At 42.2% G+C, this 72,089-nt stretch overlaps 3 protein-coding genes across 4 annotated transcripts in view; 2 read left to right on the forward strand and 1 right to left on the reverse strand.

The window, feature by feature from the left end:
• The window catches only part of igsf5b (immunoglobulin superfamily, member 5b), a 12,192-nt gene extending 5,477 nt beyond the window's left edge, over positions 1-6,715 (forward strand). The window contains exons 4-9 of the mRNA XM_068585842.1: positions 1-61; positions 573-704; positions 3,935-3,959; positions 4,650-4,738; positions 5,696-5,760; positions 6,605-6,715. The exon at positions 1-61 is cut by the window's left edge and continues 105 nt beyond it. Of these exons, the coding sequence (XP_068441943.1) occupies positions 1-61; positions 573-704; positions 3,935-3,959; positions 4,650-4,738; positions 5,696-5,760; positions 6,605-6,715 (483 nt within the window). The remainder of the gene's footprint in view (positions 62-572; positions 705-3,934; positions 3,960-4,649; positions 4,739-5,695; positions 5,761-6,604) is intronic.
• A 17,482-nt stretch (positions 6,716-24,197) lies between these two features.
• Positions 24,198-55,605, forward strand: pcp4b (Purkinje cell protein 4b). The gene is made up of 3 exons (XM_068585290.1): positions 24,198-24,540; positions 45,571-45,619; positions 54,866-55,605. The coding sequence occupies exons 1-3, from the start codon at positions 24,532-24,534 to the stop codon at positions 54,994-54,996; spliced, it is 189 nt and encodes a 62-aa protein (XP_068441391.1). The 5' UTR covers positions 24,198-24,531; the 3' UTR covers positions 54,997-55,605.
• An 11,666-nt stretch (positions 55,606-67,271) lies between these two features.
• Positions 67,272-72,089, reverse strand: part of dscamb (Down syndrome cell adhesion molecule b) — a 109,124-nt gene continuing 104,306 nt past the window's right edge. For both annotated transcript variants that reach the window (XM_068584497.1, XM_068584496.1), the window contains exon 33: positions 67,272-68,682. In XM_068584497.1, coding sequence (XP_068440598.1) covers positions 68,147-68,682 — 536 coding nt within the window. In that variant the 3' untranslated portion in view covers positions 67,272-68,146. The remainder of the gene's footprint in view (positions 68,683-72,089) is intronic.

Raw genomic sequence — 72,089 nt, forward strand, 5'->3', positions numbered from 1 at the left:
TGTCTGGCCTCTGTGTCTGCCCTCGCCACACCGCTGAAGAGCAGCGTCCGCATGACAGTGGGTGAGAGGACACCACCATCCAATAACATACAAGCACAGTGCGTCTCTGTTCTGCCCTAGTTTGGTTATCGGTCTTTACATTCCTTCTTTCTCTCTCTCTTTGTTCTTTCTTTTTGCTTTTTTTCTGTTCCTTTCTCTTTCTTTTTTTTGGAAGCCTGTGAATCATCACTGAGCATTAATATTGAAGAGCAGAGGGGGACAGAAAAAGAGCTGCCGGATCAACACTGCATGAGTTTGCATCACAAGAGCAAATCTCTCCAAGGCCCAGAATACAAATACGACATTATCATCTTCGTAATGTTCCATTTGTAGTTGTAACATTTCTTTTTTTGAAATCCACTCAGAGCAGCCTCCCTCTGCAAACACCCCCATGCATGCTGCAGCATATTAAAACAGGAGATTGAACACAGCTTTCTTTACACTGTGTCTGCAAATCTGTAATTGAATTGCAAGGTAACAACACTGCTTCAGCGCTTCTTTACCAAAACACCGATGTGACCTTTTCTCCTCAGTTGCAGAGGTGGTGCAGGAGGGAGACGACTGCACGGTCCCTCTGGCAGTAACGGCCTCCCTCTCTGCTCTTCTGCTGCTCCTCCTGCTCTGCGTCTTCACCGTCCTCTGGCTCAGACAAAGGAGACAAGCAAGTATGCGCTTTTCGCTTCCTTGAATTGCTTCAGGTGAGAGAAAATCGGCACCTCCCCCCGCTGTGCTTTTCCCGTCCAGAAACTGTGATTAAAGTATAATGAAGAAGATGGGCGGTTACACGCTGTGACTCGGCACTGCCCCATGTTGGCCTTCCCCAAGGACACGCAGTGTATTTTATAACAAAGGCAGAACAGTAGTTGTCAGCACAAAGCTTTTCTTCTCGGGAGACCGCGACGACACAAAAGGTTAGTTAAGTATGCGGACTGTACGAGGGCAGAGTTGGAGGTTTGAATCCCACAAAAAAACATGACAAACCGTCAGTAGGAGAGGACTATTGATGGTCACCTAGAATAAATACTGCTGGGGAGAGCCTGAGCAAGATGGTTCACCAGTGAAACAGTGCGAAGATACATCTGTCACCGCCATTACAGTAATGTTACTGGGTTGCTTTTCTAAGTCCAATTAAAATAAGTTGCATGTTTCTTTCTGCGTCAACGTACATACGTATCTGTCCTGTGCTCTTCTATTGAGGAGACAACTAGAATTCCAACCTCCGCCAACCAGTCAGGTTGCACTTTGTATCCCCGTCTGCCCAAAATGTCATCACTTCATCATTTTATCCTATTAGCCATCATGGGACATTTTCATAATTGGCATATGAATTCTTCAATTACGGCCTCAAAAGGTGCTTTATATGGTAACCGTGGCCTTTGACCCCCAAATTCCGATTTCTCTTCCACAACTTCCCTCGAGGCGTTCCGGCGATATTACATTTTCACAAATAGGACGGGCGTACCCACCGATGGACAACCCAAAAACATTTTTTGCGTGTCCGGCCGTGGCTGTCACCGGCACGGAGGAATTATGATCCTCCAGTTTGAACTTTGTGCTTTTGTACTTTCCATAATGTCTTCTATCAAACTCCAGCCAGGAAACAGTACTTCCACGTTACTGGACTGGTGGTCTTTCCTCTACTGGTGCATGATTTAATGAAAGTCTTACAGAATGTCACAGGACAATAGGTAAAACAAAGCAATAGGTAGCTGCATTGAGTCTCCCTTGGATAAACAAAGGGACCATGTTCCAGGAACAATGGATAAAGGCCATTGAGAGATGCAGATGAGTCCACAGTTGTTTAGTGGGAGCGTGGCGACCTTGGACAAGCTATCAGCCTGTGTGTAAAGGATTACAGCTGTTGGTACACTGGCAGAGATTGTACCTTGGGGAATACAAGGTCCTGACTCACACCTGGTTCCTGCCAGATGAGTCTGTTACACAGTTTTCACATTCAGCTTTTGGACACAGCTTGTTCTTTAGATTCAAACAAACTAGGGAGGTCTTCAGTCTTCCCTTTTAATAAACATTTAACAGACTTTTACTGTGCGCTTTTCATAGTTTTACTTCCTGCAAAAAGTTTTTTTGGTACTTCTTCTACCACCGCCGAAACATACCTTCCTACTTTTCTACCTTCAGTGTTTAGTGTTCACCGTCACACACACGTCAGAGAACAGAGTTAGTAAACAGTAGAAAGCAACATGGAGGCCAGTCAAAATATTCCTTTTCTTAGATCTTAGGTCACTTTTTCATGCCTTCTTTCAAACTTTGTGCAGACTAATTTGGAACGATGTTTGAGCGCTGCACGGACAGAAATTGTGACCGACAGGACAAAGAGTCGCAGACAAAGTTACTTCAGCTTTTACGCCGGAAAAGGGGTGAAAATTAGCGTATCATCCCCGGTGTAATGTTTCCATCACTGCCGATAAGAGCTGGAGCTGATGAAGACCTGTGATTACGGCGTGAGTCATTTGTCCCGGGAATGAATACAGATCGCAACCTTTCCCACTAAAGACAAAAGCCAGATGTTCGTCGGTGTCACTAGGTTTTTTCTCCAGTTGTAAATTGGGTTTTAGAAGCTAGCACCTGCAGAGCTTACTATTTCACATATTGCAGCTCATTTGTTCTGTTTAAGCATAGGTTTGTGGACCAATTAAACAATTAATGTTAGTCAATAAACGTTAGGGGTGTATTTTGTTACCTTTACACAGAGCTAGCTAAACTGCTAAGACGAGCTAAATAATTGCAACACAACATAATTTCCAAGATGTTGGAACATACATGTTGAATCTTTTGCTCTTAAAGTCTAAAGCTGACTAAGGCAGTACCGAATTGCATGGCTCAGGATATTCTACAAAGCCCATTACAGTAATAAGGGTTTTAAACCACCACACACAGTGTGACAGTTTTACAGCAACCCTTTTAAAGCTCACAACCCGACCTAGAATATGTCACCTCAGAGAGGTCGATGTCTTGGCAAGTTGTGGAGGTAAAGTGGTGTGATGTTGTAAAAAGTCTGGCCAGGAAAGAGGGACGTTGCAGAGAGGTTTCTGGAGCGCCATCGCCGAGGGGATCGTTGTTCTATAGCACACGGAGCCTGAGGAGGCCTGTTTGTGCGCGATAACAAAAAGAGGCCCTAAGTCACTCATTTAGGAGTCAGCGTAATCCCCCTGACTGATTCTTCACTATTGCAAATCGCGGCTATGGTTTAGAGCTGAGGGATTATCACGAAGCAGGTGTGACCTTTCTCCCGCGGCAGCCGATTCTGTACCTGAAACGCGTGATGCCTTCTTCACCGTCGTCTTTACAGCTTTTATGGAGCAAAAAGTTGATTTAACTTCATGAGGATGATTCACGTGTTAGAGGATGTGGCGTGCCTCCAAGCCACTAAGCTCTTCTTTGAGTAATCCACCTCAATGGGGAGTAATGTATGCTTTGTAATTTGGGGGGAAAATAGAAGGGATCTAAATGTAGTCACCCTCAAAGACTTTGGCCAGCATGACAGCAGGGATTTAAAATATAATGACGAAGGCAATTTCTTTCCCTGTAAAAGGAGCAGTTTATACGTCTCCTGAGGCAAGCGCCATCTGCACTATTGTTATGTCGTTGTGTTTTTTCGCCGCGGCCAGGAGGACCTTTGGCAAAGACAACCATGAAGTGGTGTTACAAAACTCATTAACGCTCAGCTCCAGCTTTCACCGTTGAATAGCAAAGTGACCGCAGGCTCTGATATTAGTGCGGAAACCAGAGCTGATAAACAGCGGGACATTTACAGCTTTCATACAGTTGTTGTGAGCAAGCACAACGCTTCTGTGGTCAATGCAGTGAGAATAATAAAGCCAGTGGCTCACCGCTCGTAATAATTCTGTGAACCTCATGCCTCATTTTCTTTCAGAACCGAGCCCACGGGAGGCAATACGGTAAGATTTAGGAGCTCTTTTTTTTTATAGACACCTTTTGCTTATGAGGCTGTTTTCAAACAATGAAAACCTTGGACTTTTTCCACTTTCCAAACTAACGAAAAAAAAAACCTTTAAGATCACAGAAAAGTGACTAGCTTGAGGAGAAAGTATAGCTGCCAATAATCTCTGACAGAGGCAGAGACATAGAGTCTTTGTACTTTGCATAAGCAAATATAAAGACTCAGCCATCTCTATTAATACGTGCAACTTATTTCTGACAATAAATGGGCTTTTCTTGTTTCTTACTATAAAAGAAAAATGAAGACATGTATTAGATTTCTTTAGATTAGGTTTGCAACATCTTAATGAGGGTTTAAATTGGCTAAATTAGCTCATTTAGGAGGCAGATATTTTACGCATTACTGTTGTCAGCACTTTCCAAGCAGATGAAACACATGTCATAGCTTTCCCATTGAGCACATTGAAGTGAGAGCCGAGCACGTTGGAGGGGGGTGTAATAAAATGCACTGAAAAATGATGATGTTCATTTGTTATCTGTCAAAAGCATTTTATGATGAAAACAATGCAGAGGACCCTGCTAGTATATATCAGCTTTGTGAGAAAATAAAAGTGTCTGTTCACAACAGCACAGCCTCTCCCAGCTAAAGGTTATCTTTTCCATTGGACCGCTCATTGGGGCATTTGCAGGTTCGACCAATCGGTGAGCGGGAGAAGCTCGGTTGCTGAGGCGACAGCAGGGAAGGTCAACCTGGGATATTCTGGTGAGGGCCCCACAGGTGAAACAGTGACACATAGTTCACCTTGATAAGTGTACACCTCGAGTACTGTTTACTCACAAAAACGGTGTTAACAGAAGAACGTCTGACTGAACAGACAAGAAGGTTCACTTTATTCTGACAAGCTGGGGCATGACAATAATGCTCATAACAACAAAAAACTAAATGAAAATTTAAAAAAAACCTCTGATAGAGGTCAGGACATGTTGTAAATTATTCATTCCAGTCACGTTAAAAAACCTTTTCTGTGTGTTTATGTTAGTTTTGTCTTTAAATATTTGCCAACCAACCATTCTTGAATCTCTTTTTCATGTGTTTTTTTATACCGTTTCAATAAGTCTAGTCTTAAGAGTTGCACAAGTTGTGTAATTCATCACATTTAACATAAAGTCCATGTTCATTCTTTTATCAAGGTTACACCATGATTGCCTTGTAATGACGTTTTACTGCAGATTGATTCTCCATAACAATAATTTACTTTGACGAAAGGGAACGCTTGATGTTCACTGTGATGGATTACACAATTTAAGCATGATTCATAAGTCTGTTAATGGATATTCATGTTCTATGGAAATGTAAGGAAACTAAATTATGTCTGGAGTAGTATGAATTAAGTTCCTTAAACCCTGCAGCTTGGTTAGCAAAATGGTTAATTATAATATTAAGTATACATGAAGACAAACCCTTTAAGTCATAGCAGGCTGTTTCACTTGCGGTCAGTTGAGCAGCCAAGAACCAGATAATTAAATCAATTAAATCACATTTATAATGTTCTAATTCAGACAGAAACCAATGATAGATTTAAACTCCAGATACTGTATTTATTTGGTGAACATAACAGACCCATGAGCCACTAAATTGTCCAATTCTTTCTATTTTCGCTGAGGTCAGCTTTAGTGCTGGATCAGACGGACTGCGAGGTTAGATCAGGCTAAATTGCTGTTTTTCACCCTGCAGATGCAGTTTACAATGAGCTAATCATGGAAACTCGTAGGCAGGAGGACTTTGTCGGCTTTTACAAGGTAAGATAGAGAAAGATAAGGTGGGAGGGCAGAGAGAGAGAGAGAGAGAGAGGAAGAGAGAGAGATATCGGCTGTAGCTGAATAATGCAACCATTCATTCAGCAGCTGGAGTTTCCGCCACATCCTCCCATGTTGATAGGAACAAGCTACGCTGCTCTCCTGTTGCACCTCCACTGTTCTCCCATTAGACAGCTTGATGTAAGACAGGGATGTGGAATAACATGCTTTCTGGCACAGCTCCATAAAATGTCATCAGCACTTTTTTTTTTATCTTACCGGGCACTAAAGTGGCCCCATCATTATCATCACCATCGTCGTGTTGTATCACCTGAATGATGGGATAATCTCAAGGTGTACATTCTGGCATGGAGGAAACTGAGGAATAGATTGTTATATTGCTATGAATATATAATGTATTGATATCATGTGTAATGCCGTGGTATCTAATAATGAATGGAGGAGAGACACGTCCTCCTTCTGTACTGCTGTGTGTGGTCTCTTTTACCAATTACGTCTGATGTAGAGCAGCTCTGTCTTAAGGTCACAAGTTCAGTTCTGATTCACTGTCTTTGAAGTAATGAGTTTGAGTTTGGTAATAGGATTGCTTTCTCCGGAGGGACTAAAGGTGGAAGACAGTTTCAAGACTTTAAAGCGATAGCTGTCCTCCAGTTGTCTTCAGATATGCCCCGCGTGTGATTGTACACTGGACTGTTTGAGCTACACAAAAACCTCCAGAGTGTCACTGCTGCTGCAGGAGAAAGGTTTTCAGGACAGGAATCTCTGTGTTTGTTGCCAATCAGTGTGTATTTTCACGACAACATAAATGTGACGGTGTGCGTCTCAGGTTCCTGATGTCGTGTGTTCCACCAGTTCATCTCCACACAGTGAGGGCCAACCCCAGGTGTGTCTATCTGAGGAGAACGACAAGAATGTCAGAAGAATTACCACAGTTTGAAATATGATGCTCAGTGTAAAAATGATGATGTACAGTATTGAACAGCACAATATTTACAGTCTTGGCCCTTCACCAGTGTTCCATTTTTGTAAAGCCGTAAGCTAAGGTTTATAATCTTTAGCTAAATATGTGCAGCACATTATTGTGTCAAAAATATATTTACTTTACCTTTCATGTATCCTTAAAAAATGTAAACATTGTTTTTTAAATGTTCAATAAAGTGTGATCCTTTGTGTTTTTGGCTTACATTTACAGTATAAAGTTTGTGCAGGTCCATGCAATTCGGACCAAAACAAGATATACACTACAGTTTGTACTTTCATTAAGAAATGTGGATCTTATAGTTGCTGCTTTGGCCATCGTTTGGTTGAGATAACACATTACCCACTAAGTAAACAAGATACAAGTTGTAATAAACCAGAATTATCATGTTATGTATTATTTAGATAGTTTGAAAGCTTTAATTTATTTTAATCTGACAGTTATCGACTGCACTCTTGGTTCGTCTCAATAATTATTGTCGGAGAAATATGCATGATTTAAAGGGACTCGCTGAGCTGTTGCATGTTGATTAATATCCATTTTACATCATTAAAATCTAATCCTGTTTTCAGGAAAGCCGTGCTAGATATGCCTCTTGTTTCGTTTCATATGTGAAAGCATCTCAAAACTCAATCAATTTCCCAGACATGGAAAGGAAATGGTTTTAAAATACAGTATCAATGGGAAAGGCTGAGGTGTAAATTAACACGATATGACTGGTGCTGCAATGAGAACGATGTGGTGGTGAGGCTCTGCGGTAATGCATGAAATAACAGATTTATCTCTGTGTGAAGTGGGTGACATAACATTTGCATTTTATAATAGTAAAGGGTGGAGGGGGGTGGAGTAGAAGGGTGGAGATGGAGGTTTATGAATCTGCCAGACACGCTATAGTTTCACCAGCATTGCTGTTAATAAAGGAGTTGGCGTGCATTTAAAAAGATGACATGCCTATTGCTGGTGTCTAGGGGGAAAATGTCCAGTTTTTATTTTTTCTTTTACAAACTGCTGCTGTTTTCGAATAATACCCTTGCATTGTGTTTGACATTTCAGACAGTAAATGAGTTGATGCGAGTTTATTAAATTATTCACGTGGGGTTATTATTATTATTTCATAATGTCACAATATCCGACAAAAAATTGGACGCTTTTTTTGCAGGAGGCTGTGACTTTCTTCGTATTTTTGTATTGTTTGTCACCTCGGCTGTAAAATAAATGGCAAATCATGCCATCAGCAGCTTATGCTTTATTGAAGGGGAAATGCTCTTTCATTTCCCTGAAAGCCAATGCACAGTCTGATTCGCCCTTTCAGCTTTAGATGTGATATATCTCTCTGCTGCCGGCAACCTTGATTAGCTGAATATTATTTCAAGCCCATAAGAGAATGGCATGGTGGTTAAATCTCCGCAAATACAAACACTGCTGAAGACAAATGCAGTCGTCTGCAGTGGACTCAGATGTGAAGTTGTAGATTTTCATATAAGGAAGCAAGTATGGGGTGATCCCTTCAACAGGGTGTGAGGGGCGGGATCAGAGCAGAGCTCAGGAATAAACCAGGGCACAGGCCAGCAAAACACAAGTCCACTGTAGGGGTGTCTAACATAAGGCCCGAGGGCCAGAAACAGCATGCCGAAAGGTCATCATTTGAATAGAAAAGGGCGATCACGGACATTCCCGTTCAAATCAAAGTGGCAAGATGGTCACCAAGAGCTGCCCAATTTTATGTGTACTGTTGCCATGGCGACAATTGTAGCGGCTTTACTTCTGCATAAATGCAACGAACTGATGGCAAGCGGCGGCCTCGATGACGCGAGGGTTTGCAGTGACGAGAAAAACGAGCAGTGGAGGAACGTTCTGAAGCGTAGAGAGACATGGTGGAAGAGCTTCAGCCACGCCTTCTTGTCACAACGTAGGAAAGCACATTGCCAGACGAATGGCAACTTGGTTTGGCGCTCCTTCTGAAACAAGTGTAGCATTAATTCAATTAAATTCAGTTTATTTTGGAGAGCCCAAAATGACAAATTACAAATTTGCCCCAGAGCGCTTTACAATCTGGACACAAAGGACAGCACATTCAACGAATATGACAGAAATTATTCATATAATGAGAAGTAGACATGGACCATGATCGAGATAACCACAATCTGTGTCAGCAGAAGGAAGGAAAGAGGAGGGGCATCAGGGAGGCCGCCATGGCAGGAGGCAGGACCATCTCCAGACAGCCATGATCCATGGAAACTTGAGGCGAGAAAGCACAGATGCTAATTAGCACTAAACACACAGTACAGCTGAGACTGATGGGGATGTCAGTAGTTTCCCAGGTATTTAGTGATAATCAAAAAAATAAATCCTAAGGGATAGTTGTTGACATATTTCATTCTGAAACAAAGTGATGGATTGATGCCACAGAGCCAGGCTGAAGCCTGATGTGCCAAAAGACACATTTGTGCGCCACACTAGTGCCACTGTTCACAGGGATTTAACACTGAATACTTACCACAGCACCCTTCAAATGTGAAGCTCTGTTTTGTTCTGACATTGTGTCGAAGCCAGTTCTATCTTGGCGTTCCAGCAAAATAAATAGATTTATAGGAACTGAAAAGAAAGCAAATAGATGACACAAAAAGTTGACGTTTCAAAGAAATCTTCCCTTGAGTTGTCAGTTATGTGGCGACAGCATGTATGCTTGCATTATTGAAAATAGCTCGCGTACATGGTCTCCTACTATTCTCTCTCACCAGATGGCTGACACAGATCTTCACTTTGGAACTCACATCTCGCCAGCGAATGTGAGGAAAGTGTTTGTCCTCTATCTCTCTCCCGCTACGCTTTCATCGTTGCTGCCTTCTGTTTTCGTGCACCAAACGCCTGGCATTGAAGCAGCGGGCTATTAAATAAATTAGGTTTCCTCCAGTGGGCCTGACAAAGACAGGCGCAAAACGAGATGCCCATTACATGACCTGCTTTAGTGTTTTGTTTTCCAGCTTAACCATCCCCTTCCCTGGGGCTTAGTTAGGGCACTCCACGGGTGACAGTGACGCTCCACAAAATGGTGCGCTTATATCATTGGGAGGCATCTATAGCACTAAGAGCCAGCTAGGGCCGGTCAGTGTCTGCCTTACCCAAAGTGAGGCCGAAACAAGCTCCCTCACTTTTAACTTTTCACCTTTCACAACTGCATCTTCTGGAGTGCCTGTCACTCACTCGCTGTCTTCTCTGCTCCTCTCCTACCTGCCACAAGCCGATCTCCTCCTCGCGTCAGCGTGCGACACTGTACAGTTTCACTGCACATGCCCGGTCTCCATTGCCAGTCTAGATCTCAGGATCCCTTACAAAAATTTACAAACTTTGTAGGTCTGCCAGGGACCAGCTGTCAGTTCAGCGGGTATCTCCTACATTGTTGCATGCATCACAGAAAATTACAGAGTGGAACACAATCATCGGGGACAACGAGAGAGTCTGCTGCTTGGGTGCAGCTCCCCAGCTTCCTCAACAGTTTTTCGGTTGGCAATTAGCAAGAAGCCACTGCACTCTTTTTTTGGTGTATGGATAAATAAATGGAAACTTTGGCTAATGGCCCTCCGGAGTACGGCATGATGTCTCCAGTGGCTTGTTATATTCTGCTTTCCACTTCCCGTTAGTTAGGGTCCATTAGCAGTCCAGTAACTGAACTGCGAGGAAGAGAGGAGCAGAGAAAGGACATTAAAACCACACATTCACAAATATGCTAATATGGCCTCCTCTTTGTGTTTGAATTTTAACGCAAAAGGTTAGCGACATTCAATATGTTTTGCTGTTTTCTAAAACCACCATAAAAGACCAAACTTTTATAAAATCTTTTTACACTTCCTTACTTAAGATACATTTAGGGCTGGGTAAAGACAAACAAGGTTTCCATCGCTAGTTTATAAATGAAAGATGCTCAAGACAGACTTCGTAGCATGTCTTTTGCATCCATGCGGCTCTCAACATGGAGACAGCTGAGCCAACGGGCCGCAGCTAGCTAACAGCGCTAATACTCTAAACAACAGCAACAGTGCTGAATCAGCTAACAGTGTTAGCTCTGTCTAGAATTAAAGGGGGACAACTGGAGGGCAGGCACCAAGCCTCTGAGACGAAGACGGGGGTTTGGGGTGCCGTAATGTAACCGTCTTATAAGTGCAGGGGAGAGCGGTGGCCATTAGCTAGCCAGTGGGGCACAGAGAGACTCTCATGAACGAACACGCACAGAGAAGCTCAGATTACAACACCCACACAGAGAGGGGGTGACTTCATTTTTTGCTCAGGTATACATTACTTGTTACATTTTTAAAGTGTAAACAGTTGTGTGATGCTATACTAATACTCCGAGCACCACACATCGAACCTTAAAGACTCATCACCTCAAGTAAAGCCAACAACAAAGGTGGCGACTCAATCGTCCCACGTCATTGACTTCTGATTACACAGGGTCACAAGGACTTTGCGGTTCCTCCTGCAACATGAATACGATAATTGAACACAAGAGATCACTTGATCATGAGCTTTATAAATATGTATTAATGCACAGCAGACCCTGGCTCCACATACAAGCCCAGCTGCTTCAGAAAGCCTCTGCGTTGATTGAGTTGAATTAAATGGGCCCTCCTGTCCCCGGCACTGGTCGGGGCAAATTAAGAGGCCTCTCATTATTGAAAGCTGATGCTTTCAAGAGGACCTTTCGGGGCTCCCACTAAATTAAAGGCCTTCAAAAGTAACTCTGTGCCACTGTATTATGTGTCGAGGGCCATTACCAGCAATTAAAGCTAAAATCCTTGAAACGACCTTGTTAGCGTATAGGGTACTCTTTATTAGCTGTTTAATGCAACTCAGCAAGGTATTATGCAGACAAATTACCAGAGTCAGGAGCTATTCAGTGGTCAGTGTTAAAAAGAAAGAGAAATGGAAACTAATTGTCTTTTGATTGGGGTCCCTGTGACTGGTTGACTGGCCTTGTTGGACAGTGCATTGGGCTGCTGTTGGACGCATGGCTGAGTGGAGCTATCAGAGGTATTTCCAATCCCATGCAGTCGCTCTGCTCTGCTAATGAGTGACTCACTGTGGAATGTCAGATTTTAGCTGTTCATATTTGCAACAAAAATAATCTTGTGTTTTAGTTTGCTGACCCGGAACAGATTTTGCTCGTTAAAATGTAATTGACAAAATATGAGAATGATGAGCAATTAAGTGTTGATGTTCTCCTGAAATGTTTCAAAGCAGCTTGAATTTAAAAAGGTGGATCTTGACTCCTGCGTCTGTTACATTACCTGAATTAAAATACTAAAAATGCATTCTATTGATTGTTAAGAAGTAACATTTGGTGGAACTTGAGCAGGTTGATCTGGCATGTCTCAACAATTTCCTACCATTGGCAAAGGCATGTGTGTGGCAAGTGTTACTGCGTTGGTGTTTTTCATTCTGTGAACATGTTTGCCCTCAGTTACTAAATATGTCCATTGTAAAATTAAGTGACCTTATGCTGACGAGCTTAACTTTCTGACAATCTGTTATTTTCTATATCAGCACACCTTATTATTGGACTTTAAGTATGGCTACTAACCACAGATAACAGGAGAACCTGGGATAAAATAGTCATCCACTTTTTCAAAGTGTGTTTGTCGTCATTTAAAACCCTTGGTTAACTCAATTCCAGGAGTAACATTTAGCTGATATCTAACCTGCAGTTTGATATACCTGATTTAGAACAATGGTTACACTGTTAACTGAGAGGCGCTAAATAAATAATGTTTCTAGCAAGGTGAACTGATACCAATCCCGATCTGTGTTCTAATGAACACAGAGTCCTTGAGTGTGTCCCAAAGGGACATTGACTGCTGAAACTCTTCTGGCACTTTATTTTTTCTCGTGTGTCCCGACCTGCCCATCTGTCATGGCCGTGCTCGGATGGCAGTGAGGGGCGAGCAGTTCAGCACGTCAGCGCTTCTGCAAGACCACATCCCCTGATAGTGCTGTCCTGATGAATGATATCCTGCTGTCACTGAACGGGCACCCAAAAAGACTTACGCACCAACTCTCTTGTAATAGAAAGCACTTCTCGTAAAATCCAGGACTGACTCGTTGCTCAATCTGACAACCTGTACAGTTGGCTGGTATAGCAATCCCCACCGAAACACAGGGGCTTCTTCTCTGCCATGTTCAGGGCATCCCTCGCACTACTGGCCGACTTATGAAAACCTCTGAATATTATAATACCGGTAATTATACAGGGATAAAAACTGTCTGGGAACAGCTTTTTACTTGCCTGTAACACACTTTAGAGCATTAAGACTAATTGAAGAGTCTCTCTTTTTGTCTCTCTCTCTCTACCTAAATATCTTTGTCGCTCAACTTTTGTTTTATCTTCATGTTAGTAGTTAGTTTCGGTGGTTTCGGTTGCTTGACGAGGTCTTAGGGAGGCCAGAGGAAGATGAAAGGTGTTTTACTACTCTGTATGAGATAAATTTGCCTCAGGCTCAGGGAAGAAAGCCGCCCACACTTCATCTGCCTTACACCCAAAATAGTAAAAGGCAAAAAAAAAAATCAATGGTGTCTAACACACACACACACACACACACACACACACACACACACACACACACACACACACACACACACACACACACACACACACACACACACACGGAGTAAAGGCCAACTTTTTTTTGCAGAAATTCTGCAGAGCAACATGATGGTGTATGTAACTGAATAATGGCCATCACATGAACATGGCTCCTTGCAGGAATAGTGTGTGTGTGTGTATGTGTGTGTGTGTGTGTGTGTGTGTGTGTGTGTGTGTGTGTGTGTGTGTGTGTGTGTTTGTGTGTGTGTGTGAGGGGGGGGGGGGGGCTGAAGTAATTCCTGGAATTGTTTTAACAAATGATGCAATCAGCTGTCTACTGCATGTCTTGAGGAACTTATTTACAGTAGGAGGATGGAGCTGAAGTTTGTCGCACAAATCGGTTGTACGTTTGGCTCCTGAACGGCAGCGTCAGGTGGAAAAGGGAAAATGGAGAATGTAGTTGGTCCCCTAAGAGGCTTTCAGTTCATCACAACATGCTAGTACAGCTTAGTCCACTGCAGCATTTTATCAAATGGCACAGCAGTCATTTCTGGATGATCCCCTTGTATGCCCTCTGCCTGGACACCACGTCCGGAAATTCAATGTTGCCGCAACCCGCAGATAAGTTTAAACCGTTTTTAAACACCCACAGACTTATAGCTCTGGAGTGCTTGTGGTGCTTTGCATGAGTGCTTGTGGTGCTTTGCATGAACGCCTGTTTTTCTACTGTGTGTGGATTGGAACCTATAGTAAGCCATAAAACAGAGATTGTCATTCAAGATGTGTTAGACATACAATGTGATCCCGAAAAGTAATTTAACAGAATTTCATCACATTTGTTAATCGTTTCATCCATTTTATTCCCACTTCTGACATACTCATTTTCTTCTCACAGGCAAATCCCCTTTAGATTTGGACTGTCATGACTGACCAATGGCCTCACACACTGCCTTTTGAACATGTACATTTTAACAGAAATCAAGGAGACATTTTTCTTTTCCGTCTGTCTTCTTTCTCTGCATGAATATGGTATTCTTGTTTTCTCTCAAATGATCAAATCATAATGTGCACATACTATGTGGGCTATGAGGAGGCGAATGAGCGGCTCCTCTATTTAAAACACAGATCGATGGCAGCAACATGACAAATGTATTCACTGAATAACTGATGGCCTTTTGGAATATTGCAGTGGCAGCCCTATTTGTTTAAAGTCAGCTAATTTTTCACTCTAACAGCTTTTGACATGCATCTTGCACTTGTTCGACAAACATGCTGAAAACTGGAAAGCATTTGCTCGAGGTGAGCTCCCTTCATTCATTAATAAACTGTTCTCTTTGAATATTGTATTTTAGGTTTATGTCCCCAATGGCACCAGTTGGATTCATATTCCTCTTTACAAACTTTCCTGAACAATAAAGCTTCGAGGATTTAAGAGTCAATGATTTCGGATTACCCATAGAGACACAGGAAATTGCATTGTAAATGTGTTGACTACATAGGGAATGATAACTTTTGGGATGAAAGGCTGAAAGAAAATAGGTGTGTGTGTGTGTGTGTGTGTGTGTGTGTGTGTGTGTGTGTGTGTGTGTGTGTGTGTGTGTGTGTGTGTGTGTGTGTGTGTGTGTGTGTGTGTGTGTGTGTGTGTGTGTGTGTGTGACGGGTGAGGTGGGTTTGACTTATAGCTTCATAAAGAGACGTGGTGTTTTATTGGGAAAAACTAAATCACACACAAGCAGGCTGAAGGAGGATGTAAGACAGTAACACAATGTGCAGCATCCTAATCAGCTACCACCCACTCAGTGTGTTTTCTTTAGTCTACAGAGTATAACATGAGATATACTTTCAGTCTCCCTGTGGGCCGAGGTCTAGTTAAGCACCCTGAGATTCAAGAATTGGGTGAAATGAATGGACCTCATGAGGTTTCTGGCCAAAACATTTGGCAACCTCAGCAGTGGTAAGTTTAGCTGTAAATTCAGGGCGGTTACACACTTGTGGCATTGTGGTTCAATCATCTAAAACAAGCAAATCTGAGACCTGGGAAATCTATTCTGCTGGAGAGTCCTGCCTCTCTGATATTGTTGCACTTGTATATCATATTCTACTAATGTACTTTAAATCCCATTTCTCTATATTCTTTACAAGACTATTAAGACACCAGCCGTCATTAGCCTTACTTTAGCACACAAGCGTGATGTGTTTTTCGGGTCTCTTTGCACTAATTGCATCTTCGCTGCAGAAGAAACCACTAAAATTCTTGTTGTTCGTATTTAGGTTTCCTACCAGTTAACATCCATTTAACACAACCCTCTGTCAGAGGTATTGGTTACATTTGTTAAAGTATTAAAAAGGTCTCCGCATTCCCACATAGATCCGTCTTGGACTCCCCGTCTGTCTCCGTCTCCCGGTTGGGGGGAATGAGGAATGATGAATAGGTTTCCAAGCTAATGAGTATTGATAGACCATCAGTAATGTACCCTCATGCTCTGCCAGAGCCTTTTGTGCTCCTGTTCATGAGGTCTGCTGCTTCGTTCAGCAATTTCATGTCTCATAAAATACAGCTTGAAGTAATCTTCAGAACCCGTTTCCAATAATGTCATTGGGAAGTTGGAGGAAACCAAGGTCTTCTGGCTGTGTAGTAATTAAGCACTGACACATCGTGGCTGCTGAGTTGACTGGTTCTCTCTCTCTCTCTCTCTCTCTCTCTCTCTCTCTCTCTCTCTCTCTCTCTCTCTCTCTCTGCTCTTTGGCTAAAATGCATCGTTATTCAGTTAATGAGTGAACAGCTTCTCTGTCCTTCCCAGCTGAGCCGAGGACAGTGTGAAACAACGTAATTGCACACCTCCTCCAGAGTGGAGTTTTTTTTGTGTTTGTTTTTTCATGCTTGATTTTACGCCCTCTGTTGAGGAAATACGAGTAAACGGAGAATCACCCTTTATCCAAGGAACAATGAGCTGGCAAACTGTTTTTCTCTGTCCTCTCAAGCGGCATCAAAGCTGCACTAAACCAAACAGAGTGTTTGTCGACCTCCAAGTCAAACCCTCCGATGTTTCACTTTACTTTCAGATTCAAACTGACATGTTCAGACTGCGGATTGAGTTTTTAACATTTAAAATATATATATATATATATATTTCTAGTATACAGATTGTCAGCCTGTTTCTGGTTGTTTTGGATTTTACAGAGTTGCTGTTTTGTGTGCAGCCAGACAAAACCATAAAACCACTTTTGTATAATGGAACAGCTGCTTTTAACAGCTCCATAAATGTGGTGTAAAATGTGTATTAACATTCCTCGCATAAAAGTGCTCCACAAATTATTTTGTATAAATTGACATTCTCACTCTATATTGTGACACACATCTCTCTTTTATATTTGTATGTAATTTATGTACAGGATGAAGGCATAAATAACAATCAAGTTTCTCTTTCGTCTCTTCTAAAAGCCTCTTCTTCCATTTGACTTTGTGCAAACTCAACTACATGGAATATATATATAAATAATTCAACAGCCATGGAGCAGAAAAAAATCAAAAACTGAGAATGCTAACACACAATGTATATAAGATTAATGTTGTGGAAAATATTTGAGATCATTGTGTATTTGTGGCACATTTATATGGTGCAGATCCAGTCGGACGGTCAAATCAATTAATATATGAATGACCATTTAAAAACAGAAACCAGATCTTGCTTTCAAAAAAACTACAATTAAAGTGACAAAGAACTAGATGAAAAACTGTAACAGACATAATAAAGGCATTCACGAAGCCATAATGATAACTGGGCGGGCTCAAACTCAATTATAAATCATGATAACACCAAATGGAAATTGCTTTATAGGTTAAATTAAAAAAGATTCATAAAAATCATTTTCTAACTAAAAGAAAAAAAGTAACCAAAAGGCGGAAAAAAACGGAGTATGAAAAAACGTTTAGGATGATAAAAAATATTATTAAATGTTACGAATAATTGAAGAAATAGTTTCTTCAAGAAGAAACACTTTCTTCTTTAAGCGGCTGGGTTCTGAATTTCAATGCTTAGTTAATTCTATTTTCATAGTCTTTTACGTTCAGCTTCTCCAGACTCTTCAACCCTTTCTGTACAGGCTCCCTGCGATCCTCACATTGGCTTTTCGATCAAATGACAAGGCGAATGTCCTTAATTTGCTGCTGATATTCATGATGAGAAGGATTGGTTTGAGATGAATTAAATTACCATCAATGTGTTTCTCCCTAATATGAATAAAAAGCAGTAATACCTATATTCGCATACCGATCCATCTCCGTGCAGGTGCTGACGGTGCACATTGGTTTGGCCCCGCTGCCCGTGTAATACAGTTGGTATTGATCAGCGGCACAGACAAGGCATGACAAATTGAATCCGGACCTCTCCAAACGCAAAATAACACTAAATTTAAGTCAGCGGGTTCCAGTTCATTCACTGTTTCTCTCAGTCAGGTCGACAGTCAACTGGAGCCTGAAAATGAAGACAGCCGATCATCCTTTGACTGGCAACAGTCCGAGTAATTAGGCACTAATAACTGCAGCTGAGACATGACACGAACTGTCTGTGCTCTGCTGGAGATCCCCATTGGGCATGGCATCTGGAGAGCTGCGCGGTCGGGAAAAATGCATGTGTAAAGGGTAAGGACGGTGCAGGCTCGTGTGTGTGAAGGCAGCACGATGAAGCTGTGTGCACGTGCTGTACGCACATGCCTGAGCGTTCAGTTTTATCACTATTAGTTTCATATTCACGTGACTCGGTCTGAGTGTCCACATTGTCGGATCGGATAATAGACTTTCATAATCAGGGAGCGCTTTTGCCTATTTTTCTTCGAGTGGAAATGGACACGTTTTTGCCCTAACGGATCATTATGAAGTACATGTTGATTGCATATTGCAATAGCTATACGATAAGGACCCCATTTGTGTTTGGATTGGTTCCCTATAAGCCTCGCTGTCACTATGCAATTCTGCCTGCCATCGGGTACAATCTCCTGGAAAATGAAGGCGTCAATTACAGCACAAAGGAGCCATTGCACACGCAAAAGAGGACTGCAGGAAAAAGGAAAGAAATAGTCCAGCGCACACTTCACCCATTAAAAAAAAGAATGTACTGTGAATTAAACAAACATGTTATAATGCATTAAGCGGTGAGCCTTAGATTTGATCACTTTTGGACAGTTCCCTGATTTTCCATTGTTAACGCTACGCTAAGCTAATGGGCTGCTGGTTGTAGCTTCATAGTTAAACGTGAACATATATCAATCGTCTCATGCAGATTTTGTTTTATTTAAGGGTCGGATACAACTCTGCAGTCTGACTCTCTTTCTGGTCTTAAACATATGTAATACAACAATGATGTGATCTCCTGTAACAGGACACTCTTTGGTCCCTTATGTCTTCCAGCGCTGATCTTGTGTATCCGTGTTTTCTCCTCGTCTCACAAACACACAGTATGCATCTCATTAGCTCTACCCCAGTTTGTCTCCAGTGAGCTGTGTGTCGAGAGAGGCTGATTGGCTCCGTGGCTTTCAGTGCCCAGCAGCTAGCACTTATTATAAAAATGGCTCGGCACACTCTGATGAGGAGCGGCGTTTCCGGCAACCCGGCCTCGGCAGACGACGCTGCGCCGAGACGAGGAGCATCACAGGAACGGACAGTGACGAGTTAGTGTGACAGCAGTTGGGAGCCCCGCATAGGTGGGGATTATAAAAGCAAGGACATGAAGAGGAAGACAAGGGAGGAGTGAGGGAGGAGGGAGAGAGAGACAATAGCTGTGGATCACGAAGAAGAGGATCCCAGACAGGCCGAGCTGTCAGGTGTTCCCTGTGTGAGATTTCATTGTGCCGCTGTCTCTCCAGAGGTGGCCCTGCTCACAGGATTAGATTAAGTTGCCAACCAAAAGCTATGAAAAACAAAGTGAATTTCCCTGGGCTTTTTTTTGTTGACATGATGATGTTTGGTTAGAGAGTGCGAAGTGCACAAACACACGCACACAAATCAGTGATGGAAACCCACATATAGTATGCAGTAATGCTGGAATACAGAGGAGGCAAACAAAAGGGCAGAAAAGGTTAACTTCCTGTCTAGGTGTCGCAGTGTTCTTGAGCAACACACTGAACCTAAAGTTGCTTCCCATGGGCAGGCCAGCGCCTGGCACGACGGCCATTGCTTCATAAAACACCCCTCTTATTAGCCTGAGTCACAAAAGTAGACTGCCTCATGGAACATCCCTCAATTACTGACCAAACTTGCACATTTCCCCCGTTTGAATTTTAATTTGCTGCATACATTTGTTATCCTTTTACTTAAGTTAAAAGAACACGGAGAAGCAATGTGTGACACGCTTACTTGATGATGGAGGCGGCACAGGAAGGGCTGACGCCTTGATTGCTCTGTATATTAATTTTATGTGAGCCGCATAAACCCTTTTGTGCTATTCCAGCAGACGAAGCACAATTTTAACATTGCACCCACACATCCGGCCATGCCTGACCAGAATTATAAGAGCACTTGGAATGGGGCCGGCTGTGCGGTTGTTCTTTAATCAAACGTGTGGAGTGATGTGAGCGATCCAAAGGCTGGAGGCCGAGAACAACCAAAGAGGAATGAGGCGGCCTCTCTCTTCTGTACCGTGACGCTCTGCAGTGGCCCCCGGCGCCCAGACAAACTAACAGACTAAAAGTTAGGGTGAAACTGATCCAAAAATATAACTACAATTCAAATCATATGGGACATATCAGGGGATACATCTTTAGCTTTGTGGAACATAAGCTGAAGGAACAGAACCTGAAAGTGGGTTTATCTTTACATTCAAGACAAATGAAGGTTAGGATGAGGCAAATAATGCACCTGTGCAAAGATTGTAGTGACGGGTGATAATAAAAAAGTCAATTTTTTTCTCACATAAGTGACAGAAGCTGAACTCCAGTCTTTACTGATCAACCACCCCGATCTCCACCTCTTTACTATTAACCGCACTACATATAGGACACTCTCCTAACAGCATTACCACAGAATTGCCTATAATGTACGTAATTTGTAGAGATGCGGGGTTGTTTGTGAGAAGAATCATGTTCTCTCAGTCTGAGCTACACAAGAATACAACCTACAACCACCGTCCCTGTTGCTCTTTTGCCTTTGCTCCAGAGGTTTTTGCTCTTGAACAAAGAAAGACATTATTTCTCGTTCTGAAGAAAGTTTTTTTTTGGAGTCGAAAAAACCACGATTCAGAGAGCAAAATGATCAGCCGAGGCAGCGTACCTGAACGTGATCTTCTCACCGCTCTGCCTCGCTCACCTTTTCATCTTTCTCATCGTTTCCAGGTTACTCTTCTCTTTCGGCAGCTCTTTCGCGCTCCTCTCCAAGTCCTCCTCGTCCTCATTAGCGCCCTGCCTGCAGCTCTTATCCCACCACATTCATTTTTCCACTCTAACCGCAGCTCACTCTGCTCAGTTTGACCAAAATCTGTGCACCTTTGCACAATACTCCCATTTTTGTCCTGGCCTGGCCTCTCTAGTTTTCATATTCCTTTTCTTCTGTCTCTTTTTTTCTGGATGATCTATAGCTCACTATTGTCTTCCCGTCACCAGCTGTCCTAGTCTACCTGGACTTATTTTCACTCAAAGGCACCTTTGATCCTCTCATTCTTCTTCTTCCTGGCAGCTCTGATCTGGTTGTACACCTCCTTCTGAGCGCAGAGACTGCTTTCCTTTACGTCTCACTGCATTCAGTGTCACCTTGTTTGCACCGTATGCTCTCTTTTCTTTGCCTCTCCCCCTCTTCATGTTTTTATAAACATTGCGTCTTTAGATTGCGCTGAGCTGAAAGTCTGTCGCCCCTTAATGTCTTTTGAAGATTCCTTACTTTTATTTATTCATCATTTAATTAACTGCACAAATGAAACCCTTGTTGGGCCGGGCTGAAAAGTATCTCCTTCTCCCAAGATCGTATCTGGCTAATTCCAATCCCGGAGGCAACATTTATTGTACTGGAAAATGAAGATGTGTTGACGAGAACGTCCAGCACGTATAGAGCTATTGTGGAAGGATATTATTTATTGTTGCCAGTCAAAGGAAACAATATTATCCGTGCATATTCGAAAGCCACGGGCATGTTCTCCTTCGTGTGATGCATATCAGGGGTCAGGGTAACTGCAGGCTGCAGTCTGCAATTGCTACTCAGCTTTTCTTCTGCGGCGTCTGAAATACCACAACGATAAAGATAAATCACTTCCCTCTGCAGATACGATCGAACTGTGGGGAACACTGCGTGAGGACACACAGTGCTGTGTAGTCCTGCAGGGTGGAAGTGTACGTGTGGACTGTTTTGTACCGAGTGCTCGACGGTGCATCACATATCTGTCCCTTGCAGTGCTCAGTGAGTGTGAATTATACTGTACACTTAGCTCCTGTTGTTCCAACTGTGTGTGCTGGGAAACTCTGTGAGCTGTCACTGAGTCTGCACCAGTGTCGCCAAGACAAATGTGTGTGCCTCTATTGTACTCGGTGATTCAAGGCGACGGGGAAGCCGACTGCATGTGATGTGAATAATACAAAGAACACTGAAACTTTTCCAGTACAACTATTTTCGAATATTTGGACTGACATAGTGAAAAGTCATGACTTTGACTTAGTGCGACTTATCAGGCCAATAAAAGCAGTGCTGCAGTGAATTTCTCAGTGTAGTCACTATTTTCGAAAATAGCTATATGAACGGACCATCTCAGTCGACTCGAGCATGAGATTATACCTGATCATATCATATTCAATAGTTAATTCATTGGAATTATATATATATATATGTATATATATATATATATATATATATATATATATATATATATATATATATATATTGTATACACATCAGGGTAAATACAATAGTCAGATATTATAAATTTGTACCATGAAATTGCAATTACAATACATTTCTATCACTGTCAAAAGTAAAAACTGCATCTGTATTCACTGCACGATATATTGATGAGCTACACAGGTTTGATAGCTATGACACACTCTTTGTGTTTGGTTTTTATTATTCTAAAACGCTCAACTACAGTACTGACCTTATTGACTGGAAACAATCCATCCACAATTGTGGTCATGATGAAAGCGATGAAGAAAGCGATAATCGTTATATAAGCATGAACCGTGTAGATATCCAGAATGATTTCTGGATATCTACATCGTTCTGTTGCAGTATCAACTGGGTCACTGAAGGCTTCTATTTCTATTCACATTGCCCTGCGGTAAGAAGCGCCAGGGGGTCACTCTCTGTGTTCCTGAGAATCAACCTGCTGCTTCTTCAGACGGAGAGAGAGATGAAAAGAAAAAACTATCCGTGGTTGAAATGCTCTGTGGTTCTCCTTTGATAAAGATGTTTTATTGAGGCGAAATGGAAGAGTAACGTTGCTGAACACACACCAGGTGTGTTAACGTTCATGCTTCGTCCATAAGATAACACACTTTCAGGAGCTGTCTCACTCTCTCCCCTCATGTTATTACTAAAGACTGCATAAGAAGTGGACGTCACGGTGACGTCACCCATTGGTGAGTGGAGTGCGGTTTTGAAGCCTCGAGTTTGGCAATATGTCATTATGCCAAATCTACGAGTGACTCGCCAAACCCCAATGCACACTTGTGTGCGTGCAGCCACAATGACACGCTATTGAGGCACTGAAGGAGTTCAAGCCACTTCCTCACGTGTGAGCTGACCGGCGTGTCCAACTTCTCTGCAGTTCATGTCCTGCGGGTGTCCTGTACCCCGTGAAGGACAACGTGAGTTCGGCTCCACTGCGAGGCATCGCATATTGTGCTGCATCTATCGCATGCAGGGTCTGCGAAACAACATGACTTCCTGAAGCAGAGCGATATGAGGGCTATTTTTGCATGAACGAGGACTCCCCCCGAAGCTATTTTTCAGCGCAAATCCGCTCCAGCTTGTCAGGCGACTTGACAGACACCCAGAGACACACAGGTCAGGTCAAAGCAGGAGAGAAGTTAGGCTTCATTTGTAATCGGGTTCCTATTCTCCCATCCATCAAGACTCCATTGGGACATCACTGACGCTCCAGTGGCGCTGCATGAGGAAGCTGAACATCCTTCAAGTCACATCCACATCAGAGCTTTGTGAATATTGGTGCTGATCGTCTTTGTCTGAAACCATTTCCATTTAGATGGGCAGGAAGCAGGTGGAGGGTTGAGTGAAGTTGCTGTTTGCGATTTGAATGCTCGATTGAAGAAACACCACCTGTATTGAATTTTACAAATGCATGTATGGATTGAGGACAAACAATAATTAGCTACCTCAATTTGTGAAATTGATGTTGGAGGGAATGAAAATGAGGGAATGATGCAGTTAGATTGATGCAAAAGGATTAAACAAGGCTGCTGGAAATAGGCACTGAAACAATAACCAGCCCTTTTCCTTTCAAGTAAGACATTTAATGGAGGTAGAAACGCTCCGTCTCTCTGATGCAATACATTTAGTATGCTGTTGTTTGGGAATTCACCAGAGGAAATCTAATTAGCTTATTAAACCACTGTCAACCTTTACTGGATATAATTAGCAATAAATATGAGGGGAGTGCCCAGCACACATCACAACACATTTCATATGAAATAAAATGGCAATAACATGTAATGTAGGGACATTATATAAACATTACAGTGCATTAAAATAAGCACATTATGTCACAATGAGGCACCACAGGAAAACTGCAAATCCCCGTTTTCGAAATATAAGGCACAAAGGCAGAACATCATTTTACTTTAGAGCTTTTGTTAGGAAGCGCACACCCACGCACTAGTGCACACACTCAGGCGGGAATCACAATGGTACATTTAGTGAAACAACAATTTCGATGGATGACATGATGACTGGTGCATGAAATGCCTCCCAACGCGCCGATCAACAGGAGAAGACAAGCTCCGTTTGGCTGATTCTGATGAAAAGGGCTTACCCTGCGTATGAATATTTGAAAGAGTTGGGTGGTGACTTGGGAGACACATTTGCCCACGGCACTCCGATTGGTTTATTGGTGACGCCATGACACGGAGGAGTTGGGCTTAACACTTTATAAAGCTTCTCTGTCCGCGACGAGCCACTCGTTTAAAGACCACTGTTGCTGAAACTTCTCGCTCCGCAACTCACGTACTGGAAGCAGCCGAGACAACCTCCACGTTACCGTCCATCATGAGCGAGGTAGGACTATTTCATCTTTATTTTAAAACAAAGAAACGTCGGGATTAAACCAATTACGCACGAATCGCGCGCTAATGCGCGAGGGGGGGGGGGGGGGGACCATCATTTTATGAGAGATTTAACGACCGGGCGAGCTGCTGTTGCCGACGGATTTGTGTTCACTGATGAGATTTCTGATCCGACATTTACAGTTGCAGCGCGGATGTAAATCATGACAGAGTGTCAGATGCTGCACAGATGCTCGGTCAAAGTGTAGGGAACCCCAGGGGCGCGCCAGTGTGCCGCGGGCTTCACCCTCCCGAAGAGGCACTGTAGTGGATTGACGATCGGTAACGCTATTTATTGTTTCCACTACAACGTTTTAGACTTCAAGTTTAATAGAGGATTTCATTCTGCGTGGTTTGACAACTATATGTGCTGAAAATTGGGCGCAACGTGAACAGGTTTTAGAAGCCGATTGTGACAGAAGGGGACCGCTTTTACTTGTGATTTAAAGTCTCATATATTGTAGGGATACCGTGGACCTTCTAGTATAAACACAGAGAATCAGAGATCTAAGACCACAGGGGGGTTTGAGCTGGCGATGGAAAACTGCTGTTAGGTTTTCCCATAGCTCTCTCCTCTCTGACGCCAGACAGTCACAGATGTTACTGCTCCCTGTGTTGGAAGTGGAGGGCGAAAGACGCTGCTAACTCTTTTAATGAGTTTTTATTCAGCAGAAACTCTGAAGTTCAATGCCCTGTCAATATTAGGAGTTTTTGTGGGGGTTGAAGATAGTTGGGCACAAATTTAAGAAAATATCTTGCATGTTATAAAATGTTAGTAGAGGGATTTTTTTTCTTCTTCACAAAATAGCAGGACTGACAAGAGCACCCAAAAGAGATGATCATGTTTTATAAAGAGATGACGCTCTGATCTTTTCAAGACGTTTGATTGTTTTTTTGACTGTCAGTTGAGTGACACTGTCAAGAGACTTGCTCCCAAGTGACAACCAGATACCAGTGTTTGAAATATTTGTGACGCGTCAGCAGATTGTGGGATAGCGTCAGTTAATGCGAGTGAATTCAAATTCAGTTCAAATTCAATCTCAATCATTAACGATATAGTGTGGATGAAATTAATACCATTGGGCCATTCCAGCAAACGTGATCTACTTTCTTTTTAAGTAAAACATAATCTGCTAAATTGAGCTTTTCCACTGCTTGTGCCTCTTGAAAAGAATGAATATTGAACATGAATGACTTTCCCTTTACATTCTGCTTTGGCACACAAGCAGTTTCTCATGTATTCTGCTGCACGTTAGTTAGAACAGTAGGATGCAGGTAAATGCAGTTGTCAAAAGTATTCTTGTTTGCGCAAATATTTATTATAAGTGGGTATATATTTTCTTTTTAAGAATATGTGCTTTCATGCATATTTGTGTTTGTGTATCCTTAAGGCATAACATGTATGCACACATTTGGCTCCACAGAGTGTGTAACAGCAGCCTCCTCAGACCTAGCACTTCAAACCAGGTACCTGCAGGTACAAAATAGTGTCCAAATGACTTCAGGTTAAGAATGCAGAGTTATTTGAGTTCTGCAATCCCGCAGTCTGGTGGGTACGCGGTCTGTCATTCCCTCAAATGGATCGGTGGCAGACATCAGCGTATTTCCCGATGAGCTATTTGTAACAAGTCATTCACCGGCTGCCTCAATAAAAGATGAAGTCGGGGTGCACACACAACAGGAGCTATAACAGCGTTTAAATAATTGAATCCCTTGCTGGCAGAAAAAGCACCTGAGTCTTTTTTTATTTGGTAATAATGTGCAAAGTAAAGATAAGCTGCCAACTCCTGTTGATTAAAAGAGGTATAATTTTAAGGAGGACATGGGCCCGGTGTGGATGTGAGGAGGAGGAGCAGGAGGAGGCAGTGGAGAGGATGGTGCTAGGCTGTTTCTATATATTCATTTTGTGTAAAGTAATGTGCAGAGTGGAGGTGTTCTCAATCAAAGAATTCTGGAGCCAAACCTGAGTTGAAGCCAGTTACCGAAGCAGAGCAGCTCAGCGTGTTCTGGATGGATGAGTCTCGCAGTGGTCAGCACTGCAGCGCTCCCTCTCTCATCATACACTCTCTGCCCATACTCTCCCCTCCACCCCCCCCTCTTATCTACACAAAGCTGCTCAGAACAAATACAAGACTCTAAGGCTGTCACACCGTTTTACCCCTTCATCTTAGCTTTTTTTTTACCCTTTGCTGCTTCTCTATCTGTCTCTTGGCGAATGAACCAAAGCTTTAAAAAATCCAAACGGAACAGTCAAAGTCCCAAAAGCTTTTGATTGCTGTCAATGTGTTCATGTCAAGGAGCAATGCACACAAGACACTGAAAAACTATCTATCAGGTGTTCCAGATGGTGGAAAGTGGCTGACTCAGACACTGAGTTTTGTTGCACCACTCAGTAGAGTCCTGACACGATTACTAACCGTCATGACAGTCTGCCTTCACATTTCTTAAGTCTTATAGCTTGCTGTTTGTCGTCACTCCCTCTTGGTGGTGTTGCATTCCCATAATTTCCATGTTTTTGAATCACTAGGCAACAAAAAAACAGCCCAGAGTAGGCCTTTCTCACGGCAGACAGTTTGACTTTGTCTGATCAACAAACGCACAGGTGTAACTAATGCATTCACACAATGTCAACAGAATGGGAAGAGTTACCAGAAACCTCCCCACATTCCAAGATGGTCACCCCCTGCTGTTAGCCTTGTGTTGTTAACATCATTTAAATTGACTAAATCAGCAGCTTTTGCGTGGGTTACTTCTTTGTGGCATTTTGTTAATACGTGAAACCAGATTCAAACTGTGTATTCACCTTATGCTCGCCATTTTTTCCATCCAGTTCAAATGCACTTGTATTAATTCTTCTGGTCTAGCGCTGTTTGCGCTGTAAACTATACATAATATTTGGGGACACTCAGCAGCTACACTGCAGTGATTGTTTGGTTTTGAAGTAACACATCCCTCAGCCATCAATGATTGCGAGGGCTACTTTAGAAAATTGCCTAAAATCACAGATGGGGACATTTGTAATTACTTTGTAGCGTCTCATGGTGTTAATGGCTGTGCTGTGAGAAACAAAAGTACCAAATCCTTTTAGTACACCTGCCGGTCAGACTCGGCAGACAAGAGCACATGCTGTTTTTGTAATTGGACAAAGGTCCACACAGCATTGAAAAGTATTTGTTCAACTAGAGAGTTATTGAAGCCAACCTGTCGGTATGTCTGCTAGATAGGAGCTAGCGAGCTGTCTATCTAGCTACAAGCTAGCTAGCCATCTAACTATCGGCGAATTTGTGATTTTTTTAAATTTAAAAATATTTTTCAATACCTGATTGTTGAACATGGAGTGTGGAACTGTGCACATCCCTTATGGTAGTGAGAGTGATTACAAAAACAGTGTCACATGTGCCAAGACCCCAACTGGCCGGGTTCATACATTCAGCAGCTAGCTCTTCACAGCTCCAAGAACGTCACCGCAAATTATTGGACTTTATCTACACAAAACCTTTGCTGACCCCTGTTCTTTACCAAGTGTGAGTGGCTATACGTGTTGGTCTCGATATATCAAGCCTGTTCAGTGAGCCAGCCACAGACGAGGCACACCTGAATGTAATACAGTCATGATTAATGATATTGATTACACTTGTGCTTCTATTGCAGTGACATGTCATATTGTCTGCTGTTAAAAAAAAGGTACATGGCGCTTCAAATTTTTTTTTTTTTAAATAAAACACAAAGATAACTTTACAGAAACATCAACCTGTACAACGAGGCAAAATTCTGTTATTTCTTCAAAACACTGAAGATTAATGCAAGGATTATATTTTTCGGTTTATAAGGAGAGGTCCACAACTCATCAGAAGTTTTCACAGTTGTCTGTAGGTGGCCAGTAGGTTTCTAAAGGTTAGCTAAACTTTGCACTGAAAAAGCCACTGTCAATGGTTACTGCACATTTCATGGGACATTTTCCAAGGATCCTTCAACTCCTGTGGAATCACAAGTAATTCACATTTTGTTAAAGGACTCCAAAATTGCACTTGGCTGTTAGCTTTCTGCAGTCACTGACTCATAACTAAGATGCCTTTCAGGCCAAAAAAACCTCATATGACAGCAGTCGATGTTTCGTTTCTGCAGTTTCTTGTAATAATTATTTTTCTGTCACTCTGTCATTATTGCTGAGCAGGAGAAGAAGCAGTCCAAACTTTGAAGACGATGTCTGAATTAAGTTAAAGATCTTTGGAGACATTATTGATCTTAGCTCGACACCTCCCGTCCATATTCTGCTCTGTGCTAATTAACCTTAACGTAGCATTGTTGCGTATTGCGGTCACTCAATGCACCAACACTGATGTAGTGGGTGTTTTTTCAGCAAGTATAAAGAAAGTTGTATATCTGTGGGGTGCATTTGAGAACTGATGGGAGTTCTTTTCCCGCCATTAATTTTTATGACCTGCAACATTTTAGAACAAGCTTCCCCAGCTGGGAATGGACAGGAATGCTAATTAGCTTAATTACACATTTGCATAAACCTAGTCTTGACGGTCTGCCAGATCATAACTACAAGTACCAGCTTCTTTGGATGCTTTTTAATGATAATATAAAAAATGATCATTTGGTTATATCCGTGACTGCAGTGAGTACTCATACGCAGTATTTAAGCTACTCTGAATTAGCTTTGCCTTACTTTGAAATTCAACAGCCCATGGACAGGAAACATACATTTGACAGAAAAAGCTGTTAATCCACTTTAAAGCAGAGATTGAAATTTCTCCAAGCACTTAAACTGAAATAACCCCCTCTTGGGATGTGATGATGACATCATCACATGAATAGTCAGCACAAATCAGGCAACTCTGAATAGCTTCAAAGAGCTTTGCTTACTTTGCAAAGTGTAACTTCACTCAGTCCTTGAACTTGTCAACACCGCATAGATCCCCCTTTGGGTTTATTGTTCTCGACAAACTTTTTTTTCTTCTCCCCCTCACACAAGACTTTCATTAAATATCATCAGATGTTTTGAGGCAGTGACCATCTGTCCTCCAAGTGTCTACTTTACGCTGCTCTGACATCTTCACACATCATCACCCTCCCAGTCCCCAGAATGGATTGTTTTCTGCTACTCAACACTTTGGGGAGTCTGAACCGCTTTAGACGGTCTCCTCCTCTTACGCTTGCTGCTTCGCAAGGGCACCGTCGCTACATCCTGTGCTTTGGCGCCGTTCAAGACGAATGTTGTGAGTGCTTTAAAGAAAAACAAACAAGCCAGAGCGTTTTTTCCCCCTATAGCAGAATAATAATGTGTGGAGCCAGACCTTCCTTTAGCGCTGACACAGCCCTAAAGGAAGGTCTGGCTATATGAGACTCGGCAGGAAATGCACGAGGCGTTGTAGTAAATCTACTATCTTAATGCATTCAGACAAAATTAGAGACATTCTCCACTGCAGCTGGATGCATCATGTTCAATAAAGCAGTGGGCATGCATTTCCATTTAGGGGGTGAATGTGAGGATCTACTTCAGCGAATGTTTTCCCTCTTTTTTGTGCTCTAAACAGTTCTGTTTGTTCCCCATACTATTTAAAAGCTGACTTCAGCAGGTTTTTACCATAAGTAGCATGGGATGCTCAATCCCGGAAATGTAGGTTTTGTCCGAGGGTAGAAATCAACATTTATGCTGGAAAAAGCCAATTTATAAGTCTGTCCTGGTCTGCACAGATTGTAAACCTACAACAGGAAGTGGTTTGTCCCTACGTTCAAATCAAACATTAAGCAGCTTTGGAGCATGTACTGCTGGATTAGGGGACTTTTGTGGATTGTGTTGATCTGCTGTATCACAGCCTCCGATGTTGTCGAGCCAGATTCTTGTTAGCTGTCCAACAGGCAGATGGACCTCACTTGGAGGGATTGTTTTTCATCCTAATGGTACGCGGGGTTAAATTGGCTTGCCTTTGTAAGTGGACTAAAACTTGCGAAAATAAATACTCACCGAGTTGTGATTTATTGCCTTTAGTCTGTCATGGCTTTTGTAATGGATGGTTGGAACAAGCAATAATGGCATGTTGATGGAGTTATGCATCTACAGATGTTTGTCCTGTCAAAGTAGTTTCAATGTGATGGAGAGTTACCGTTTTTGGATTGTCCTCCAGTTTGGGCCAAACTAAAATACCTCCACAACTATTGGATGAGCTGCCATGACTTTTTGTACAGACACTCAATGTATTTACATTTTCAATTCATCTTTTTTTAAAAAAGGCCAATATCACAAATTACAAATTTGACATCCTGTGTTCTTGGATCCTGCCAAGAGGATGCATCTTACTGACTTTGGCGATCCCCTGACCTTTTCTCTAGCACCACCATGAGGTTAATATTTCTATATGGACATTCCCATGTTAGCGTGCTAACACGTTTAACTAATGTGGTGAACTTGTTAACATTATACCGGCTGATCTTAGCATTCAAACAAGCTGTAGAAACCTGTTAAGAAGACAATTTAGTAAAAACCTTTTCAGAGAAAGAAATCACGACGTTAAATTCCATGATGTCGTGCTCTCTTTGTATAAAAAAATGCATTTTGTAACCATTTATTGTGCAAAGCAGTCACTTTACACTCTTAAACAGTTAAATGTATTCTATTTTCCTTTGTAAAACAATCACATCCACAATCAAAATACTTTAAGCATGTTTATTATTTTGTTGTTGATTCATATGAGGTTTCCCTCGTGAGTCTAATCAACAAACACTCCATCAACCAACGCGATCTTTATCAACAGCAAAGAAGATATGAATGGCAATTTTCTCAACCGCAGCCTCATAAATCACTCGGATTGGTGCTGAACACACAGTGAAACCATCACACACCGGGTGGTTAAGTGACTGAGATGAAAACTGTTTTTGTAATGCTTGTGTGGTTGTTGTCTTGATTATTATGCAGCCATAAATTCACAAGCTGTGTACAAAAGGATGACGGGTTCCCGATCCTCAGTTTCATGGATAGCCATGTAAAGTGAATCAATAAAAGAAATTGACTTCTTTATTAAACACGTTGCTTTAGTGAAGTGCTTTTGGAAGGTGTTTACCGAGCTCTTTTCCAAGCCGTGGTTGATGGACGAGTTGATGTCGTATACAAGTTAAAAAACAACTTTTTAAGTTTCTGATTTTGCTTTTCAGGTGCGAAAAATTATGTCACTTTTCACTGAAATAAACGAAAAATGGTCAAACATTATATGTTCTTGTTGAACATTAATATTCTACATCCGCATCCAAATTGTAACACAACAGATTGGGATGTGAAAGTACAGTTTGACAACCATAAAATGTGTTAATATGTGATAATAGGCATCTCACGCAAAATCATGCACTTCTGCAACGTCAGCAACAGTGATTTATGTGTGCGTGCCAGCACACGTGTATGTGTGTGTGTGTGTGTGTGTGTGTCTGTGTGTGTGTGTTTCAGTCATTCACCTTACTAGCAGAGTGGGTGTGGAAAGGCGGAATTAGCAGAGCGGCGTTACTGCTGCACGCTGCAAATTCACCTCCCACAAAAATCATTACGCCGTCACTCTCAAATTGATTTGAGGCTGAAAATACCCCTTTGGGGACTGCAGGGGTCTGCAGCCCAATCTGCTAAGGAGAGAGAAGGTTTGTGACTGCAGGTTTCCCAAGTTTAGATATCTGCACGAATGGAAATATCGTGGCCGAGGCACGTGAATGTTATTCCCTCAGTGATCACTGTCAATGTGAAAGTTATCGGTTTCAATGGTGTTCAAATGTGTAACTTTACCCTCCACATCAGGCTATAAATTAGATTGTGTTCTTATTGTTAATTTGCTATGGTTAAATTAGCTTTTACAAATGGTATAGAGGATCTTAGATGTGGAAAAAGTAGTGGTTCAGATATGACGTGAGCAATGTTTTTTCTTTTCTTTATATAGTTATTGTTAATCAGCTTTCAGGGTGAATCACAGTGTTGGGGAGTGTTGATACTTAGATTTGCATGTGTTGAAGAAAGGAAATGAAATTCAAAACCGTTTCTTGTTCGTCTCTGGAGATTTGTTACCATGGCCGAAATGTAGAGCCGTATTTGTGAGATTTTCTTGTAATGTTGAGGTTTAAGTCAAAAAGACAATTTGCTCCTTCAGTTTTTTGGATGCACTGACAATTACAGCCGCATACTGTGTAATACCTAAATCGAGGTCCTATACTTATACTATACAGGCCCATTTCTTACTGGAAAGAATAAAAAGGTCAGACGTGCTCTTGAGGAGCCAGGCCCACTGTGAGACTGTATAGACTGTATGATTAATCAGTTGCTTTATACCAACTCATGATGGATTATATATCTTTACCTCTTACCTGTTTCTTATGTAAATAACACACATTGTTAGTTGCACAGTCCACTTGGTAATAGAGAATTGCAGATTAATAAACTTCCATATTCTCAATTTTCCACCTGCTCCAGTTGACTTTGTTCTTCAGTTGTGTGAAATCAGCAAATTGCATTTTTCACCATAGAACATTGTGAACGCTCCTCCAGGCAGATTTTGGTGCTTCATGTCCTGTGTCTTTATTCAGTCAGTATCATTATAAGCTGCAGAGCACAAAGTAGAAGTAACCGAAAATAGGAAAGAAAGGCCGTGTGCACACTTTCCTAATTTGTATAGCACCGATCAATGTTTTCAAATAAATATCTACACTTGTATCATCAGCGTATTGAAAATATGACATCATTAATTTGAACATGAGTATGTTCCTCTCAGTAGACAGGGGTCTGTATCTCATTATATGGCCCCTCACAGAGAAGCTCAGGACCGTTGCATCAGCTTTCTGCAGCACCGTGCTGGACGGGTGAGGGTAAAAAGACGTAGTTTTATTGATGGTATTCTGTGCTCTTCCCATTATGGACTAAATGGAGCCGAACATCTGCGCTCATTTCTAAAAGGAGCTCATGTGGAAAAGAGAAACCTGCTGCTCAAAGTTAACATTGTGTCTCTTTGGATGTTCAACTACGGGGCAAAAGATGAGCCAAGCTGGCATCGTGGACGGAGATTTGTCGGATTTGGCACGGGAGGTGAAACTTGGATTTCGGGAGCGGATATGAATCATGAGCTGACAGCGAACGTATGTCACCGCATCTCGATTCATTTGGGATTGGCCTTCCGAGTGCCCAGTAGATCCATACATGATATTGTTCATGCTCTGGGTCCACTTCTAATAAACACTAAAGACCTAAAGACACAAACGATGAAACTCCAAATCAGTTAATTGCTAGTTTAACTTTAACTGCATATGTGGACGGATGTTGAGCTAATTTTGAACATGGTTGTTGTTTTTTCTGGCTCAAAGTAAGTATCAGCAGAACTCTTCTTCTTTCATGAAAGCTGCAGCCCCCTAATGTCCCACGGGTCTTCTCTATCACCGAATTTCCTCAAAGCGACTGTCACAAACCCCGCTCGTCTGAGCAGGCACACGCTGCAAGCCAACACATGCCCTCTGCAGATGTCGCTTGAAATTCACAGCAGCTTTTGAGGAATGGTTTCATAAGACGGCTTCTCAGAAGCACTTTTAAACACGAGAGGAGGCGTTGTCAGGAAAATTGTGTTCGATGGTTTGTATAGTTGGCTTGATTAGTCCAGCAGTTGGTTTGATGGTTTCCTGCAGCTTTCAGTGAAACCATGACAGTCTGTTCATGATCCCGAGCTGGTTTAGGTGCAACAGATCGCAAAACTCACAGTTCATATTGCATCACGGTTTTGAACAATTGAATCATATCGGCTGATACAGAAAAAAATAATCTATTTCCACAGCTCCAAATGTCAGTGAAAACTTGCAACTTTGTAAGAATCATCTATATTTCTATTTTAGTGATTCAACTTGGCAGTTGTAGTTTAAATTTTATATTATATGCTTCATAGAGCTAGTGTTAGGAAGTGAAACTGTACTGTAAACTGTGTTTAGTTAAGTTTCTCAACAAAAACTCAATTTTACAAGATTACATTCAAACACATCACAATAACATACAATGTACCTTCATCCAATACTTGACTAAATTGGGCATGAATGAATGAACGAACATGAGCATGAATGATCGAGACCATGAATGCATCATAATGTAACTGAGCTCTTAGCTCCCGTGCTGCTGAAATCAACATAGATGTCAGCGAGGAGCGACTAAAAAGCATTATTGCCGATCTCCCGATCGCATATTTATACAATGGTCTGCAGTGAAACTTTATTTCACACTGTGATGGTGAATCGAGTAATTAACACAGCGTTCACATGCGAACCAAACCGTGGGCGGGATCCGTACGGATCATGGATCAACACGGTCCGCTGCACATCTATGCGCTGGTGTTTTAGAGACCAGCGACTCATTTGTCTCCGCCCTACGCTTAAAAAAAAAAACAGACAGAAGAAGAGGCAGTTTGGCCTTATGTTCTTTCTGCTTCAGTTATCTGTGGCCTACTTCCGCTTTTTTAAATTCTTAATGGCCATTGAGTGTGTCAGGGAACTCTTGGACTCTGCAAGCTGCCAAGTCTTTAAATAACCCCAGAAACGAATGAACATTATTATTACCCTTCATTTCCCTCCACCACTCTACTTTGATTGAAATTACTGAGCTATCCACTGCTGATTCCTCACTTTATTATTGTATCAGAAACTCTCCGGCTCTTCTCTTCCCTGGAAAGTTGTTCAATGAGATGCTTCTACTCGACGGTCTCTGGTGGGACCGCACGAGCAGGGACGGATTCATCGTTCCTCATAATTAGGGTCTTAATTTGAACACCTTGCTCTTTTTCAGTTCATTTGCAAAGCTAATCTCCTGCTGCTTGGCCCACAAAATGCAGACTGGAGCGTTATCTGGGTCGCCTGGTTACGTATAGCGAAAGCTCTCCGTGTCACGTGGACCCCTCTCGCACCGGATGGTTCGCTTGGCACCGGATCGGAGCAACGGAGTCTGCCGCCAAAAAGCTGGCCTTCCTCTCAGCAAACAAGTCTCTCTGGGTCTTAGCTCTCAAGCTAAATAACGGTCAGTGTTGCTGAGCCTGATGAAGCCAAAACATCAATCATCGCATTATGCCAGTCATGCTTATGAATCCGCTATTACAGATTAACAAAGTAAGAAGCTTTCAGGATACACAATATTGATTTCCTCATTCTCATCTACGACGAATAGCGAGAGGCTTTAATGTCCCTCGCGACCATTAAGCCAAGAAGCTGCCACCTGACAGCAACCCCACTTTTGCGCATTGAAATATAATATTTCACGAGCAGCGATGAAAGTGATGACATGCAACAAAAGATTGGTCTGGGCTACAATCAGATCCAGGATGCCGTGATGTGAATCAATCGATGCCTCTGACACTGCCAGGCTAGCTGTTCCTCCCCTTGTCTCTGTGCTTTGGAGATAAGATGAAGATAAACTCATGGCCGCTCACTGGCTGCCTCTCAGCAAAATGTCTAACTATTCCTTTGAATCAACTGAAAGCTTGACGTCCGTTGAGTACAGACATTTTTGGGCTTTTGTTAAGCCCCGCCCCACAAATGCAGACGGGACAATCAAAGCGTAGCATCTGCTAGCTCCGACTACGGCCCGACAGCTAAAGTTAGCGACACAGACTTTCATGAAGAAACTTAATATTCTAGAAAAGTACACCTCCATCCAACCTCTCCAGGTAACGAGTCCCTCTATTATGCAATGATTAACCATGGCAGCAGGAAATCCACAAAACTCTGGAGCACAGCTGGATAGCAGAGAACAGCAGCAGCACATCATTAACTGGCATTAGCAATGATGCTATAACTACAGAAGAGAATGTATCCACATGCTGCTTTCCCTTTAAAATGATTGGAACAGTGAATAACGACGGGAACAGTGTCAACTGTAGTTACATGGTCTTCATTATTGATCACTGGGTGATGTGCTGGTTCACTTTGACGCTGTGATCTGTAGGATTCAGCTTCCATCTTTATCTTTTTTAACCTGTTTTCACTGCTGAAATCATTTGGGCAGCCTGGATATATCATTCCAATGCAATCTTGGAGATTAATAAAGTACTTTTCATTCATTCGTTCATACTGTTGACCACTATGTCGAGCTTTCGTACGAGGTGTTAGCGAAGGGTCAATTGGGACTTGCTGTGAAAACAAGTGTTGCTCTCTCCACTCGTTGGCTTGATTGTTTTTCATTGTGATTTAATTGAGGAACAGATTCCCGCTCTCACCACATGATTAAGCGTGTTGTAGAGAGAAGCTTCAACCCAGAGAAAAGCTTGTGTAAATCAGCTGGCTGATTGAACCAGAGCGCCGGCTGATCACAGGGAACTCCCTCATCTATTTACTGGCTTGCTGGTTAGTTTGCTGCTCCTTTCATCACTGCGACGCGTTCTGTGGCGACGCGCTTTACCAATCCCAAAATGAGGAAACCAATCCCCAGAGATTGGCGACACCCACACTAATGAAAGAAATGCCGAAAAATGTAATCTCGCCAATTCCAAGGCTCATTAAGTTGCGTAACAGACGGGAGTTTGAAGAAATAATATAAAGAGGAGCTGTAATGTGTTTCTTCCCCCTTCCCTCCTCGTTCTCCTCCTCTCAGTGCTTTTCTCAGTGGAAATTGCTGTGAATCAAAGTATTTTTAGAAAAACAAATGTGTTTTATTTTATTCTGGAGGTCCTTGTAGTTTTGTGATTTCAGGCTTTTCTGGGGCATGGAGGCATTAGTACTTCTTGGCTTGGTGTCGACGGCATTATGTGAGCCGAGAGTTTTACTGCTGCATTGCAAAAATCACCCCAAATAAAATGTTAGATTTAAAAAAAAAAAAAAAAAAAGGAAAGAAGTTTGTGAGTCAGTGCGAGTGGTTTGATCACAGCTTTTCTGGGGACGGCTGCTTGGTTGCATGACAGCTGGCCTGCTTCTTAAACTCACAATTTCACCAAAAAGCCCTCCAACCTCAGAGGAATACACAGGAAGCAAATCAACTGGATGCGTGTCTCGCACACTGACAGGCGTGTGCACCGTGTGGAGGTGGCTCGACTACGGTTGCAGAAAAGAGAACAATGGCTGCAAATGCAACAATACAGTTATTATGAAAACACAAGTGTTTGTATCACCCTCAACGTCTCGGCCTGACAACTGTTCACCTCAGGAGTTCTGGCTGCCACGGAGGAAATGGGAAGTGTGCAGCTGAGTTTCTGTGCCGGCCAAGACTGTGCCAAGGTGCAGCGTCGCCAGTCACAGTCAAGCAGCTGATGTTTATGACAGGCAAATCAGCTGCTCTTCCTCTCACCCCGCTGATTCGCTCCACTTGTCCCCAAGGCTCCGCTGAGGGGAAAAAACATCTCTGCACTTGACATGATAGTAAAAGATACCAAATCACTTTCATTTCGGTGTCCTCTCCACACCTACTCTCGGTATGAGGGTTAACAGGGGCCCTTATATGCATTATTTATGTAAAACCCACAGTAGTTAGTCCCTTAATAGACTGTGGTAAAGGCACAAATGCATTTTATCATGGTATGATGAGAAAAATTTAACCTTGTGAATGGTGTCAGCATTAGCATTAGCATGACGATTCCTTAATGCCAGAAGATGCAGCGATGGATTTCCAAACTGGCAGTTTAGATGCATTTCAACCTTAATTCCCGTTTTTATTTGCCTTTCATCTGACTTTCTATATGTTTTCTCATCACTGTGGTCAAACTACTGCCTGTTTTGTCAGAGAAAAGACATCCAAGGGAAAGTCAGTAATTCTGCTTTTATGGTAATTACTGACCTGCAGTGCAACAGCAAGAACAGTCTTTCTCTTCATTTTTACCCAGACATGTACTGGCTACCTAACAAAGGAAAGAAAATCCCCAAAATCTGCAGCAGGGAGTTATTGACCCAGCACTGATTTGGCAGTGTTTCAGTATGCCCTGTAGCCTTTATGACAGTATGGTTTATGTAACTGCCAATGGAGCTCATACAGATGAGTGGTCTGTAGCGCACATACACACACACACATGAAAATGCTCGTAGTAAAGAGCACACACAGACACATACACACCCACATGCCTGCACGGTGAGGATGAGCAGGCTGGTTTCTGAAGAGCTGAAGAGGCAGCAGGAGAGTGAGGTTGGAAGATCAAAAGGGAAACAATGTTTTGCTGTGCAGGTTTTCCACAGAGCCTCCACCATGAGCGTCGCCACAGAGGCAGCAGAGGCTCACACTGTCATACAATGACACCAAGATGTTGCCGTTATGGAAACAAGGTGTCCTTGCCTCCACATGATGGATCCCTCAGTGAGTTCAATTAAAGTCTTGACATGTTGCTCCAGTATGCACCAGTCAAACAAAGGCATTTGTTCTGCGTGTTAACTTTAATTGTGAGGATCTCTCACAGGAGCAATGTTTCACATGCAGGCCTCACCATATATTCTTCCTCATCTTACACTTTGTCTTTGTTTTAGGTTAGCAGAAGAAGTGCTAGCGGGGGGAAATGTAGTCCATCCATTAGAACCTCATTAATCTTGTCTTTTTAATGTGTACGCAACTGAAGTGAAAAAACTACTCTGATGCCGTTGAATGTTTTTGCCGACTCCAGGAAGTCAGTGCCGCCAATAAATAGTCCTGCACAAAACCCCCGAAAACCTCAAAAATGTCATATTTACAATTTGATTTCAATACAGATTGAAAATGTAGTTAATTGTGTTTATGACTGAGATTAAGAGGACTGGCCGCACGTTCATATTTACCAAAGACATGAGGGTGGATAGCAATTTAAATAAGCGTATTTCCACAAATTATGAGCTATTCCTTATACGGATTTCTTCATAAAGACACATTGTTAATTGTAGGACACCATTACTATACATCATTGAATAGACAGACTAGCACCTGCATCAGAATCGGTTTCATTGCTTTGTGGGTTTGCACAAAGAAGGAATTTATCTTTGGAAATGTAATGTAAAACAGTGCAAACGTCAAGAGACATGAAATAGAAAATATAAGAAATAAGATGTATCTGTATTTAAAGTGGAAGGGCAGGACCGGGCTCTGCGTCTGTGCGGATCACTACATGGAGACAGAACTTGAGGGTGCAGGTTTAATATTTGGGCTCTGATGCTCATTATTCTTGACATCCATTGATACAGAATACGTTTAGTTTAATCTATGTCACTTTAACTCACATTTACAGCACTCAAAATAAAAACGCTCGCCTCCAGCAACCTATTCTGCCGGGCAGATAAAGAAATTTGGCTTGGGGTGAGGAAACTAAAGGCTCACTCAAGCAGAATAAAAAGGAGGTGGATGTTATTAAGGATTCTCTCCACACTCTCTCCTCTCCGTACGCCCATGAATGTGCCCAATCAGAAATAAAAACATTTACATTTCTCTTGATTTGCAAGGTGCTAAAAGTCTATGCTCTGCTGTTATTCTGCTTCACTGTGTGTGTGTGTGTGTGTGTGTGTGTGTGTGTGTGTGTGTGTGTGTGTGTGTGTGCTTGCGTGTGTGTTTATTTTCTCCTTGAAGTATCCTAATTGAAAGGCTGGAGGCACAAAAAGAGTATGCCTGTAGTATTCTACAGTAGCTCTGCTGTTTATGTGTGTGTATTTCACCAAAAAGGCACACACAAAAAATACACACACACACTTCAAAATACTGTTTGTTGACCTTGTGTACCGGAGTCTGCTCGTGATTAATGAGAGGCACAGTATATGCGTCTCTGCTCCCCATCTCCCTTGTCAACGTCCTGTAATTACTGTTTTTATTTCTGCTTGATTGGCTTCTCATCTACTGGTTTCTCCTTCTCACGGCGCGTTCGTTCTCACTCCGGTGTGTCCTGATGTGGTTCGCGGATTGGTTCGCCAGCGTTTGTGTTTATCTGCAGGGCGAGGATAGCCCCTTTCGCCCCCCCTGCAGTAATCGCTCCCATCGAGCTGCTGTTATTGCAGTTTACATTTGGCTCGGCCCCAGAGCTGCTCAGCCGTGATGGTTCCTCATCTCACCGCTGCCCTCGGGAGTGTTATAGTTTCCCATCACCCCTGCACCGAGCCCAGCTCTCTCACCATAAACAAAATGACCTCGAGTCACGTCTTGCATTTAAGCCAAGCTAAACCCCGCTGAGCCCGTTCCGAGTGTAACACCGTGATTGTCATGGCCGAGCGGCGCCCACGTCCACAGTGTTGTTATCTCACAGGAGAGATTTCTCATAGCGCCGTCATGTTCAAACCTTGACTTCTCACCAAACTCTCATTCCATTGGTCATACTTTTTATTAGAATTATTATTTTTTTTTTTACTATGGATGGATAGAGCTTTACAACCGGTAAATCATTTTCAAGAAAACATGTCCAATCATTCGCGTCGATGATTGAATCAATAATGTGAGCTTATTGCATCTTATTGCGTCCGTCTCGAGTAACATAATAAGTCAAATAAATTCAGATTTTAAATGTTCAAACGAGATACAGATAAAAGACCACAGATAAAAGTGATCCAAATCCATGGAAAGATGGGAGTCACATATGAACAAAGCATCTGATCTATAGGTCACTTTTGCCTGCAGAGTGAACACAGCCTATATGGACAAAGCTGCTTTTTTTCATGCCTTTGAATCTTCTTATAGGCCTCTGATGCAACAGCCAACATAACCTTTGCAGCTGGCCTATGTGTTCAATACAATATTAATCTTTTAATATTGTACAGTGCTGCAATGTTCCATGAGCATGTTTGCATCTCCAAAAGCAGACACGAGGAAGTGAACCCGATGGGCTTGAGGTCAGTTTAGTTTGCTGATGCAGCGCAGCGTGGACCGACTGGTTTCCGTTCTCCCACCCGGCTGGCGCTGGAGCAGTGTAGTAGCTGCACTTCATTTCATGGCCATTACAGGAAGGCTGATGGAGAGACTCAGCTCGTCTCTTTGAACTGGGATTAGTAACAGGGAGAAACAAAACGGTGCTCTTATCTGGCTCTGATATTTGTTTGGCGCTGCAGGGGGGCCCGGAGGAGAGCTCCGCTGTGAGACTGTAGTGTGAACCAGCACAAAGCAACTTCATAAGCGGTTTCACTTCAGACAAACGAGAAGAGGGAACAGGTATCATCCTGATTAGCTCGACAGGTAAACATAAACTGTAGCGTAGCGTAATCTTACACACTTCAAGTTTGGTTCCTTTTTATGCAAAATTCTGAATTTCATCAAAGCCCATCCTCAAATTAGGCATTTCTTCCCCAAAAGGCATGCGGGGGTGCTTTGCTTGCGAGGATGCTTGAAACCCCCCTCACCACCCATCCCCTCCTCCCTTTCTTCCCGGCATCAAAGAACAGCGGACGCCGTTTGAAATTCATTGAAAGCGTTGGATTAATAATGCAGAAAGAGACGCTCCGAAAGAGAGGACACCGAGCACGATGCCTTCTCGACTCCTCAGCTGGTAAAGTGTGGAAACCCTTCTGACACGAGCAAACGGGAAACCTTTGAACCAACGACGGAATAGCTGCAAAGAGGTTGCAGTGAAAGTAGCTGGCGCTAAATCTCCCAGGAGGCAGTCAGATACTCGCTACCTAAACGAAACCATTTCCTTTGCTCTGTTTTGTTACCATGCCAACTCCCCAGTGCTTTCCCTCTAAATGTGTTCAACATGAAATACAAAGAAGAAGAGGAAAAATCCATATGAAATGATTGATTGAAATGCAAGCGCTTTTCTCCGATTTTGACAAAATGTCATGTTAAACTAAATAAACAAGCTCTTTCAAAAATGAATAGTTCTCAATGTCCCCATTTTAGCCATGGTAGAGGAAATAAATCCAATAAAACCAATTGTATCTGTGTTCTATCCAGCTCCCTCCTCATGAAGGAATAAGTCCACATTTTAAGAAGTACGACTATTTGCAACAAATCCCGTTTCCAAAATGTTAAACTATTCTGAAAGGCATGTCACGGTTTTAGTTACCAGCCGGCTGTAGAAACTTAAAGGAAGTCAAACTGCTGCAGTCCTCTCCCTCTCTACACCTCTTTCCTTTTTTTTCCTCCTCTCGGCCAGAGAGTTGATTCTGGTCATTTATCTTCCCGGTGCCAATGCTGAATAAGTACGTGTTAACTGCAGAGCCAGGTATTGATCCTGCTCTCCTCTCTTCATCCTCCGTTCCTTCTTCACTACATAAGAAGACGAAGGAAGAAAAAAAAAAAACCCATCGCCGCAGCTCCCACCCAAGACCCAAACACAAGCTGACAACCTGCCTCCCAGCTGGCAATAAACGCTGCCCGTTGATGATAAGGAGAGTGACACTGTAATGATGCAATTTCATTTTCCCCTGAACACACACAGCCAGGTTCAAAGGGGAACGCATTGATGATAAAAGGGACCCTCAAATCTTCAACGTCCTCTACCATCGTGGGTTTTTTTAGTCGGAGCAATATCAATTAAAACTCACAATCAGGTTTTGGTTCCCACAGGGGAGCGGTTCCTCCGTGGTGTTGCATACTGAATGTTTTTATGAGTTTGTGGCAGTGACAGAGAGTTGGAGTTTGGAGGTTTTTGCACTTCTTCTTCTCCGGTGAATCCCCCACCGCTCTTTGGTTTGTGTCAGTGAAGATAAATGGGTCGCCAAGGCGGTCCCAAACAGCGGCCGAGGGGACATCCATTATAACAAGCGGAGCTAATGCTGAATTAATGACCAATGGGCTGATGTGGAGGAGCAGCAAACAAACAAGCGGATCATTTAATGCCGTCGGGTTTCTAGTCGTGTCATCGCTGAGCACCAAGGGGAACGTCTGCAACATATGCTTTCCTTATGAGATGAGATAAGATAAGATTCATAATTAGTCCCGCAGTGGGAACATTTACAGGATATTTCCCCCTGAAATTGTTATTTTACTTGTTTTCCAGGAATCCTGTTTATATGAGAGTGGTATCTATAACTTTTAGTAAGGGAGCAAGCATGTCATTTCCAAAATTGAACTTTAAGACAAACTATTGACACAATCTAAATATAATAATACAAAATAAAACATGGAATTATTGCAATAAAGCCTTGTATAGCCGTGCGCAGTGTCGAGAGTTCCCTTTCATTGAAACACGGATTGTTTTCTACTAACTGTGATACTGAGCACATCATGCACATATATAAACTAATATTTTTTCTCTCCAGAAGAACATGTCTCCCCACTGCCATCTTAAAAACCATGTGATTAATAAGACACTAATGATGTAACGTCTCTTCCTTCTAACTTTCCCTCCTCAATCTCTTCCTCTTTTCCTTCGCCATACTTCTTCTGGCTCCTCCATCACTCCCTGCGATATCTCTTCCCTCTCTTTCTGTACTGCACGTTAAACGCTGGACTGTAGTCGCGCTCTAAGAATAGCTTTCCCTAATCTGCTCGTTGTGATGGGACTGTCACTCCCGTTCTCCTCTCTAACACGATATCTGCTTTACCCTTTTCACACCTCTGTTGCTGTCGGCTCCTGCATGACCCCTGCAGAGGAGACGGATTTCATTTCACACATGCAATATAGTCTCTTTTTTTTTTATTATGTCAACTTTTTAATTTCTCTCTAAAAATAAAAAAAAAGGTAGCCTTCATGCAAGGAGGGTCAAACGGTAGACATCTAATTATGAGGTGAAACTTATTCAGCTCCCTCGCGTTAAATCTATTTCTACAAACTCGCATGTCACGAGAGCCGACATGGAGGAAGACATCCATTGACACAACCACGCTGGGTTATTTCTCCAGAGATCAGCGCATATTTACAGTTTAATATGAGGAAAGCAAGTGTTTGGAATACAGAACGGGGCGCGGGGAATACATGGCTGCAGGATAATGCAAGTGGACGTTTAGATAAATGTTGCTACATCAGTATGTGAGGGTGTAATGATTGTGTTAAATTGACTAAGTACCGTTATGCATTATCGCATCTTCAAAGCCATTTGTTAAGCAAGAGTGTGCACAACACCTGGTGGGACTTCAGACGGTGGAGAGGAGATGTTTGCTTATTTTTGGTTCCACAGGAAGAGGTTTTCTCATTTGCATCAGTCTGTCCATCTCTTGTGTATCTTGTGATGTGGAGTGAATTTAAATGAGAGTGAATGTGATTATTACCATATGGCCAAGAAGCATCCAGCACTAATCTGTATGAGTTCTCAGTCTCTAATGTTTAAATGTCTATAAGCTGCTTTTAAATGAAACCCTTCCTATAGTCAGAATGTGGGGGTGTGTAATATATATTTTAGTACATATTGATGCGAGCGTGTGTAAAGTTATTTAACATGTTTACACTCTGTTATAGTACACTATGATTCATTTTGTGACTTTTATTGTATTGTGAAAAACACTAATCTTGTTGAATTTGAAGCTTTTCTTCAAAGCTAAACAGTTGATTCGTCAGAATGGTTCAAGGACTATTTTCTGAAATAAAATAGGCCTAGCATGTTTTCATAAAAACACGCACGATGCGTCTGACAGCGGAGACAACTCTCTGGCTTTGGAGCTTTTCCACTTTCTCCTAATCGGCAAAATAAGCACAATAAAAAAACACAGAGGGAATTAGGTCATGTTCTATGTTAAGTTTTTTCCCGACCTCTGTCGTGTCACGGTGCCACCATGTTGTAAACTGCAACACCTCTGGCATCGCTTCACTGCTGGTCATACCGTAGAGTCTCCTGTCACAGGCCGTCGGCCTGCAGGGTCTCCTCTGTCCAGCTCATGTGGTCATAACAAGGGGACCCCACCGGCGAGAAGACTCCCGAGTGGAGGCTTTAGAGAGCGCGCGAGCAGATTAGGTGGCGGCTTAGCCCCCAGTAGATGTCAGAACAATCACGAGGACGAGGCTTAATTAGTAAAGGTCAAAGAGCAGTGGCGCGTATTAGATTGATTTGGATATGATGAAAGGATTGTGGCAAATCTTCTCTTGTTTTGCTGAAGTCTGTTGGACTTTAATTTCGGAAGAAGAAGAAGAAAGTACTCTGAAAAGAAATGTCCATCTCATTCATGTTCTTCTGTGTTTTTTTTGCATGGCAGAGACAAGGATCTGGAGCAGCTGCTGACAACAAGACATCTGGAGAACAAGGTAGAAAAGACAAAAAAATACATGATTTACGTCATATGTTGTAAGGTTTACTCTCAAACATGCACTCACATTTACATCAGCAGACACATTTGATCAGCCTCTAAAATACGCTTTTGCCCTAGTTACTTCAATAAAGACAACTAGGTGACTTAACAGTGCTTTGGAGACAGAAAGAGACAGAATGATTGATGCGCAGACAGGAAATGAGGGGGGGGGGGTACACAGTTTACAGTACATGTGGGCTCATGTACACAGGATGAGCTTTAAAAGGCAATGTCACAAGATTGACAGTAACGGGGTCTGAAGGACAGCCTCCATTAGAGTCTCCACCCGGCCTCAGGGCTTTCCGTCAGATCTCATCATGATCCGACGAGAGTTCAGTATGCCATGTCATCGTTTACATGACATGGAGAGCATTTCATTACCGGCATATGAGTTAATTTGTTGCTTTTATTGATTTATTCTCAGTTTTACAGAGTTTTTGACAGTTTCGTCACATGTCCTGTCCTCCAGTCAGGACAGCGTGAGCTCTAAATCGGTGCCAATTATTCGAAACTTGCACAAATGATTGTTCATCAGTAATGACTCATGTTCAGAACAGTGCAATGTAGGATTTTATTCGCAAGTCAACTAATAGTTTGGTGCCTCGCAGAGGTTTTAGATACTGCATCACTTTACATTTTTCTTACAAATCTGTTGACGAAGCTGCTGATCGCTCCCGGCTTTAACGTCCTGACTCAGCGGGGTAAAATAATACGGACACCAGGAGACAAAGCGGAGATGACCGTCAGCTTCTGTGAATCCGACTCTCTGCTTGCCCCCCTGAGCGGAGATGGAGCGGCTGCATCACTTCTGTCCAGGGGGAAATAAAGATCCGCTCCATGCACCAAGTGCATTACAAATCATGTTTATTGTTGAGCTTTCTGTCATTAAACCTTCATAGCGAAGCAAATAAAGGCTTCAACGAGAGAACTAATATCTCCCCTGCTTTCACCTCTTCTAAATCATGTCCGTGATTTGGTGCGCCGCGCTGACTCAGCACCTCTCAGTTTGAGAACGAGCCATTTACATTTTGATAAAATAGTGTGCACTGTGATTTATTCAACAGATGAATGCACACTGGTCAGTGGCGTAAAGTTTTAAAGCGTTCAATTGAGTCCTCCACTAACTCACAGAAGCGTTTGATTGTCTAAAGATATCAGAAATCTTATCTGACATAGAAATACTGACGCAAAAAGAGTTGTAATTATTATTGCAATGACTTGAACGCGAGGGTCAGTTTGGTGTTTTGAGATTCAAAGTATTATACAGCCAATATTGCATTTTGTATAACAGTCAAATACAAAGTTACACGTATGCAACCTTAAACATGTGAGTGCACAACCTGTGTACGTGCTATGCTGACCTATTGAATCCCCCTTTTTAGTCTCAAAGGAGTTATCAGTGTGAAACTTCACAGATTCTCAATCTGAAGAGGACCAAAACGTCCACTTCGGCACTCCGGTTACCAAATATGCAATAAAGAAGGGAATAAAGTTATAGCTTTACGAGAGAATACAAGACATCTCTAATATCTCTTGTTGTCCATCTTAAAGAGTACGAACTAATCTTCCACATGTATGCGACGTATGTCATTGAAAGCAGTAACCTGCCTGGATAGCAAGTCAGAAGAAAAATAAAAGACACATTATTTGTGATAAGCTCGAAGCCGGCGCACGCCGCCACAGCAGCAGGAACACCGAGCTGCAGAGACTAATGATTCACTGCCTCTAGGAAGCAGCTCCACCTTTCTATTCACTTAATAAAACTAGAGAAGGAAAGTACACCGCTTGCAACACACACACACACACACACACACGCACACTTTCCTTTGTTGTCTGACCTTGACAATTAATTTGATGCCTGGAAAAACTGCTTTCCCAGCGTGTCTGAAGTGTGCTTCTCAATGTGGAGAGCGATTGGGAGAGAGGGAGCGCTCTTAAGAGTGGGCGAGGAGGGAGCACCGCCGCTATTGACGCTCGCCCACTCCGCATACCCCCAGCACGCAGTCTTTAGAGACAACCTCTCGCAGGCTCAAGGACAGCCACGGAGACATATTCAACACATTTTGAACCGGGCAGGTGCAAGTACACGCAACTGTGACGCTCCCCCGTCATGCAGCAAAGGCTGTTTACCTGATAGCGGCGCTAAGAGAGAAGCCGGAGGACGGAAGTGTTTATTGCAAAGATAACGGCTCTAGATTCAATGTTTGTCAAGTGGATACAATTGAAGCGACCGTGTTTTTTTTTTCCCGCTTTACTTCCAGACACAGAGTGCATTCAGAGTCAGAAGACGTTCAGCGTTGTCGCTGATGTTTATTTTTCATTTTCAAACGTTGGAGTATTCAGGTCCATTACTTTAGTAGAAGCAATACTGCGGCGTAAAAATACACTAGCAGAAGAAGTAAAAGCTAAATTTACCAAGATGGTCAAATTTCAAGAAGGTGTAATGCAGAATGGCTGCTTTGACCGTGTTACATTATTCTATGTACTCAATTATTGAATTATTGTTACTGATGAATTTATGTTTAAGAAGCAGTAGCTGACTTGAGGTAGCATTAACACTGTGTGGAAGTACTCATAACAAAACTATTTAATGATATGTATGTTCATTGCAAGGAAAAAAAAGAATACAGATAATGTACAGTTTTCTCTTTCCAAAACCATTTTCAACCACTAATGATTTACTGTTTCTTGACTTGGCCGTTTGAAGAGCACTGTTAAGCTTCTTAACAGTACTGGCCCTTGTTTGTTGTTCTTACAAGCATTGTGACAAACATTCTTACAGTGTTTGCTTACATGCTACCCGAGTTTGTTACTTTCCAACACCGATTTAAACTCCCTTATCGGCCCCGAGAAAATGTCTCCTGCGACATTGGTTTGAGTCCAGATGTCTGTTTATCTGGGCCAAATGCTCCATATGTCCACTGACCTCATGAGTCCGAGCACAACACAGACGGCCCTCATCACGGCAACAGCTGTGGCGGCTCGGGCCTCCTCCAGCTCCGACATCACACTGTACAAAACAAACACCGCGCTGACGGGGACCGCGACGCGGTAGCGCTCGGTAATCTTTGGCTATGATGCCATCATAATGTGAAATGATCATCTGCTTGTACACGGATAAAAAAAAAAAGAAAAAGAGACTCCATTTCTTCCTGTACATTGTTAAGCTTGCGGAGAATTGTTGAGGAACAATGTGGACACGGCAACCGCATCAGCACCCCCCCACCCCCTGTTTCAAACCGCCACTGGAGTCATTTCAAATGGACTCACCTGAGAGATCAAAGTCATCCTTTTTTTTAATTAGCTGGCGAGAAGCTCTTAAAAGTGCAGATGACCCAATTTCTACACACGTTTTAATTAGCTCTACTGTATTCAATTATAACCGTATTGAATGTGTCTTATTCTGTCAGAAATTGAGAGTGAGTGCACACGGCATCGCTGTTTCAGATGTACTCGGTGCTCGAAAGAGCTGAACACATTTCCTCTGTCGGTCTTTGAACATCCTACGTTTAAAAAAAAAAGAAAAGAAATGTGCGACCACCTCCAAGTAGGTCACACAGAAGCTTCCTCGCCAAGGAAAACTTAAAAGTTGACACGGAGTGAAAAACCAAGCACACACAGCGCTAATCAATACAGCGCCGGTCCTTCATGTGTATTTGTGCATCGATCGCTGTGATCTCTCTCACGCTTTGCTGCCCCTCAGGTGTTTGAAGGCGGCCTGAGGGGTCGCTGGTGTTTTCCTTTTATTTTCACACACTGACTTTAAAACACTGGCAGGCACAGACACACACTCCTACGCACACAAATACACACATTTATACTACACACACACACAGACACAAACACACAGACACAAACACACAGACACACACACACACACCATTTCTTTTGAAAACATGCACAGTGTCTTTGTATCCAGACCTTCCGGCTTTGAATGGTGGATGTCTTATTCCTGCATGTTTTGGAGGAACAGTACTGCTTCTCTCCTGACACGTATGGATATGTTGCTTTTTTTAAAAAGTAAATAAAAGTATAATAATATAAAAATAAGTCGCCAAGCTTCTTAAAACTGGTGTGAAGTATGGTGACCCTGTAGGTCCAAACAGACGATCAAAATGTCTCCAGCGGGTTGGAAACCCCTCCGTTTAGCATAAAAGAAAGTAAAAGTAATTGTGAAATTTAAATCATCTCCACTTTTATTTAAAAGCAATTGGACCTGCAACTAATAACTCATCATAATTATATCATAACAGTTTCCTTATGAGCTAAGCTTTTTTTTATGATTATTAAATGATTGTTGTAAATTAAATGTCAACAATGACAAATTCCCTTCACCAGAAACCAAACTAATGTTTTTAAAATGGCTTCTTTATCGGATAAACCCAAAGTTAATCAAGTTATTTATTTACCTTTGAGTAGCTGTAGCCAACAGATGTTGAGTGTTTTACTTCATAAATAACTGAAAAGATTCCTTGATAATCAAGATGTTGTTTACAAATGTTACGTTAAGTGACGACTTGCTTCTGCAAACTGCTAATATAATAGATTTCTGGGGAAAAGACTGAGCTAAGAATACAACACATTAACTTAATTTACCTTTTTCTTACTTCTAGACTGGGGGTGAAAACATTTTTTTAAAGGAGCTAAATGGTGCTGAGGTTGGCTCTCTAAAGGAACATATGCACGTTACATTTGCACCTCAGCGAGGGACATTTTAGTGACAAATACCTGCAGCTCTGCTGTATTTTAAGCCCAAATAGATGTCCACACATACTGTGTAAAACCCTTGAATACAGCGTCTCTCTTTACTTTCCACAATCTGTCTCAAGGTCTAAAAGTCCTTCTTTAATGCCTCTCGTTCTCCGCTTCCACAAATCCCTCTCATGGCTCAACTGGTTTTAAGCAGTGAAATCAATAAGACGTCCCAGCTTTCACTGGGCTTCAGAGCAGCTTTTTAAAAAAAGACATTTTGAAAGACAGCCAACCAAGGATGGTCTTATCATGTCACGTTTGAACCCATTCCATCTGAACTAGAGATAAAGTTGGCAACATGCAGGAAAGTCACGTCTAAAGAAAGTAAATCCATTGAGCCCCCAACCTAGAAGCATGTAGGCTTCTATTCCAGTTACTTGCCACACACACCGACACATAAATACATGTTGTTTTTTTTCTCCTCCTCACTGAAAGCCCAGTCAAGATGATCCAGACTGGCACTCTGACAGCAGATATAACACTCCCATTAGAAGACAGGGACACAGAAAGGGCTGCCAGAGGTAATAGGTTTGTAATCTGTGTGTGTGTGTGTCTGTGTGTCGATGAGGAGATGAATCCTCAAACTGAAGGAGAGTGATCCGTCATTGTCACATTCACCCACTGCCTCCTGTCTCAGCAGAAAATTGATGAAAATTTGCCCTCAGAACTCAAAGACTTTCATCAAGATGACGACATGATTCTTGTTGATGAATGATTCCTCCGAAATATTAAACTGGACTTGATTAGTAAGAGAAACGCTGCTTTAGAAGTGACCTGGCGAAAACTGTTTGGATGCTAAAGTAAAGTATCTTCACCAACTTGTGAAATCAAAAGTTACTATGTGCTGCATTGTCGGCTCGAAAGAATGAAATTATGTCCGAAAACTATGAATATCTGCCATATAAAGTTGTGAAAATAAACACTTTTTTGATTAGTGCCGGTAAATCAAAATGTTTCCCTCCAGACGCAGTAGCATTAGTTTAGGCAGAGAACCAAAGTCACGCTTGCCTCAGCTCATTGTCATGTTTCACAATCGCTTGCTCCGTCACAGCTGTGTGGCTGCCAGCTGACTCGTAATGTACAGCGTGACCGTATACAACGTTTCTCATTATTACTCTGCTGATACGCTCAGGCCAGAAATGTCTCCGACTAGAAAAATCAAAAAACTTGACTTGGACCCCCTTTTACACGTAGCATTAAAATGCCGATTGTCTCTAGAGATGATTTAACAAGATTAAATTCACGTCGAGTATTATTACGTCTCTCCAGTGTCTACATTGAGGTCCGAGCGTCTGTCCAGTTCAAACTACCAAATATCACTTCCTCATCTCATTTGCGCGAGTTAAAAACAAAAAGATGGCCGCCAGCGTACATGTCGATGCATTTCTCGGTGTAGATGTGCATGTATGTGAAGGTTAGCATTTAAACTCGCTATAAGCTAAACTATTGATACCTATATGACTGTTTTGATTATTTACTATTTATTTTATTTATTATGTTTATTTAAATGCCAAGAATTGTTCTGCTGTGTTGAGAAGGCAAAAGAAAAGTAAAAAAAATAAAGAAAACAAGATGGCTGCCATCTGTCAGTCACTTTAAGCCAAAGCAGACAGCTGCTCCCTCGCTGGTTTGGATCGACACCTACGTAGTTATTGTATGTGGATTGAATGCAACTCCATTTATGTTCGATGTGGTCACCCTGCAGCCCTGGTTCAGTCGGTTGGATCAATGCGTTTTGAATGCATTTACACCTTCACACTCATGTGGTCAAGCACGCATTTTAAAGGTGTAAAAGATGGTCTGTGTTTATTTCTTTTGTCAAACGGCACACCTGTCATCACAATTACAATATTCCTTTCAACGCATGAAGGCAGCACCGGATCACATCCTGCGTGCGCCTCCACTTGCACACAAGGCCATAATTATTTCTCCCCCCCCAAAAAAATATGTCAGACGCATTGGATTACAGAGATTATGAGCATGTCTGGTGTTGACACGTGCGGACAGTACAGCTCAATAGCTAATGCGGCTGGAACGAAAGCAGCGGGCATTAGAGCGTCGGAAAATTCAATATCAATTAATGAGGGATTCAAAGCCGGGCTTGACACAGCAGTTAGTGTTTCCTCCTTGAACAGCAAGAGAGAAGTACTCCAGCTCAGCCCCAAGGGAACCCAAGGATTAGCTGCACAGTCAATACATGAGCTCTCTCTCTCTCTCTCTCTCTCGCTCTCTCTCTCTCTCTGTCTCTCTCTCTCTCTCTCTCTGTCTCTGTCTCTGTCTCTCTAGCTCTCTGTCTGTCTCTGTCTCTCTCTGTCTCTCTCTCTCTCTCTCTCTCTCTCTCTCTCTCTCTCTCTCTCTCTCTCTCTCTCTCTCTCTCTCTCTACAGTAGGCTCTGCTGATCAAACTGAAGCGGGTCAATCCTTCGCAGGGGTGTTTGCAAGGCAGAGAAATTAAATGGCTCCCCTGCTGTTCTTTGGGATGAAACAATTAGTTACTCTGAAAAATAAAATAAAAAGGTTGAAACGGCTAACTGGTGATTGGGTTTCATCTCGGTGGAGAGTCAGTGCAGGCTGGATGGATGGATGGGAAAAAAATGGACTGATGAAAAGATTCTCACGTCCGTGTGTGTGTGTGTATATAAACAAAGCAGATTGTTACTTCCAGTGATGTGAACTGTTGCAGACACACTTTCTACTTCCAGGGAAACCTGCTCGGGTTCATGTTAGCTTGTGGTGGCCTTTCAATGCATCACAGCCGAGCGCTCTGTCGCAGCTTTCAGCAGCACGTTCCTGTGCCACAGCAAATAATTACACTTTTTAGTCAATAGAGGATTGATGTCAGGAACCTATTGGTATTTTGTCACAATATAATCACAGGATGTCCAAATAGAGAGATTAAACCTACATTTCCTTAGAAAAGAGGATGTAGCCATGAAACTGAGCTAATTGGCTCAGTACTCATCTTTACCACCACTTTAGGACTTCATTGACCAGAAGATTAAAAACACCCTTCTTTCCCAACGCTTGCTGAAACCAGCGTTTTTTAAAAAATTTTTTTACTCTGATTACAGTCGTGTGTTCTTGGTCAGCATTGGCTGAGCTCCAGAGGGGATTAAGACCTGGTGATCAATTCATGCATTGGCCTTTGACCAGGGAGACAACTGCTCGGCCTCCCCCATTGGGAATTGTGCTCCACTATGATGAGGGATGGGGAGATTAGGAGCGCTAGTTACTGTTACAGATCACTTTATCGTGCTACAGTCTCCCAAACTCACGAATGAAGAGCTGGTGGTTTACTGTGAGGGTATTTATGTGGAGAATCCCAATCAATTCCTTTTCTGGGAGTATCAGCAGAGTAGATGAGTGTTAGAGGCTACAAACCATGTGTGGAACAATATTCCACAACATGAAAATCAAATCTCAGAATTTATAGTTCTTTTGAAAGTTGATATCCGATTTGAGACGGAAACAAAAGACTTCTCATTTCTAGCTGCAATCCATTTTAAAAACAGCTGAAAATGTTTCTGGTTTACTTTGTAATGTCCTCAGCTGACTTCACCGTCCTCTCCAGCTAACGATCCGAGTGGGAGACACGGAAACGAAGACTGTTGTTTTGCTCCGACGTAACCCTGTTTGGTTTCATACTTGTACGCTCGCGTTCGGTCTCACTTTTAACGTGACAAGAGGAAAAGGTATTATGATCAGGCCAAATAGAAGTGTTTGGCGAATGTAAAACTCTTATATAGTCACTACCAGGACCAGCGGTTTAGAAACAATGAATTAATTCTGTATTAGTCCCACAGTGGGGAAATGTATTCTCTGCATTAACCCATCCTTAGTAATTAAGGCGCAGTGGGCAGTCATGAAGCGCCCGGGGAGCAGCTGAGGGTTCAGTGTCTCACTCAAGGACACGTCAACATGTAAACTATGGGGAGACTGGGGATGGAACCGGCTACCTTGTGGTTTCAGACCTCTCTCCCCCCATGAGCTACAGCCGCCCCACACTTACATTAGAGCGGTGGTTCACAATCCTCACTCAAAAATAAAAGGTTACTTAGTCGGCAACAGTCTGTTTAAACCCAGTGTTTCTGCACAGTTGCAGATAAAGGAGGCAGCTCAGCTTGTTTTTAGATAGTAGGGGGGGGGGGGGCTTTTATGAAGAAAGGTTGGGGGCTTCTAGATTAGAGCAAACAAACACACATGTATTCATTATTTGGAAAGGCTAAAACAGACTAAACTCTACATTAACTATGTGTTTAGTACCAATCTAGAGTACAGTGTACACCACTTCAGTATTTTGAGAACTCCAAGAATGAATTGACAGTTGTTACAGTTGCTAAGCCATGATTGGACGATGCTGTCCGGAGGGGAGAGGGTCTTGACCCTGTGTCCTGCCTCCGTACAGTACAGACCACGAGTGAAAACCCATCATTTCCATGTTCCTTTTCCAGATGCGTCCAAGACGGACGTCCCAGAGGACTTTGACATCGACATGGAAAACCCGGAGACCGAGAAGGCGGCCGTCGCCATCCAGTCCCAGTTTAGGAAGTTCCAGAAGAAGAAGCGCGTGGAGAAGTCCTAGTGAGCGCCGCGACGCTCCGCCACTGTGCGCACAGATGGCCGGCAGACGAGGCGGCACGGTGACGATGGTGTGACATTTGCATGTAAACAAATTCATACCTTGTGGAACTCCAGGGGTTGTGATGGGGTCGGGGAGGGAGGGGAGAGAATGCAATAGCCTGTTTATCATATAACATGTCTGTGAATTTTAATTTTCCTATTATTATAATTACTGTAATTTATTATTTGACTGCTGTATCAATAAATGAGTAACAGAAACAGATAGAAAGAATATTTGATTTCTGTCCCGTCCCGTGTATCATGAAGTCTAGCTGGTGTTTGTGTTAGAATATGTTTTTGTACTTATCCCAGCCTCAATAGTTATACTTGCAACATCTCTCTCTGTAAGGCTGAGGACTACGCTTCCTAAAAACACCCGTGAACTGTATGTGTGTCTAGACGGAGCGGACGCTGATTGATGTTGGATTGAAGGTTGTTTTTAGGAAACTTAGCCCGGAGCTTTCCATTCTGAACAGAATATTTCACCCAGAGGCGTTCTTTTCTTACCCGCATGGTACTATCAAGGTGTGTATTAATGTACATTGAATAAATAAAAAATGTGTGGAACTGGTGTGGAGTCTATGTAAATCCAAACATTTTGACAACCACCTCGAGCCACACATGAGAAGTGGCTGCTGCGGTATGTCTGATATATTGCATTGACGCGCACTCTGCAGGGATAGCTGTGGGACCCGTATTTTGATGACAAACTATGAATAGCAACCTATTCAGAATGAGCCGGGTGCACTCTATTCCCTTCTCAGCTTGATGACCTTCTCCATGTAGAGCCAGGCGAACAGATTGACTGATTCCCACTGAGCCGGTCTCAGCTCAGTGGGAATAAGATCCAACCACAACAAACACCTGCATCGACACTGTATGTGTTAGTTCAGTCGTATAGGTTTATATTGCATTATTGGGGTTGATACATTATTTGAGCTGTCTTGAGTATTTGATGCAAGAGGGTTTAAAAAAAGACACAAAATGAATTGAGGGAACGTTGGCATTTGATTCTCGTCTTAGTTGCCCAGCTTCTGCTGCATACTTGTTTTGACTTTCCTTCTGCTCGCTGTAATTAACTGGACGGCCATGATTTTGGCTACGAGGCATCTGTCACAAACAAGCCTGACTCCTTTCGAAGTTTATCACAGAAGAGCAGACAGCTCGCATCATTATACAGCAAACTGCTCCGGCACATTATGTGGTCTCTCCCTCATTAGCCGGCATGAGGAAAAATGAGAAAGCACACAAACACGGACGGCAATACTACATGTGCTGCAGCCTGAAGGCTTAGTTCTGAATTCCAAAGGAACAGCATGGTGTGATGTATCTCATGTCACATAGATACACAGCATTTATAGCGAGTTATTGATCATATTTTATCAACCATTTTGAAAAGTAGACGACATTTGTTTGAGGCTTTATGGATGGCAATGACCATCACTTTGTTTCAAATAGAAATGTCTCAACAACTATTGGGTTGATTGCGACGACATTTTGTACAGATGATCATGGCACCCAGAGGACGAATCTGTTTGACTCTGGTGATCTCCTGACTTTTCGTCTACTGTAACACTACCGGCAGGTTTAAAATTCTCCAAGATTGATTGGCAGAACATATTGCGCCGACGTTCATGAATCCCAGACGATGAAGCCTCATGGCATTGGATTGGTCTGACCTTTCCTTTTGCACCTCCATGAGGTTGACATTTGTGATTTGGAGTAAAATGTCTTGACAATGGGATGTGTTGCCATTCAATTTGGTTAAGGACAGTCCACCTCGGTTGACAGACGCCCCGGCAAGATGGGGCCCCGTCCCACCCCGCAGGGTGAGAGGGCACATCAAGCTACCTTCATCTCGGGCTTTTCCAGCTGTCTTAGGTTTTGGTTTTGACGCAATGCCATAGAATAAATGAGCCCAGCGAGAGCCAGCAAGAGCCAGCCAGCGCCGGTGTGAGCTCCCACGAGGGGATCCTCCCGAACTAAGGGCCCATCCCAAACCTGCTGACTCGAAAGTTCAGGGGCAGACTGCATGGACCCCGGCTGTGTCAAAGTACAAATATTTAAGGATCTTCATAAAATTGCCACCTTGTAGCCCATTATCAGGCAGTCATTGAAGTACCATACATGGTTACTTGCACAATAAAGGGTTGTAAGTATCACCCTTACTAGAGTTCAATGTCAGATACTTCTGCATTGGAAGAAACAAAAGAGGCCTTGTTACAGTTGCAAAGTTTTAATTGGACAACGTCGTCCAAGGGACATTTATGGGAAAACAAGCCTCAGAGAATGTAACGTTTCAGCATAAAAGATAAAAAATATGTCAGAAAACACATCTTTCATAAATATATTTAAGCTTTTTGTCTTATCGTACAGTTATATCGTATCCTCACACTTATGTTTACTTTGTGTATAGCCGAACATTAGCGCTTTACCTCTGGCGCCTGCACAAGCTTCAAAAATCATAAAAGTGGTGAGAATTTGTGAAAATTATCTTGCTTGAACAAAACGTGTAGGTATCATAATCCTTTGTTTGCTACAGAGTTTATTTTTTCTGCCATAATCAAATATATGTATATATATATTATATATACTATAATCTTTGTCTAGAAAAGGGGATTTTACACTTTACAGAAACTGCAATTTAAACTGTCAAAGGTTCAGAAGAGTGGCAGTGATTTTCCCATAATCAGGATCAGGACACGGCACAGAGGTGGGTTGCTGAACTGTATTATATCAAGGTCGGTGATGGCCTTTGCACCCCAGGGAATTGATCCTCACAGCATATCAGCTTTGTAATCCTGCGAGGATTAAACTGCCATGACAAGTTCACTCGCTTCCTTGATATCCACAGCCAGATGGTTCCCAGTCCAAACCAGTCAAGTACAGTTCCTGCATTACGTTTGTATATATTTGAAATGTCCATGGAACTAAATTGGTAGTCACGATCTTGCGCAGTGCGGATGTTGAATCAATACGAGGCAGGTTTGTTGCCATAGTCGTCCTTCGTAAAATCAAACAGCACAGTGACCTTTATACTTCCAGTGTTGTTTGTTTGCCTGCATGTTGTATTTTCCACCCGGAGGACCACGGAGAAGGATCCTGCCAAATCATCTGAAGGCCCACAGAGAATGACAGTCCTCCCGAGGTTTTGCTAGTCTCTTCCTTGTGTTTGTGTTTGTGAGTGTGTGGTATTAAAATATTATATCATTAACATATGGAGATTTTCTTTTGATCTTTTACAACAAAGCCCCTCTGCTCCCTCGTCTCCTCTGTGCGGCTCCCTGCTGATGTGGAGAGGCATATTTGGAAGTTGACATGACCTCTGGGTCACCACCTCTGGGTGCACATAACGTCCCTGGAGTACGACTGCAAGGTGCACTTGTCTCATTTTAGAACTTATAGACAGATCACACTCGACAAAGTTAAACTATTTTGAAGTTAAAGTTGACTAAGGCTCCTTACCTTGGGCTTCAGACACAACAAAAAAACACTGATTCATTCTAACTATCCGGTTAAATACAGCAGGGATATACTGTCGGCCATTTTGGGACGGATAGGAACCCTTCTGGGGATAATGATATGTTGATAAATTCCCCAAAACTGTATCATGATGAAAATTCCCACATGCACTGAGAATGATATTGTGAAATGCATCGCATGCCATCTGTTCTGCCCGGAGAAGAATATAAATGCTGCAGAAAGCAGACTAAATCTTCTGGAGGTGGAGGATGTGGAGTCAGTAGAGGCAACATATAAAGTGAATAAGTGTTGATATATAGTCCATTAGTTATCCTTGTGCACTACTTCTCTACTGTTTCAAAGGCAAAGGAGATATTACTGTGTCCTGTGTCCTTACGCCCGGACAGCCACAGGAATCTATTTCACATTATAAAGTTATTGATAATTAATTACCTGTGATCGCATGAAAAGTGACATTTTCATGGTTGGTTCACACACCACTGACTACATCCACTCGCGCATGCCTTTGAACATATTGCATTGACAATAGAAAACAAATCTGCTCATATTGTTTCTCTTCATGCATATAAGTGCATCGATGGAAACCTCCCATCTTGTGCATTCTTCTTGGGTTATTTGATTTGTTTTTTCGCTGTACAACTACGGTCCCTGCAGACGGGGAGATGGATGATTCTGCTAGGTTTGATTCATTAAACCCACATTGAGCCATTAGTGGCCTGTCACATCAACAGTAACATGAATTTGATCTAATCAGCAAGTGTGTGTGTGTGTGTGTGTGTGTGTGTGTGTGTGTGTGTGTGTGTGTGTGTGTGTGTGTGCCTGCAAGCGTGGTCTGAGGAATCTCACTGTCAGAAAATAACAGCCTCCTATGCGTTTACCAGGACCGATGCTTCCACTGTTATACAAAAGACTCTCACTTCATCACACCCAAAGTGTAAAAGCTTTTAAAAACTGGCGCCTACAATCAGCAAATCTCTCCCCTCTCTCTTGGCTAGATTTAATATTTTGATTTCTTTGCATAATTTGCATAATAAAGTTGCACCACCGTTAAATCTCATGCAGTGAGGAGACAGGAAACGGAGTATTGAAGGATTAAATCAAAACTTAAATCACACAGTGCAGAAAAAAAAGAAGCAGAAATACTGCCGTCCCCCCAGAAGCTGATTAAAACTTCAGATTTGCATCCTTGTTGTCAGAAACACAGAAATGAGCCTCAGGAGTGAGTTCTAATGTTGTCATGTGAAGCACATCTTTGTGCTGCTCTTCTTGGCTCAGAAAGCTTTTTTTTTGACTGGAAGATTTCAACCAGCGTCTCAAAACCCTGCAAGTTGCCCCAGAAATAGATCAGTATGCAGTGCGCTAATCCAAAAAGCTACATTTATGTGTTTACTTTCGGTTCAACTCTGAGACAAAATGCATGAAATGAATTATGTAAAAATATGTATATTTACAAAGTTGGTGGCGAGCATAAAGCAGGCATCATCCATTTGTCAGAATGGCTGTAATAGTTTGAGATTAGATTGGTTTGAAAAATACTATACAGTTAAGTGCAAAGTCTGAACTTGATAAGGAGTCATGGCCGTGTTGGTTTGTGCTGCATTTTCCAATTATCTTTTTTGAATAAGTGAACTGGCAGAAGCCTCAGACTTGAGTTGCTCTTTTGAGAGCAGAGAGCTACAGTACAACAGTTATACCGTGTCTGTGCTACTATTAGAACGAAAGCAGTTATGGAAAACACCGTCTTATACTCAGAAAGAAAATAAAGGGAGCAGCTGTGCCATCATAAAGTTTTAATGTCGCAAACACCGTTGGTAAAATATCACAAAGTGTAGTCCCATTAGCTTTTGATCACGATGCTGTCGTCATACCAGGTGATTCTCACCATATTGCATTATAAAACATGCCGAATATATACTGTGTACATATGCTGTGCATGTCTCTGCAGACGACATTGCTCTTGACAGGCTCTGCAGGGCTCTCGTGGCGTTATCTCAACACAGGAAGCACAGTTACATTTTCCGAAGCAAAGTTCAGAAATCAGTTCTTTTCCATACGTAAACTCTAGTCACTGTTTTTAAAAGGGTTACTCGGCTAGAATGACCTAGATGAAATGTATGTGTGTGTGTGAGTGTGTGTGTGTGTGTGTGTGTGTGTGTGTGTGTGTGTGTAATGTATTGTCTTAGCTAGGTAATGAGCAACAATAATTCTAAAAATGGATCATGGCCTTTTCGCCTCAGGGCAAAGCGAACATTAGGAAGCATCTGATGAGCAATGACCCGTGGCTTTAAGCGTAGATACGGGACGGTTGCGCGTAACAAGTGAGCAATAAATATTTCTCCGAGCCTGCAGGACAGGCAGATGACGACAATGCGAAGTCACCGGTTTCTACTCCTTTGTGGCTCATGCTGGCATTTTAGTGAATCGTGATCAGACTAACTTCTAACTTCCTGTCACATTCTGGAGCTAAAGTGTTGAGATAGTGAGACCATGGACGTGGATGCTACAGGATGATCATGTGTGGGGGAAATTAATCCCTCGCATTGAGAAAACGAATCACCGTAAAAAAGAAGAAGAAAAAAAAGGTTAAAGATTATGTCCATGTCTGTATTAAAGCTAAAAGAACCCAATGTAAACCAGTGAAAGATCAATGCAGTTCAAAATAATCTATTTTTTTTCATTCTATCCCTACACTTAAACCTGCTATGAACTAAATATGACTTTACTTTAATGAAACACATTTATGTGTTTCAAAGAGCTCAAAAACTAATCTGCTGTTTCAAATCAGTCCTAATCTATAAATACATATCAATTCTGATATTTAGACGACCTGTGGGACTAATCCGTCATGAAATAAAAGAATGACAGTCAGTCCCCCTCCTCGCCTCTCCCCACAGCATCTATCGGTTGGACTTTTTCAGTGACCACTGTGTGACGTTAGCATTACAATCGTTAGCATTACAATCATAGCACAGCTCTTTTAGAGGCCTGCTAGTTAGCGTAGCAATCCCACCACTTCATCATACTAATTTCACACTGGTTAGGAGACGCTGGGGTTTTGATTGTAGCCATTTCCGGGAGGATTGTGTTTATTTTCTATGTATATTTCATGTGATCATGTTCTGCATGACTTATTGATTTAAATGGCCACAGCCAGAAAAGTACCTAATGGAAGTAAAGCTGCGTTATCTCACTCAAGACACGGACTTGAGCAGATGAGGAGACAAGTCGTTGCCCCACAAGCAGATGATCGCTGAGCAACACGCTTTTCCTGCAATCATTGTTGAATGATGAAATATGACGCAATACTCAGTAAGATACATGTCATTTGCAAGTGTTTGAGTCCTACTGAAAAGTCCCCTTTCGGAGATAGCAGCTATAGGTCACTCTCTAAGCCCCTGTGTTGACAGCTTGAGGTCAAATCAGATCAGAAATGTGAGCAGTTGGTGGAAGCTTATCTAAAGCACATTACAATACCAGGAGTGAACACAGCGACTCGAGTGAGATTCAAACCCCCATGCTGGTTGTATTAGTGCCCTGGTACACACACACAGCTTTATTAAAGATCAAACGCTAACTCCTTATTATGTAAGACGCCACAATAAGTTATCCTTCTGTGAGTTCATCAGTCCCTTGCACCAATTATCTCTGACCAATTACAAGTATGATTAACAGTCCCTATGGGCATCGACCTCTTTTAATAAGTCTCTCCATCTTTTAGGGTCAATAACATAAGAAACATAGGGACCACATCTGTCCTTCTGACATTAATATTGTCCAAATATGCATGTAATATAAGGTTTAATATCTTATATTGCAATTACTTCAGTTCAGTGAAGAAAAGTTACTTTTTGATTACTTAGATTGTGCACAATGTATTTACAGAATGCCATTTGAATGGTAGGGTTTACTAATCCAATCTAAAACTAATCATACTTAAAAACCCTCGTCTTCACTTTCACTCTGAATTATAAGCCCATTCTTTAATAACCCAACAGATGAGCACACATTTAGCTGTTTATTATCTGTAAATCTATCTTTCCATAACTAATAAATGCAACAGACAGCAGAGAGCTCCGATAAGGGTACTCTTAGCTCAACTGACATGGGAGGGAAGCTTTAATAAAACACAGAAATGAATGTCACACCAGGTGTAAACTGCCCTTGTTAATGACTTTGTTTCTTTGACCATCAATCTCGTTTGAAAGTTCAGCAACAGCAAACACACGCTATGTGTACCGCAGACTATGCATTAGCCATGAATCTACACCCTTAATCCATGGGGGAAATAAGTGTGGTGCTAACCAGTTGCGGTATATCTGCTGTGAACATGTCAGTTTGCCCTATCTGACAGAAGTCACCTCGTGGGAAATAATTTTCTCGTCAGGAACCAACATGTGCTCCTCAAGTCCTTCACTGAGGACAAGGACAGACGGGCAAAATGGATCAATAGAGCAATCTGAGACAGGGAGAGAGGGGAGATGGAGGTCAAAACAGGGGAGAGAAGAAAACTAATGATCAGGGGAGTGTTGTGTGAACACAGGGGGAAAGTCCTTACTTTTCATGCTCTCTAAATTATACCCATGTCTCCTGCCAACTCTTCAGGCACCTCATTATGAAACCCAGTTGGGAGGAAGCCGGTCTATTCTTATCCTTCTGCACATTGACATGGCACGTCACGCTATGGTTTCCTCGGTGTACAGTCAAAATAAACGGATTCCCAGGGGTACTCGACAGGGTACATGGAAAGTAATTTGAAAGATGGAAGTTACGATTTTGGTTTTCGAAATGTATCCTCATATTAAAAGCTGCTGCTAACACCAGAGCCCACAGCAGAGGTTACAGTTGAGAGTAATGGAATAGATGGTTGAAATAGATAGAAACAGTTGGATCGCTATGTTGGGAACATGCTAAAGAGACAACTAAAAGGAATGGACAACTGGTGAAAAGGATAGTTAAAATGATTTGATCAATGGTTGAATAGTTACCTAAAAGCAATTAGTTGAAATAGATATCTAATGTAAAGTTTAAAATAGATCAAAATAAAAGGTAAATGAAAAAGCTTTAGTAGATTTACGCAGGCCTGAAAAACAACAGAAGAAACTTCTGCAATATTTAATACCACCAGCTTTACATAACAGGCTCTTCATTGCATTTGGCAGTCGCAACTGAGTAAAGAGTAAAAAAAAGAGAGACAGAAGTAACTTGCAGACTAAAACAAAACCAAAGTAAACCAACCAGATCTAAACAAACACCATCCAACCAGTTTACAATCTCACATGGCAAACAAAACACCATTATATTTACCGCACCTCCAGTGACTGCGTCACCATCATCCCCGATGACCACAGTCTTCATCGGCTTGTGGTGGAAACGCTGCCATCTTGCATCCAAACGTAGAAGAAAGATTCCTTATTGAATTGGTAAAGTCACACTGATTAGGCCTGGGCCTCGCTTAAAGTAAAACGGTTGAAATAGCGAGTTAACTGGTTAATAGTTATGAATATACGGCTGACAAAGCCAGCGACAATTATCAGATACATGGTTCTTCTTTTGACATTTCAAGCTGTAACTCAATAGTGCAAATTTACTCACAAAACATTGGCCATTCACGTATAAGAAAGAACAACATTTTCTATTTAGACTCATCAATAGTGTTATGACATCCACCTCAACATCCCTTCTCATTTTGAATATGATGATGGGGCCCTTAAGGTAATCTGACAGAGCAGTGGGTTGGCCAACATCAGGCAATAATAGGGTTGGGGACCGTTCTCCAATCTTATTAGATTTGAAAACTCCTCTTTCCATTTTTCCTATCTCAGAGCCTCCCTCTCTGGCTGCTGGGCCCGGTGGGAGGTGTGATAATGGCCTGCAGCCAGGAGGCGAGCCGCACACTAACTCTCAGTCCTGCCTCTTCCTAATGTATGAGGGCAACTGCAGAGTCATAAAGTCTTCTCCGTGTGTATGCGGGCCATCTATCTTCATTATGCTACCTCACACCAGTGAGGGGAGTGCACAGATAGAAAGAAAAAAGAACCTGCGATCATTGTAATTCACTCCCAATACATTTCATCTGTGTGTGCGTGACCATTTTCTTGGAATCGTAGATAGCAACTGCATGAAGTTTCCCTTCGTGCATCGGTAGACTCAGTGCTCAGATGGGCAGCAGATGCTTTTTGTTGCATGGCAACGATGTTTCCTCTTTCTTAACACAGTCTAGAAAACGACATATAATGTGTTTCATTTTCTGGTAGACAACAGAAATACTTAATAAACATCGGTGGCATTGATTTCCATGAAAGATTTATGCGCATTTGTATCTATACATGCGTATTTAAGTGTACACGCCACTCTGGCCATCACCTCCAGCTGCACTACTCTGTTGTCTTTAATGTCTTTTTTATTGTTATCTCCTTTATCGAATTTTGGTATGTATATATATACAATGAGAGTGTTACGTGAAAACAGAGAACGTGTAGACACACATGGCCGATGAAGCTGATTCTGATTCTGATCTTGGCCCCGCCTCTGCTGTCTCATCCACATTCCCGGGTGCTGTGAGGATCAGTGTGACAGAGTAAACCTGATATAGGTTCCTGTAGGTTCAGGCATGAATTATTCACTGTGTTCAGGGGTGGTGTGCTCCTGCAAAATGGCCGACACACACCGGAACAGACCGCCGGGTTGCCCTTGATGTCTCTCTCCAGGTTGATACAAATAGTTTTGGTGCTGAACCATCTCTTTCCATTGCTCTAAGTCCTCAAGCTGACTCCCTGTAAGCAGCAAGTGGACTCAATTTAGTGACTGCACAGCGCCATCTGTTGATCGCTGCATCAATACAAGGGTGGTGTATGGCTCAAACATGAAATAACAGGCTTTTAAAAAGTTGTATTTCATGTTTGAGCCATGCCACGGCTGCTCTTCACCGCCATACGTGTCCTTTCGGTGTATCGACGCAAATTAATTTACTGCAATTCATTTGTGGATGAAAACTACTTCTACACATGGGTGGAGTAATCCTGCTCTGTGAATATGACAGGTTTGTAACGCTTGAGCTCAGTTTGTGTTGATTATGTTGATAAAAGACATTTTCTTTTCTCTTACAATCAATCCCTTGACACCGAAAGAAATACAAGTCCTCCAGATAATCCCTTCAAACAGGTCATCTTAAAAGCTTACTGCGGAATCCATTTTTAAACCAAGTCTGCTCTGAAAAATGAAAACTATTGTTAAAAATGTATTAACAACATCACAAACTAAATTATAAGGCAGGAGGGGAGGGGGGGATGTAAAGAATAGGATCAGTCAAGAAAGGTAGAGAAATTCTGACTTTCAGTCTGTGAATCACCAAAACACTGAATGCTTCACTTCCCACAATGCAATGAGACCCCACCAGAATGTCACTGACGCTTTCTGTTCTAAATGTGCTGCGGAGATTACGAGCCGAGGCTGAAATAACCCCGATGACATCATGGACATAAATCATTGGGGTGAACCTTTAACTTTCTATATTCCGGCAAGATATTAGCCGTCTAATGAGGTCACAAATGACACAGAAGTGTGACACTCGCTGTTTCTCCATACGACGTTTAGTTGTGGAATTGCAGGTTTGAAATGTATCGGACAGTTGCCCTTTTCGACAAGTCCCACTAACTTGAGTGTCTTGTGGCTACTCGCTCTGATGTGTGAAAATGGATACACATGACCTTAGTTTAGTTATTCCTCAAATCCATCTGGAGAAGCTACAACACGGATTAAGAAAAAAACAGAGTGAGTTTGATAAAAAAAATAAAGATAAATCAGTGCTGAAGGGGAAAGTGATGCCCTTTGACTGAAACTGCTGCGAAAACAAAAAGGTCTGATCCTCAAAATGAATCAGTAGAAGTCATTTCACAAATCTGAGGGATCACAACATAATTAACGGGGCGCAATTAAACTAAAAAAAAAATGTTTTTGTGAAATGCTGGATTGTTTTGGAGCAAAAAGGGAGAACCATACACTTTTGATTTGATCATATATATATATATACACACACACATACATACATATATATATATATTATATATATATATATATATATATATATATATTACCTATATATATATATATATATATATATATATATATTTTTTTTTGGGGGGGTAAAACCACTGCAGTAAAATTGATTTAAAAAACAACCTGATTTCTTATTTTGTGCCTTTTTGTAACAGGGCTCTCTCTCCAACTGATTCAAGGCAGCATTTTCTTCAAGTGACAGGGTAGAAGGGCAATTATTCTCCAGTCTGGCGCCCAACTCCTACATTGAACATTTGGAAGTGATTCTTACGCTACAGTTTAACCTTGGCTTCATAAACGTAACAATCTAAGCAGGGAGGCATTACTCACACAGTATAAACGCCTCATTAAACCTGTGACAATTGGGGCTCAAGCCAAAAAAAACTGGGAGCCACTGACTTATGTTATGTCAAAATGAGGTACTTCACCAAAGTTAATTTGATATTAATCACAGGCCAGTTTTTAGTATAATTCCTCGTGACAAATGAAACAGTTAATTATGAGACTTAGATTTGAGGATGGTCCATTTCCAGTCTTACCTACTGGAACTCTATTTTTCTGGAAAATGACAGGTGTCAACGGAAAGAACGTGGGTTATAGAGAGAGGGACATATGGCAGCAGGAGGACAGGAGGGAAGACGAGAGGAAGAGGAAGAGGGATGGATGTCTGGCTCGACCAACATGAATCAAAGTCAGATGTGTGCAAACATGACTAAGGACTTTATTAACCAAATCATTTTCCCCATAATATCCACAAATAAAAGTGATCTCTTTATATATATTCACATTGTATAATTTCATAGTGTGACAAAAATTCTCTTTTTTTTTGGATATCCAGCCATTCCTATTAATTGTCATTTGATCAGTCGCCATGCAGTCGTCAGAAAGGTTGAAAAACATTACGGTTGGTCAGCATTGGCGGTCGTGTCCGGCGTCGCTCCTCTTCTCCTCTATTGGCTCCTTGTAGTGCTAAAAACCCCCTCAGTTACCCAATCACAGATTTCATCACACTGCGACAATAAAATAAAAATAAATTAAGAAAGCAATGTTCTCCTGCAGAGTGCTGCAGAGTCCTCCTCCTCCTCCCTTTCCCTTCTTCTTCTTGTTTTTTTTAATCTTTTTTTTTTTTTTTTTACATTTTCTGTTTTTATATAATAATAATAGTAATAATAATAATGACTATAATTGTCCTTAATATAAATTCAATAGTATTTTTTTTCTCTTTCTCAAATTTTAAATAAATCATTTTGGCAATCCTCATATGTTTTCACTTTAGAATAAAAGAATACTCAAGTAGAAAATAAAAACTGTGAGAGAAAATTCATCAGAAGAGGAGCGAAGGTGTGAGAGAATGAAACGTGTGAAAGCAACAGAGAAGAGCGAGAGAGGAAAGAAAGAAAAGAGTGAAAGAAAGAAAGACAGACTCAAAGAAAAGCATCCACTTCAGACGCATGTCAGAAACGTCTCTATATACAACAATTTCTGTTGTGGTAAACTGTCCATCTTGGCCTGTCGTCTGTCTCTTGTCCTCCCCCCTGCAGTGCGTCTGCAGCGGTCCGGTGTGAGTCCCAGTGTTATACCAGAGTGTAGGACTTGGCATAGGGGTTGTTGCTCTGTTTCAGGTGTCCTCTGGAGTCCAGCAGGGATTCCTGGGAAGTGCTGAGCTTGGCAGCCTGTGCTTGAGCTAGGTCTCCCGAGGAGGGGGCCTCTGCCCGGACCTCACCCCGGGCCTCTCCCCTCTCCCGGACATCCCTGTGGGGTAAGGTGGAGGCAGTTCCTGGCTGCCACTGCTGCACCTCCCTGGGCGACGGCACTTCCATGGGGGTGGGCTCCATGGGAGGAGGCCTCTTCAGGGTGCGGCTCCTCTGTGGTTCCAAGCAGGTCTGGCCCATGGCTCCTCCTCCTCCTCCTCCTCCTCCTCCTCCACCTCCTCCTGCTCCTCTTGTCTCCCCTGTAGTACCAGCACCAGCTCCACTCGCTCCTCCTCCTCCTCCACTGCTGCTGCTGCCACTGCTGCTGCTGACCCCTCCACCTCGAGCTGCCAGTGGCACGCCACGATTCAACAGGAAGTCCATACGGAGGTAAGGCGGCAGGTGAACCAGCTCTCCTCCTGGGAGAAGGACACAAACAGGTGGCGATTGAGGTTCAGTTCAATTACAGTTAGTCTCTACGCACAGTGATATTCTGTCGTGTGGTCGGACACTAATGAAAATACTTAACGACAGCGTAGATTGATTCCTTTGGCCACTTGGGGACAACAATGATGTCACCTTATTAAGCCAGAATGAACGGCTATGATTGGTCCCTACAGATCGTTTTAATGGGGAACATTTTGGCAAACGGTTGCTTATTTACACATCCAGCAGACATGTAGGACTGCCTCCTTTTAGCTCCTTTTTTGGATCCATCAACTCCTGAGGGAAATATGGGCCTCTTTAGCTGCTAAATACACAACCATGTTCACCAGCTATTCACTAACTGTATCTGTCTGCTGTTAGGTGCTGTGCTTACAGTGTTGAAAAAAAAAATCTAATTAGCTGAACACACTGATGAGAGTAGTGGCAGACAAAGCAGAAAGTTAAGCGGGTCTTAAAACCAAAACCATAAGCTGAAAGTGTCTTTCTGATAGAACTTATTATTATCACGGTTTGTCAAGACAAGCGACACATGTTAAATGTACAGGTCATCAATTGTTCATACTGTATAAAAACATTGATTAGCGCAGCTTTAATCTATTTATGTGAAATATTAAATTACAAAACAAAAATCATGTGTTGATTTTCTTTTTCCCCTCTCATGGCATTTGGAGTTTTGAAAACTCATACAACACAAATTTGTTCCATTTGTGTAAAACAATGAGGACTTCATATTATCGAACAGTATATTTTTAAATGACAAAGGCCTCACCTGCCCCTCCACTGTTGCTGTTTGCCAAATTAGAGAGTCTTGCCCCGTAGACTCTCTGGACCCCCGCTGTGTACAGTGTGTGCTCCTCACCAGGTCTGAGTTTCTCCACAGACTCCATTTGTATTACTCCTTCATCTCCGTTTAAATTAACTGCATAGCCAGTTGAAAATCCATATTTAACTCACAGTCACACTGTTACATTTGCTCACCTCGGGCCCTTCTGCGATTATGATTCACATAACTATTATTTTAATGTAATACCGATGTTCCACCAAGTGTGAATCTATTTGATTTAATAGTTGCTATCAGGAAAAATGTGGAGAACATAATGTAATACAGAGCTGAACATAACAATGTTACAAGTTATCTTTGCTATTATTGTCAGGGACTGGATATGCAATTATTAAGTTATATTTTCTTAATGTGAAGAAGCTGAATGATGGATCGTGTGTATGTATTATTTATACTTTTTTTTTTCATTTAGTTGAATAAAACACCTTCTGCTGCAAGTTTAGTTGCTTTGTAGGAGAGGAAGAACTGGAGTCTCATTAGGAATGAGAATAACTTGTAAAACGCCTGTAGCACGATAAAGCAGGTCAGATGTCATAACCTAACTGAGTGATAAAGCCCGATTATAAGCGGTCTCTTCAATCTTTAAGTAATTGTTTGAAGCGTTAGATAAAAGGTCGAGATATAGAGACTACTCAAATTTGGTTCGGTGAGTTCACGATACTGCTATTGTATCCCTTTTGCTGATTGGATTACATATTTAACAGAACAAATTAGTGCCTCCCAAATGGGTGTTGGGTTGCCAGATCTGAGCTGAGGATCTGTTTGTATTGTTTCACGGCGGTGGAAACGTTCATCTTCGTGTTCGTCTGTCAGAGGACCAGAGATCAACAAGCGCTTACAGGCGTACCAGTCATCGCTAAAATCACTTTTCAACACGTGCTCTCTCTCGCCCACACGTGCCGACAGGCTCACACGGACGCAGCCCACGCGAGTATATGCCGTATGTACGCGCACGCATGTCTGCAGATCCCCTCCAACAAGTGACCTTGGAGAAGGGCTTTCTGGGTTCATGGGGAGAATGAATAATTTACTGTGTTTTATAATAAGCCCTATTAGTGCCAGCGAAGATGATGAATGGCTCGAATTGTTAATTGAATTAAATATAGATTGAAGTGGTTCTTGCTGGAGCTCATTAGAAATGTAGTTTTAAAATTCATCAGCCAGTAAATTGCAGATTGTACAGTAATGGGACAATATGTGGCGCCTAACAGCAATTCTCACCAAGCCGTTAATCTGCCTCACTGCCTGTTGCATCTTCAGATAAATCCGGACGGTTGTGACAAGTGATGTTTTAATATTCCCCGACCCGTATTTCTATCTTGTTTGTGTGTGCGTCATTCAGATAAACACAACAACATATATTTACAGGCCTATCACAAGAAGAGTGCTGCCTGTAGCCCTGTAATTACCAGCACAGCTGTAAAAGTTTATGAGCAAAGTGCAGAGAGGAACAAGCTGTTATGGGACACAGACCCCATGGATTTACTCTGATGAGACTCTGAAGAGGAAGAGCACCAATAAATAAACTGTTACTCTCATAATAACAAGTTTGTCAGGTGGTCACGTGGAGACGGGATGAGAGAAAGCCGAATGAGAAGCTGCTTTTGACCGTGCCGAGTGGAGGTGGGGTCGGTCCAGGTCAGATGTAACAGAGACGAGGTTGAAGCTGGGTCATTCACCAGCTGTCAATCAAACTGCTCCACACTGGGTCTGAGTTACAATAGATTAATACTGTATTACACTCTACTTAGAATTGACAAGTTTGGAGAGAACATTGACTTCTACGATAGATTATGGAGTTAAAAAGTGATTAAATTATATAAACGAGGTAAGAAAAAACAAAGAAAGTAATGGTCTAACTCATACTTTTGCTTTTGGTCTGGGCCTGAAGCTGCATTTAATATTTCTACATGACCGTTGGATCAAATAGGTAATGTTTTCTTATCTAAAATCAATGCCCGCTGTTTTGAGGTGTTCAATAGTCACTAATCGGCACAACATTACTGGTTATTTAGTCTTACCATGGCAAGATTCATTGAGAAGAAATAAACTCTCAACCTTTTCATACGCAGGATCAAATTATCACTGGAAAGATGAACAATTAGTCAGAACAACTTTTTTTTTTTACAAAGGCTTAATCTCTCTTAAGCCCTTGAGAACCTGTGATTATAATATTACGAGTAAATCCAGCGGGCCCTTCCAGTATCTCGGTACTTATGAATTGTCAGAGTTGCTGCAGGCCTCTCGGAAAACCACAATCCTATCGTTTTACAGTTCATTGACCGTACAGTCAGCTGAAATACATAACATTTGACACAGCTAAAAAAGCTGAAAACGCTAATAGTGTCATGAAAATATATACTCCACATTTATATCTGACTCACTCGCGACATTACAAATATGCCTTCAACTTTCCTGCTGAAAGCGAACTTTCTATGTGAGTGCATTTAATGGGTTTCGTGCAATGTCAAAACAGTCGAGGAAACTAGAGGCAACGCAGCTTGATTCTTTTGCCTATAACGTTTCCCCAAAGTAACT

Source organism: Clinocottus analis, unplaced genomic scaffold (genome assembly GCF_023055335.1).
Source record: "Clinocottus analis isolate CAN_PGR_092001 unplaced genomic scaffold, fCliAna1.0.p SCAF_2, whole genome shotgun sequence".
In the NCBI taxonomy this organism is placed as follows: Eukaryota; Metazoa; Chordata; class Actinopteri; order Perciformes; family Cottidae; genus Clinocottus; species Clinocottus analis.

Coding starts and splice junctions, on each gene's coding strand:
- pcp4b (XM_068585290.1), top strand. Junction 45,620..54,865: donor CAAGACATCTGGAGAACAAG/GTAGAAAAGACA, acceptor TTCCTTTTCCAG/ATGCGTCCAAGACGGACGTC.